The following is a 72,089-nucleotide window of genomic DNA, read 5'->3' as shown; positions in this document are numbered from 1 at the left end:
GAAGATAGAACTTGAGAGAGATTAATTAAATGAAGAAAATTGAAGAATAAAAGTGTTTGTAGGTGTTTTTGGTCGTTGGTATATGGATTAGATATAAAGGATGTGTAAATTTGTTTTCATGTAAATAATTCATGAATGATTTATAATATTTTTTGTAATTTTGTGAGATATGTCATGATAGTTGCCAAATGATGGTTCCCACATGTTTAATGACTCACATGGGCTACTAAGAAGTTGATCATTGAAGTGTATATACCAATAGTATATACATCTAGAAACTGTGTATTATACGAGTACGAATAAGGGTGCATACGAGTAGAATTGTTGATGAAAATGAATGAGGATGTAATTGTAAGCATTTTTGTTAAGTAGAAGTACTTTGATATGTTTATTGAAGTCTTTCAAAAGTGTACTAATACATCTAAATACACTACATGTATATACATTTTAACTGAGTCGATAAGTCATCGTTAGTCGTTACATGTAAGTGTTGTTTTGAAACCTTTAAGTTAACGATCTTGTTAAATGTAATTAATTCATTGTTATTATACTTAAATGAGATGTTAAATTGTTATGTTAACATGAAAACATGGTGTATGAATATATCTTAACATCATATATATATATATACATATATATGTATGTATGTATATATATATATATATATGTATATATATATATATATATATATATATATATATATATATATATATATATATATATATATATATATATATATATATATATATATATATTAAAATACTATTACAATGATAATCATTACATATATATATTGTTTCGAAATCCTTAAGTTAGTAGTCTCATCTTACTTGTATAGTTCATTGTTAATACATTCAATGATATACTTAATTATCATTTTATCATGTTAAATATAGTATAACAATATTTTATTACAATATATATGTATTTATTACGACGTTATTATAATGCTAATCATTATGTATATCATTTCCAGCTTCATAATTCAATATTCTCATTTTTATGTATATCACACATTGTTAATATACTTATTGAGATTATTACATATCATAATCTCATGTTAACCATATATATGTCCATATATATCTCATCATGTCATTTTTACAAGTTTTAACGTTCGTGAATCGCCGGTCAACTTGGGTGGTCAATTGTCTACATGAAACTCATAACAAATAATCAAGTCTTAACAAGTTTGATTACTTAACATGTTGGAAACATTTAATCATGTTAATATTAGATATCATTTAATATATATAATTATGGAAAAGTTCGGGTCACTACAGTACCTACCCGTTATATAAATTTCGTCCCAAAATTTTAAGCTGTAGGAGGTGTTGACGAATCTTCTGGAAATAGGTGCGGGTATTTTTTTCTTCATCTGATCTTCACGCTCCCAGGTGAACTCGGGTCCTCTACGAGCATTCCATCGAACATTAACTACAACAAACATCCCAACAACAACAACAACAACTACAACAACCGTTTCAACAACAATAACAATCCCAACAACAACCTCAATAACAACAACGGCAACAAAAATCAAAAACAGCCATGTCATAGGTGTGAAGAAAATCATCAGGGGTTTTGCACAACATTTTGCAACCGGTGTAAAAGAAATGGTCATAGCGCGACAAAGTGTGAGGTCTACGGACCAAAGTTTAATAGAACTAAAGGAACAAATAATGTCAGAACAAGTGGGCCGAAACGAATAGTGTCGGAGCAAGTAATACCAACCCTGTTTGTTATAAATGTGGAAAACCGGGCCACATTATTAAAAATTGCCCGAATTAAGGGAATACTAATGGGCAGGGTCGTGGAAGAGTTTTCAATATTAATGCGGCAGAAGCACAGGAAGACCCGGAGCTTGTTACGGGTACGTTTCTTATTGACGATAAATCTGCTTATGTTTTATTTGATTCGGGTGCGGATAGAAGCTATATGAGTAGTGACTTTTGTGCAAAATTAAGTTACCCATTGACGCCTTTGGATAATAAATTTTTACTCGAATTAGCAAATGGTAAATTAAATTCAGCAGATAATATATGTCGAGATAGAGAAATTAAACTGGGTGATGAAACGTCTAAGATTGATTTAATACCAATCAAGTTAGGGACTTTTAATGTAATAATTGGCATGGACTGGTTGAAGAATTTAAGAGCAGAGGTCGTTTGTTACAAAAATGCGATTCGCATTATGCGTGAAAAAGGAAAACCTTTAATGGTGTACGGAGAAAAGAACAACGTGAAGTTAAATCTTATTAGTAGTTTGAAGGCGCAAAAACTAATAAGAAAAGGTTGTTACGTCATTCTAGCACACATCGAGGAAGTTAAACCTGAAGAAAAGAACATCAGTGATGTTCCCGTCACAAAAGAATTTTCCGATGTATTTCCGAAAGAATTACCGGGATTACCCCCAAATCGATCCGTTGAATTTCAAATAGACCTTGTACCAGGAGCTGCACCAATAGCTCGTGCTCCATACAGACTCGCACCCAGCGAAATAAAAGAATTACAAAGTCAGTTACTGGAACTTTTAGAGCGTGGTTTCATTCGACCAAGCACATCACCATGGGGAGCTCCTGTTTTGTTTGTCAAGAAGAAAGATGATACATTCAGGTTGTGTATCAACTAGGGAGAGTTGAACAAACTTACCATCAAGAACCGCTACCTACTACCGAGAATCGATGACTTATTTGATCAACTACAAGGCTCGTCTATTTATTCGAAGATCGATTTACGTTCTGGATATCATCAAATGTGGGTGAAGGAGGATGATATTCCAAAGACTACTTTTAGGATACGTTACGGTCATTACGAGTTTATGGTTATGCCGTTTGGATTGACTAACGCACCAGCTGTGTTCATGGACCTCATGAACCGAGTGTGTGGGCCATATCTTGACAAGTTTGTCATTATTTTCATCGATGACATACTTATTTACTCGAAGAATGATCAAGAGCACGAAGAACATTTAAGAAAAGTGCTAGAGTTGCTGAGAAAAGAAAAACTGTACGCTAAGTTTTCAAAGTGTGCATTTTGGTTGGAAGAAGTTCAATTCCTCGGTCATATAGTGAACAAAGAAGGTATTCAGGTGGATCCAGCAAAGATTGAAACCATTGAAAAGTGGAAAACCCCGAAAACTCCGAAATACATACGCCAATTTTTAGGGCTAGCTGGTTATTACAGGAGATTCATCCAAGATTTTTCCAAAATAGCAAAACCCTTGACTGCATTAACGCATAAAGGGAGGAAATTTGAATGGAAGGATGAACAAGAAAAAGCGTTTAAATTGTTGAAGAAAAAGTTAACTACGGCACCTATATTGTCAATACCTGAAGGGAATGATGATTTTGTGATATATTGTGACGCCTCAAAGCAAGGTCTCGGTTGTGTACTAATGCAACGAACGAAAGTAATTGCTTATGCGTCTAGACAATTGAAGATTCACGAGCAGAATTATACGACGAATGATTTGGAATTAGGCGCGGTTGTTTTTGCATTAAAGACCTGGAGGCACTACTTATATGGGGTCAAAAGTATTATATATACCGACCACAAAAGTCTTCAACACATATTTAATCAGAAACAACTAAACATGAGGCAGCGCAGGTGGATTGAATTGTTGAATGATTACGACTTTGATATTCGTTACCACCCAGGGAAGGCAAATGTGGTAGCCGACACCTTGAGCAGAAAGGACAGAGAACCCATTCGTGTAAAATCAATGAATATAATGATTCACACTAACCTTACTACTCAGATAAAGGAGGCGCAACAAGGAGTTTTAAAAGAAGGAAACTTAAAGGATGAAATACCCAAAGGATCGGAGAAGCATCTTAATATTCGGGAAGACGGAACCCGGTATAGGGCTGAAAGAATTTGGGTACCAAAATTTGGAGATATGAGAGAAATGGTACTTAGAGAAGCTCATAAAACCAGATACTCAATACATCCAGGAACGGGGAAGATGTACAAGGATCTCAAGAAACATTTTTGGTGACCAGGTATGAAAGCTGATGTTGCTAAATACGTAAGGGAATGTTTGACGTATTCTAAGGTCAAAGCGGAGCATCAGAAACCATCAGGTCTACTTCAATAACCCGAAATCCCGGAATGGAAATGGGAAAACATTACCATGGATTTCATCACTAAATTGCCAAGGACTGCAAGTGGTTTTGATACTATTTGGGTAATAGTTGATCGTCTCACCAAATCAGCACACTTCCTGCCAATAAGAGAAGATGACAAGATGGAGAAGTTAGCACGACTGTATTTGAAGGAAGTCTTCTCCAGACATAGAATACCAATCTCTATTATCTCTGATAGGGATGGCAGATTTATTTCAAGATTCTGGCAGACATTACAACAAGCATTAGGAACTCATCTAGACATGAGTACTTCCTATCATCCACAAACTGATGGTAAGAGCGAATGGACGACACAAACACTTGAAGACATGCTACGAGCATGTGTTATTGATTTCGGAAACAGTTGGGATCGACATCTACCGTTAGCAGAATTTTCCTACAACAACAGCTACCAGTCAAGCATTGAGATGGCGCCGTTTGAAGTACTTTATGGTAGAAAGTGCAGGTCTCTAATTTGTTGGAGTGAAGTGGGGGATAGACAGATTACGAGTCCGGAGATAATACAAGAAACTACCGAGAAGATCATCCAAATTCAACAACGATTGAAAACCGCCCAAAATCGACAAAAGAGCTACGCTGATATTAAAAGAAAAGATATAGAATTTGAAATTGGCGAGATGGTCATGCTTAAAGTTTTACCTTGGAAAGGCGTTGTTCGATTTGGTAAACGAGGGAACCTAAATCCAAGGTATATTGGACCATTCAAGATTATTGAACGTGTCGGACCAGTAGCTTACCGACTTGAGTTACCCCAACAACTCGCAACTGTACATAACACTTTTCACGTCTCGAATTTGAAGAAATGTTTTGCTAAAGAAGATCTCACTATTCCGTTAGACGAAATTCAAATCAACGAAAAACTTCAATTCATTGAAGAACCCGTCGAAATAATGGATCGTGAGGTTAAAAGACTTAAGCAAAACAAGATACCAATTGTTAAGGTTCGATGGAATGCTCGTAGAGGACCCGAGTTCACCTGGGAGTGTGAAGATTAGATGAAGAAGAAATATCCGCACCTATTTCCAGAAGATTCGTCAACACCTTCTACAACTTAAAATTTCGGGATGAAATTTATTTAATAGGTAGGTACTGTAGTGACCCGAAATTTTCCATGATTATATATTAAATGAAAACTATATTTGCATGATTAAATGTTTCCAACATGTTAAGAAATCAAACTTGTTAAGACTTGATTAATTGAAATAGGTTTCATATAGACAATTGATCACCCAAGTTGACCGGTGATTCACGAACGTTAAAACTTGTAAAAACTATATGATGACATATATATGATTATATATATAGTTAACATGATATTATGATAAGTAAGTATCTCATTAGGTATTTTAACAATGAGTTATGTACATAAAATTGAGTTTATTGAATTAAGAAACTCGAAACGATATATATAACGATTATCGTTATAACAACGTCTTACTAAATACATATGAATCATATTAAGATATTGATACACTATGTTTAATCATGATAAATGATAAGTAAACATGTCATTAAGTGTATTAACAATGAACTACATATGTAAAAACAAGACTACTAACTTAATGATTTCGAAACGAGACATATATGTAACGATTATCGTTGTAACAACATTTAACTGTATATATATCATACTAAGATATATTAATATATCATAATATCATGATAATGTAATAATTTAACATCTCTTTAGATATAATAAACAATGGGTTAACAACATTTAACAAAATCATTAACCTAAAGGTTTCAAAACAACATTTACATGTAACGACTAACGATGACTTAACGACTCAGTTAAAATGTATATACATGTAGTGTTTTAATATGTATTCATACACTTTTGAAAGACTTCAAGACACTTATCAAAATACTTCTACTTAACAAAAATGCTTACAATTACATCCTCGTTCAGTTTCATTAACAATTCTACTCGTATGCACCCGTATTCGTACTCGTACAATACACAGCTTTTAGATGTATGTACTATTGGTATATACACTCTAATAATTAGCTCTTAGCAGCCCATGTGAGTCACCTAACACATGTGGGAACCATCATTTAGCAACTAGCATGAAATATCTCATAAAATTACAAAAATATTAGTAATCATTCATGACTTATTTACATGTAAATAAAATTACACATCCTTTATATCTAATCCATATACCAACGACCAAAAACACTGAAAAACACTTTCATTCTTCAATTTTCTTCATCTAATTGATCTCTCTCAAGTTCTATCTTCAAGTTCTAAGTGTTCTTCATAAATTCTATAAGTTCTAGTTTCATAAAATCAAGAATACTTCCAAGTTTGCTGGCTTACTTCCAATCTTGTAAAGTGATCATCAAACCTCAAGAAATCTTTCTTATTTACAGTAAGATATCTTTCTAATACAAGGTCATACTCATATTCAAACTTTGATTCAATTTTTATAACTATAACAATCTTATTTCGAGTGGAAATCTTACTTGAACTTGTTTTCGTGTCATGATTCTGCTTCAAGAACTTTCAAGCCATCCAAGGATCCTTTGAAGCTAGATCTATTTTTTTCATTTCCAGTAGGTTTATCCACAAAACTTGAGGTAGTAATGATGTTCATAACATCATTCGATTCATATATATAAAACTACCTTATTCGAAGGTTTAAACTTGAAATCACTAGAACATAGTTTAGTTAATTCTAAACTTGTTCGCAAACAAAAGTTAATCCTTCTAACTTGACTTTTAAAATCAACTAAAAACATGTTTTATATCTATATTATATGCTAACTTAATGATTTAAAACCGGAAAACACGAAAAACACCGTAAAACCGGATATACGCCGTCGTAGTAACACCGCGGGCTGTTTTGGGTTAGTTAATTAAAAACTATGATAAACTTTGATTTAGAAGTTGTTATTCTGGGAAAATGATTTTTCTTATGAACATGAAACTATATCCAAAAATCATGGTTAAACTCAAAGTGGAAGTATGTTTTCCAAAATGGTCATCTAGATGTCGTTCTTTCGACTGAAATGACTACCTTTACAAAAACGACTTGTAACTTGTATTTCTGACTATAAACTTATACTTTTTATGTTTAGATTCATAAACCAATATGAAACCATAGCAACTTGAAACACTCAAAACGGATTTAAAACGAAGAAGTTATGGGTAAAACAAGATTGGATATTTTTGCTTGTTGTAGATACGTGAAAATTGGTAACAAATCTATATTAATCATATCCTAGCTAACTTATATTGTATTATACATGTATTCTAATATATTATGTAATCTTGGGATACCAAAGACACTTATTCAAAAGTTTTGACATATCATATCGACCCATCTATATATATTATTTGGAACAATCATAGACACTCTATATGCAGTAATGTTGGAGTTAGCTATACAGGGTTGAGGTTGATTCCAAAAATATATATACTTTGAGTTGTGATGTAGCCTGAGACGTGTATACACTGGGTTGTGGATTGATTCAAGATAATATTTATCAATTTATTTCTGTACATCTAATTATGGACAACTAGTTGTAGGTTACTAACGAGGACAGCTGACTTAATAAACTTAAAACATCAATATGTATTAAAAGTGTTGTAAATATATTTTGAACATACTTTGATATATATGTACATATTTGTTATAGGTTCGTGAATTGACCAGTGGCCAAGTCTTACTTCCCGACGAAGTAAAAATCTGTGAAAGTGAGTTATAGTCCCGCTTTTAAAATCTAATATTTTGGGATGAGAATACATGCAGTTTTATAAATATTTTACGAAATAGACACAAGTAAATGAAACTACATTATATGGGTGAACCGATCTACTAATTGACGCGAATCCTAAAGATAGATCTATTGGGCCTAACGAACCCATCCAAAGTACTGGATGCTATAGTACTTCGAATTCGTTTTTATAATGTCCGAAGGATTTCCCGGAATGATAGGGGATATTCTTATATGCATCTTGTTAATGTCGGTTACCAGGTGTTCACCATATGAATGATTTTTATCTCTATGTATGGGATGTAGATTGAAATATGAAATCTTGTGGTCTATTATTATGATTTGATAATATATAGGTTAAACCTATAACTCACCAACATTTTTGTTGACGTTTTAAGCATGTTTATTCTCAGGTGATTATTAAGAGCTTCGCTGTTGCGTACTAAAATAAGGACAAGATTTGGAGTCCATGCTTGTATGATATTATGTAAAAACTGCATTCAAGAAACTTATTTTTGATGTAATATATTCTTATTGTAAACCATTATGTAATGGTCGTGTGTAAACGGTATATTTTAGATTATCATTATTTGATAATCTACGTAATGCTTTTTAAACCTTTATAGATAAAATAAAGGTTATGGTTGTTTTAAAAATGAATGCAGTCTTTGAAAAACGTCTCATATAGAGGTCAAAACCTCGCAATGAAATCAATTAATATGGAACGTTTATAATCAATATGAAAGATTTCTTGAGGTTGGATTATCACTTTACAAGATTGGAAGTAAGCTAGCAAACTTGAAAGTATTCTTGATTTTATGAAACTAGAACTTATAGAATTTATGAAGAACACTTAGAACTTGAAGATAGAACTTGAGAGAGATTAATTAGATGAAGAAAATTAAAGAATGAAAGTGTTTGCAGGTGTTTTTGTTTGTTGGTATATGGATTAGATATAAAGGATGTGTAAATTTGTTTTCATGTAAATAATTCATGAATGATTTATAATATTTTTTGTAATTTTGTGAGATATTTCATGCTAGTTGCCAAATGATGGTTTCCACATGTTTAATGACTCACATGGGCTGCTAAGGAGCTGATCATTGAAGTGTATATAACAATAGTATATACAACTAGAAGTTGTGTATTGTACGAGTACGAATACGGGTGCATACGAGTAGAATTGTTGATGAAAATGAATGAGGATGTAATTGTAAGCATTTTTGTTAAGTAGAAGTACTTTGATATGATTCTTGAATTCTTTCAAAAGTGTACTAATACATCTAAATACACTACATGTATATACATTTTAACTGAGTCGTTAAGTCATCGTTAGTCGTTACATGTAAATGTTGTTTTGAAACCTTTAAGTTAACGATCTTGTTAAATGTAATTAATTCATTATTATTATACTTAAATGAGATGTTAAATTGTTATGTTAACATGATAACATTGTGTATGAATATATCTTAACATCATATATATATATATATATATATATATATATATATATATATATATATATATATATATATATATATATATATATATATATTAAAATACTATTACAATGATAATCGTTACATATATATATTCTTTCGAAATCCTTAAGTTAGTAGTCTCATCTTACTTGTATAGTTCATTGTTAATACATTCAATGATATACTTAATTAACATTTTATCATGTTAAATATAGTATAACAATATTTTATTACAATACATATGTATTTATTAAGACGTTATTATAACGATAATCGTTATGTATATCATTTCGAGCTTCATAATTCAATATTCTCATTTTTATGTATATCACACATTATTAATATACTTATTGAGATTCTTACATATCATAATCTCATGTTAACCATATATATGTCCATATATATATCTCATCATGTCGTTTTTACAAGTTTTAACGTTCGTGAATTGCCGGTCAACTTGGGTGGTCAATTGTCTACATGAAACTCATAGCAAATAATCAAGTCTTAACAAGTTTGATTGCTTAAAATGTTGGAAACATTTAATCATGTTAATATTAGATATCATTTAATATATATAATTATGGAAAAGTTCGGGTCACTACAAACTCCCCATCTTCAACCTGCACGTCGTTAATCGCCTTCATCATACCGACATCTTCAAAACCCCTAATTTTTCGTCTCTCCTAAACCCCCTTTCAAAACCCTTCACATCTGCCTCTCTTACATGCATCGAATTCAGGTATTTAACTCTATTTTCACATTTACTTTCCATTAAATCATATTCATCTTTCTTAATTTTTGCATTTACCAATCGCTTGTGTGTTTATTTGCAGTTTAGGTTTTAGGGCACCAACTTACTTGCTTATATATCTATTCATAAATGGCTCGTTTCCATAATGTAAGTAATTTCAGCAATTAAAGCTCTTTATTATCCATTAAAATGCACGGATACTAGTTTAGTGTTATGTTTAATATGTATTTATACAAATTGGAATTGAACTAAAAAACCAACCTGAAAGCTATAGTCGAGAAGTAGCAATGGAGCTGCTTTATTTTGACTTGGTAATTTGTGTAACTATTACAATAGAGAAAGAGATAAATTGGTTCACATTTCATAACCTAACTGTTATCGTGATTTAATCGATTCTGGAGTAGTGACTAATTCTGTTAGATGCTCCGTTATTTCTGTTATGCCATCATGTGATGGTCACATGGCTCTCATTTTGTTAATTCTATTGCACATGTGTTTGCTCAGACTTGTAGCATTTACTTATAATACTTGTAGCTGTTGATATGTATATGTATATCAATATGTAAATGTATATGCATATATTTTATTACGTAAACATGTATATATAGATGTATTTTTGGTGATAATGGATATATCCGTAAATAATAAATTGTCATCCATATCCGATCCTAGAAATATTTAGATCATCCATATCCATATCCTTATCCGTTAATAGTCCATTTACATCATCCATATCTATTATAAATGGATCGGATAGGGTGGATGTCTATGGATGGAAAATTCATTGCCATCCCTACCCCCTAGCATATGCATATACATTCATTACAGAGTATTTCTTTTATATGTGTTTGGTGTTACGAAGGTTTCTTTACAAAAAAAATTAATAAAAAAATTAAGAAAAAATTAACAAAATCTTATTATTACTCTGTTGACACTCTGAAATGAACCATATTGTGTTTACTAGCCATGTAATGTGGGTCCAATATGTATGGCTATATATTGGACCTCATGTCTCCCTTTGACACTTGCTTGCACTATTTGAAGCCCTTGGTATGGAATAAGATGTTAACCATTTGACTAATCCTCTAAACATTCATATCATGTTCATCCAATATTCATACATATTCATGTTTTAGGGACTAACAATTGGTATCAGAGCGGGTCTATGCTCTTTGCGTAGAAGATCCGTTGCTCGAAGGTCTCCATCGCATTTTTAAAGTGTTTGTGCTCGATTTCGGTTTAGGTACCTACATAACTCAACTCATCTTGTTATTTTTGTTGGTTTAATACTTGCTTCATAACATACTTATTGATAACTACTTAAACTACATGATTTTGTGCTTAAAATCGAACCTATATACATGCATATAACCCACTGTTTGAAGTTAAAATTTGTGTGTCTTTATATGTGCTTGAACTCTATGTTTGAATCTTGAAGTTTACTTCATAAAACCCACTGATTCGTTCAACCCATTAACCCGTTAAACTCACTGATTAAAGGCTTTATAACATAAAAACATGCTAAAAATAACCTGTATGAACTTAGTTTAGTGTGTTTTCATTCGAAACTAAGTGCTCGAAAACCTGGAATCTGTCCAGATTGCTGCTCAAAAACCGAACTTTGTGACAGTTAACATGCTCGAAAATCTGAGTTTATGCCACTTTTGCCCGAAAACCTCATAATTTTGGCTCCAAATTTGACTTTATTTTGGCTCCATAATTTTGTCCCTTGGATAATACACACCGAAAATAATTTATTTTGTAGATATTACTTATCAAAAAGCATCTTTGACCTTGTTGTGTCATAAAAAGTACAAGGGACAAAAGGACTAAACTACAAAAAGGCTGACAGACATGTGCTCGAAAAATTGGACCAAAAACCCCTGCCCGAAAAATTACTGCTCGAAAATCTTGACTTTGAACTCTTCTGTGTTTAACTGCTCGAAAACATAGTGCTCGAAATCTTAGTGCTCGAAATCTTAGTGCTCGAAAACTTACTTAAACTATGCACGAAAACTTTCAACCTTGTGCTCAAAAACCTGACCAAATCCTGCTCGAAAACTTATTTGAAACCATCTCCTCAAAAACTTTACACGAAAACCTCCTGCTCAAAAACCATTGCACGAATACATCCTGGCCGAAAACCTCCTGTCTGAAACCCTTATAAAGTTCGAAAAAAAAAATATGAATCAATTAAATCAACTTGTTATCGTTTAACATTTACAAATACTTCAATATACTTATTTGTTAAATGTTCTGGATACGATTTAAGAAGAATATTACATAAAATTTAGCCTCTTAATGGTTAAGATAGTGTTTTAACTCTAAATGGTTCAACACTGAAAACTGAACCATTCAGCACCATATCTCATTCAAATGTCAGAAATAGATGTACTGAATGCTGAATGGTTCAGCATTCAGTGCTGAACCATTTCTTTAAGATAACTAAACACACCCTTAGCATTATGAACAATAGAGGAAAATGTTCTGAAAATCCACGTCCCAACGCTACTAGTTTAAGATCATTATAAATATCAACCACATTTCGAGAAATTAACACTATATCGATTCGGCTCATTTTCGTAGCCGCTTTGTTCATCCATGTGAAATTCTGGCCTCCCAATGGAACATCTTCTATCCTCGTTAGTGATTCTGCATTTAAAAAAAACTAAGTTTTTATTAGCAACTGAGCAAATATATAAAAACCGACTAATGACTATCTAACAGGAAACTTAAAATTAGCCAAACTGAGTAACCCCTTTTTTTGTATGTATAGTGTTGATAATGTAATTGATATGATATATGTTAGCATTAGCAAATAAAATAAAATAAAAGTGAATTTGTAAAAATACCGAGTGAATTTTATCATCTCGAGAGAGGGCTCTAACCCAAATCATTCTTGGCTAAATTATCAACAGATGGGCCTAAATCAAGGCTCAAAACACGAGGCCCAAAACACGAGGCCCAAAAACAATCGGATTAGTCTCTAAACCTAGCGATCTATCCAGCACACTGTAAACCTCCGTAAACCAACTCCCCATCTTCAACCTGCACGTAGTTAATCGCCTTCATCATACCGACATCTTCAAAACCCCTAATTTATCGTCTCCCCTAAACCCCCTTTCAAAACCCTTCACATCCGCCTCTCTTACACGTATCGAATTCAGGTATTTAACTCTTTTTTCACGTTTACTTTCCATTAAATCATATTCATCTTTCTTAATTTTTGCATTTACCAATCGCTTGTGTGTTTATTTGCAGTTTGGGTTTTAGGGCACCAATTTACTTGCTTATATATCTATTCATAAATGGCTCGTTTCCGTAATGTAAGTAATTTAAGCAATTAAAGCTCTTTATTATCCATTAAAATGCACGGATACTAGTTTAGTGTTATGTTTAATCTGTATTTGTACAAATCGGAATTGAACTAAAAAACAAACCTGAAAGCTATAGTCGAGAAGTAGCAATGGAGCTGCATTATTTTGACTTGGTAATTTGTGTAACTATTACAATAGAGAAAGAGATAAATTGGTTCACATTTCATAACCTAATTGTTATCGTGATTTAATCAATTCTGAAGTAGTGACTAATTCTGTTATACGCTCCGTTATTTCTGTTACGCCATCATGTGATGGTCACATGGCTCTCATTTTGTTAATTCTGTTGCACATGTGTTTGCTCAGACTTGTAGCACCACAACAGAATGTGGATCCTGTAACTGGTGATAATATCCCAAGGAGTTTCATTTTTTCAAGGTTGAAATTACCTGGTTCTCTTAAACAATTGCAAGCTGATTTGCGTAAAATGATGCTTCCGTATACTGCTTTAAACCTAAAGGTATATATACTCGTTATCTATCAATATCTCACTGTAAGTATTGTTTTTTTAACTCGTTCGCTTGTTATTTATTTATCTGGTGGTGTTAATTGCAGGAGAAGAAACGTAACAACCTTAGAGATTTCTTGAATGTTGCAGGGCCAATGAGAGTTACTCATTTTCTTATGCTATCAAAAATAGGAAACTCTCCTTATTTGAGAGTTGCACGAACACCACAGGGTCCCACTCTTCGTTTAAAATTCAAGAGTACTCGTTAGCTGTTGATATCGCTAATTCTCAGTTACATCCCAGAGTTCCAAAAGATTTGTTAAAAAATTCTCCTCTGGTAATTCCCTAATTTTAATTACATACATACTGTCATTATTTTGTTAAACCTAGTTTTTTTTTTTTTTTTTTTTTGCCATTAGCTACATACTTAAAGTTTTACTTTATAGCATACTTACAAATTACAAATTTCATTGGTTTTATTCAGATTGTGTTGTCTGGTTTTGGGATCGGGGAGCAACATTTGAAGTTGGTGACTATCATGTTTCAAAACATCTTTCCTGCCATTTGTAGTGACCCGAATTTTTCCATGTTTATATATATTAATTGAGATTGATATTTACATGATTAAATGTTTCCAACATGTTAAGCAATCAAACTTGTTAAGACTTGATTAATTGAAATATGTTTCATATAGACAATTGACCACCCAAGTTGACCGGCGATTCATGAACGTTAAAACTTGTAAAAACGACATGACGATATATATATGGATATACATATGGTTAAGATGAGATTATGATAAGTAAGTATCTCCATAAGTATATTAACAATGAGTTATATACATATAAACAAGACTACTAACTTAAGGATTTCGAAACGAGACATATATGTAACGATTATCGTTGTAACGACATTTAAATGTATATATATCATATTAAGATATATTAATATATCATAATATCATGATAATATAATAATTTAACATCTCATTAGATATAATAAACAATGGGTTAACAACATTAATTGAGATCGTTAACTTAAAGGTTTCAAAACAACACTTACATGTAACGACTAACGATGACTTAACGACTCAGTTAAAATGTATATACATGAAGTGTATTTAGATGTATTAAAATACTTTTGGAAGACTTCAAGACATATATCAAAACACTCATACTTAACGAAAATGGTTACAGTTACTTTCCCATTCTTTTCTTTCATCAAGAATTCTAGTCGTATTCTTACCCGTATTATACACAGCTTCAAAACGTACTTACTATGGGTATATACCAGTAGGAACTAGCATGGGATTCCACTCTTGATTATGTCATGTATGACTAATCAATTTTAACTTCTACCATGAGCTAGTCAACTAACTAGAACTCCTTTTAACCCCACTCACCACTCACCAATTACCACTCATCATTCACTCCATTTCACTTCCAATTCTCTTTCTAATTCTCTCTCAACACACACACACTATTATGAACGTATTTTTCCAGTAGTTAATCATCATCTTCATCAAAAATCACTTCAAGAATCAAGCTATAATCATCATAGGAAGAACACTTCAAAAATCCCTTCAAGTTTACTAATTTACTTCCAAGCTTTCTAATCCATTCCAAGTAATCATCTAAGATCAAGAAACCTTTGTTATATACAGTAGGTTATCTTTCTTATTCAAGGTAATATTCATATTCAAACTTTGATTCAATTTCTATAACTATAAACTATCTTAATTCGAGTAAAAATCTTACTTGAACTTGTTTTTGTGTCATGATCCTACTTCAAGAACTTTCAAGCCATCCAAGATCCTTTGAAGCTAGATCATTTCTTGTCACTTCCAGTAGATTTACCTACTAAACTTGAGGTAGTAATGATGTTCATAACATCATTCGATTCATATATATAAAACTATCTTATTCGAAGGTTTAAATTCGTAATCACTAGAACATAGTTTAGTTAATTCTAAACTTGTTCGCAAATAAAAGTTAATCCTTCTAACTTGACTTTTAAAATTAACTAAACACATGTTCTATATCTATATGATATGCTAACTTAATGATTTAAAACCTGGAAACACGAAAAACACCGTAAAACCGGATTTACGCCGTCGTAGTAACACCGCGGGCTATTTTGGGTTAGTTAATTAAAAACTATGATAAACTTTGATTTAAAAGTTGTTATTCTGAGAAAATGATTTTAATTATGAACATGAAACTATATCCAAAAATTATGGTTAAACTCAAAGTGGAAGTATGTTTTCTAAAATGGTCATCTAGACGTCGTTCTTTCGACTGAAATGACTACCTTTACAAAAACGACTTGTAACTTATTTTTCTGACTATAAACCTATACCTTTTCTTTTTAGATTCATAAAATAGAGTTCAATATGAAACCATAGCAATTTGATTCACTCAAAACGGATTTAAAATGAAGAAGTTATGGGTAAAACAAGATTGGATAATTTTTCTCATTTTAGCTACGTGAAAATTGGTAACAAATCTATTCCAACCATAACTTAATCAACTTGTATTGTATATTATGTAATCTTGAGATACCATAGACACGTATACAATGTAACATCCCGCATTTTTCCGTTAAATTATTTTAACGACCGTCTTTTTTTTTAGATAATATCTTCCGTTATCTAAATTCGTAGTTTCCGTTGACTAACGTTCATAATATTTCCATTACTTAATTATAACATCACTCGTTTACTCGAGCGTTTTCAAAATATTCGTTCGGTAAAATCCCGCACCCGCTTCTAAACTCGAGGGACTAAAATTGACACGGGACAAACTAGTTGACTAGGTCAAATAGTCCACCCCAATCACCACCATTCAATCATCTCCATCTCTCTCTCTTTCTCTCTAGCAAGAACACACACACATTTACCCAATTCAATCATTCATCATCTAAATTTGATCTAGGAGGCCAACATCAAAACAAATTACGTATTTGGAATCCTCTCTTCATCCTCTACAATTTGATACCAACTTCATCTCGTTTGGGTAACATTTCTAAAACTCTAGATTTCCTCTAAATTCGTGTTTTTGATTTGAAATGGTGTTAGTTAGTGTCTATGGCTGGTGTCTAGCATGAATATATGATTTATATGCTCGATCTCGTTGTTTTAGTGTAACTAGCATGAACTTGAATTTTGGTGCATTGTTCTTAAATTTTGGAAGATCACATGTTGTTAGATGTTAAAAGTTCATGTTTTAATTGTGTTACTAGTATCACTAGCTTCAATTTGGTGTGTAGGTTGATTAAGAAAACTTCAAAAACATGAATATTGATTTTTGTGAATTTTGGTTAGGGTTTGATAGACTTTGAAATGAACTTTTGATGCGTTGAATGCTTGTTAATATTGTTAGTAAGTGTTTAGATGCATTGTATGCTTAATTACCTTCGAAATGGCATATCGTATGTGTAAATTGGATTCCCGAATCATAAAATACGTTTTACGAACTTGAAACTTTGAAAATAAACCTTTCTTGATCAATTGACGAGTTTTCGGTTATTGTAATTGATGTTTTTTCTTGTGAAAGGTAGTTAATTGTATTCCTTGTCAAAAGAGCTTTCCAATGATATAAGATGCGTATTCTAAGTGTTTACGGTTTGCGTTTTGTGCTAAATTGAATTTTGGATCAAGACTTGAACTTTTGAAACTGACCAGGTACCAGGCCACGCATAATGTCGCGGCGCGACACCTCTGGCCGCGGCGCGGCAATAGCCGTGTTTGGGTTCTGACCTACTTTGTCAAATTTCGAAAAATGTTTGCTATGCTACGCACCTCTGATTCACATGAAACTTGACCAACATGCTCATATATGATTTCTAAGCTCAGGAAAATAGTTCGGAACCCGACCCGACCCCGTTGACTTTTTCGTTGACTTTGACCAAGTTTGACTTTTAGTCAAACTTAACAAAACACTTATGCAATCGTTCTAATCTTATTTTATACTTGATTCTTGCATGAAACTTGACAACGTGATTCACATGCTACATGATCGAGTCGTAACGAGCCATAGGACTAATTGAACACATTTCACCCGACCTTGTGTATTAACCGGTTAATTGATACAACTTATTTGTTTAGGTCAAGGCTAAGAAACTTTCATGCACACGTTTACTTTGTGAAGTACATTTATACTCGTGCACTCGAGGTGAGATCATAGTCCCACCTTTTCAACAACTTTTTATACTTTTAAATTGTGGACTGAGAAATATACTTTGTTACATTTTGTACTACTTACTTCTATACTTTGAACACAAGTACAAGGAAAACAAACATTCCACAGCGAGTTAGAACAAAAATCCTCAATTCGATTATCATTAGTTACACTTGCAGGGTGTAAGAGAGAACTTATATTGTGTGGCCATACGGGTTTGACAAACCCTCATTACGGACGGTTCGCTACCGTCTACGGATGAAATATATTTTCGAGAAACAGTGTATGTTCTAACACTATTGTGATGGGGTTCTATGGAAGGAAATGTTAAGTCTTGATAATTGGGTGCTCGCGAACAATACTTTTGGAATGCAAACGATTTTGATAATCAACGTTATGGGAATACTAAATCTTGTGGTTCAAAAACAACGTTTACAAATACACCTATGATTTCACCAACGTTTTTCGTTGACAGTTTTCTATATGTTTCTCAGGTTCATACTCGGCTACTTGATACATGCTTCCGCACACTTTGATTACTTGCTTGAGGTCAAGCATACATGCATACGCTAGTGATAGCACTTTTGGATTAAACCTTAAAGCATACATACTTACGCTATTTATAGCAACTGTGATTTTCAACTTATATTATGTCGCAAGTTATTTCATTTATACTTTACAATTTTTGTAATCTTAAACTTGTTGTCGAATTGTTTGTAAACTAAACTTTGCAAGTCTTGTACGTTTCAAATGAATGCGACATAATTTTGGTCAAACGAGTCTCATATAGGGACTATGACCACGCAACGGGACCTAAGTAGTCGGCGCCGTCAATGACGATTTTGCCGGGTCACTACAGATGGTATCAGAGCGTTGGTTGTAGGGAACTAGGATGTGCATTAGTGTGTCTGACAGAGTCGTTAGGATGCATTAGTGAATCTAGACTACAACCGGATAGTTAATCATTGCATCCTGACTTGCATTTGCTATAGATAGCACTTACTTGACTATTTGTGCATATATACTTGAATCTTTCTTAGGTGAACTCCATAATGGTACCAAACATTCATCATACGAATCCGTATTCTGCCACTTCCTGGTAACACACGTAAATTCGAGATTCATGCGCGTAAGGATGACAACGACTTCATTGGTCACACTTGTCCGGGAACCCTGTCTCCCAGATTATGATTCGCCACCGTTTCAACTTACTATCAGTGTCACACCGGTGTTCCTTACTATCTAACACTTCTTGTTACTACCATCACTACTCTAGGTGAGTATCGTCATCGCTAATTATCACTACGGTTGCGTACTTTTTGTTATCATGATTCGTTACTCTTTTCGTGCCTAAGGGCATTATCGCTTGACTTGAACCGCAATGACGTGAACAATCATTTATACACTTCCCTCGGGGAACGCTTCTTTAGAGTTGCACTAATTCTTGCGATTAAATACGAGTCACGTTGGTGATGTCGCTATGCCTTGTTCATTTTAAAACTTCACGATTACACGAACCTGAATCTATGGAGTGATGTGGGGATGGAGGTATGAGTTAGCGTAATATAACGACACTCGATCAACGTGGTTATATTACGGTAATTCACACCAAAGTTCTAGTGACACGTGATGGTGATTGGACTCGATCAACCTAATCACCACCATGTGCCATGTACATGACTTCATTTTTCATGTTTGGACATCTGAAAACTCCGAAAGTACTGACAACAACCATACCGGGGACACACCTTCGAATATTGTCGAACCATATTTATGCTTCCGAAGGAATGACAAATTCTTTCGACTTCAAACATATGTTACACGTGTGTACTATCTCGTTTTCTTATAGTTTTTATAGACGAACTACAAAATGCTTGGTATGCTCACATCGAGGCGAAAACTTCTCTCGCCTTTCACTCGTACTTCCGTTTAAGGAAATATTTTATCTAAATTCTCAATGGAGAGAGAGACTCTTCACACTATACTAGTATTCGCCTCGAGGGTGAATAGTCCTATCGAACATTTTCGGAAATCGATAAATCTTCCGCGGCGCGAAATTCTTGAGAAACAGAAACTTGTTCCAACAAACGTTTTCACGTCCTAACGAATTCTTTCAAATATACCTTAAAGAAATGTACCTCGTTTCGGATCGAGATTCTCATTTCACTTCTAGATTTCGGAGTGCCTTACAAAAAGTCTCGGGACCACGTTTAAACATGAGTACCGCATATCATCCACAAACCGACGGACCAAGCAAACAAATGATTCAAACCTTGGAAACCATAATACCAGTTGTGTTATCAACTTCAAATTTACTTGAGAAAAGTTTTTGCCTTTAACCAAATTCTCTTACAACGATGGTTATCATTCAAGTCTTAACGTCACACATTTCGAGGACCCGTATAGCCGTAATTGTCATTTTCTTAAATTGTTGAACCGAAGTAGGTGACAAGCGAACCACCGGACCCGAAATCATTCATGAAACAACCGGAAAATTTTTCAATTCCAAGAAAGGCTCAAGGCGGATCGTAGTCGCCAAAAGAACTATGCCGATGTTAGACGTGAACCTCTCGAATTCCAAGTGGGTAACCGCGTAACGTTAAAGTCGCACCTTGAAAAGGCGTAGTCCGTTTCGGAAGCGTAGAAAGCTAAACCCGAGATATTTTTAGTCTTTTTTTTTTAATCTTGGGGCGTGTTGTGCCCGTTGCTTACCGCTTCAAACTTCCGACTCAAACAAATTCCGTTCATCCTACATTCTGCGTATCAAACTTAAGGGCGTGTCTCGCGAAACAAGAACTTGTTATCCTCTTCGATGAACTTACTATCAACAATAAACTTCACTTCCTAGGAGGACCGGTTGAAACTATAAATCGTGAAGCCAAACTTTAAACCAACGTAAAATCTCGACCGTCAAAGTCCGTTGAAATTCCCAAAGACGTACCTTCACTTATTCGTAGAATCGGCAACACAACATCTCGAGAAAGAACCAACAACTACTACTTCCAACTAAATTTCGGGACGAAATTTCTTTTAAGGTGTAGGTAATGTAACATCCCGCATTTTTCCGTTAAATTATTTTAACGACCGTCTTTTTTTTTAGATAATATCTTCCGTTATCTAAATTCGTAGTTTCCGTTGACTAACGTTCATAATATTTCCGTTACTTAATTATAACATCACTCGTTTACTCGAGCGTTTTCAAAATATTCGTTCGGTAAAATCCCGCACCCGCTTCTAAACTCGAGGGACTAAAATTGACACGGGGCAAACTAGTTGACTAGGTCAACTAGTCCACCCCAGTCACCACCATTCAATCATCTCCATCTCTCTCTCTTTCTCTCTAGCAAGAACACACACACATTTACCCAATTCAATCATTCATCATCTAAATTCGATCTAGAAGGCTAACATCAAAACAAATTACGTATTTGGAATCCTCTCTTCATCCTCTACAATTTTATACCAACTTCATCTCATTTGGGTAACATTTCTAAAACTCTAGATTTCCTCTAAATTCGTGTTTTTGATTTGAAATGGTGTTAGTTAGTGTCTATGGCTCGTGTCTAGCATGAATATATGATTTATATGCTCGATCTCGTTGTTTTAGTGTAACTAGCATGAACTTGAATTTTGGTGCATTGTTCTTAAATTTTGGATGATCACATTTTGTTAGATGTTAAAAGTTCATGTTTTAATTGTGTTACTAGTATCACTAGCTTCAATTTGGTGTGTAGGTTGATTAAGAAAACTTCAAAAACATGAATATTGATTTTTGTGAATTTTGGTTAGGGTTTGATAGACTTTGAAATGAACTTTTGATGCGTTGAATGCTTGTTAATGTTGTTAGTAAGTGTTTAGATGCATTGTATGCTTAATTACCTTTGAAACGGCATATCGTATGTGTAAATTGGATTCCCGAATCATAAAATACGTTTTACGAACTTGAAACTTTGAAAATAAACCTTTCTTGATCAATTGACGAGTTTTCGGTTATTGTAATTGATGTTTTTGCTTGTGAAAGGTAGTTAATTGTATTCCTTGTCAAAAGAGCTTTCCAATGATATAAGATGCGTATTCTAAGTGTTTACGGTTTGCGTTTTGTGCTAAATTGAATTTTGGATCAAGACTTGAACTTTTGAAACTGACCAGGTACCAGGCCACGCCTAATGTCGCGGCGCGACACCTCTGGCCGCGGCGCGGCAATAGCCGTGTTTGGGTTCTGACCTACTTTGTCAAATTTTGAAAAATGTTTGCTATGCTACGCACCTCTGATTCACATGAAACTTGACCAACATGCTCATATATGATTTCTAAGCTCAGGAAAATAGTTCGGAACCCGACCCGACCCCGTTGACTTTTTCGTTGACTTTGACCAAGTTTGACTTTTAGTCAAACTTAACAAAACACTTATGTAATCGTTCTAATCTTATTTTATACTTGATTCTTGCATGAAACTTGACAACGTGATTCACATGCTACATGATCGAGTCGTAACGAGCCATAGGACTAATTGAACACATTTCACCCGACCTTGTGTCGTAACCGGTTAATTGATACAACTTATTTGTTTAGGTCAAGGCTAAGCAACTTTCATGCACACGTTTACTTTGTGAAGTACATTTATACTCGTGCACTCGAGGTGAGATCATAGTCCCACCTTTTCAACAACTTTTTATACTTTTAAATTGTGGGCTGAGAAATATACTTTGTTACATTTTGTACTACTTACTTTTATACTTTGAACACAAGTACAAGGAAAACAAACATTCCACAGCGAGTTAGAACAAAAATCCTCAATTCGATTATCATTAGTTACACTTGCAGTGTGTAAGCGAGAACTTATATTGTGTGGCCATACGGGTTTGACAAACCCTCATTACGGACGGTTCGCTACCGTCTACGGATGAAATATATTTTCGAGAAACAGTGTATGTTCTAACACTATTGTGATGGGGTTCTATGGAAGGAAACGTTAAGTCTTGATAATTGGGTGCTCGCGAACAATACTTTTGGAATGCAAACGATTTTGATAATCAACGTTATGGGAATACTAAATCTTGTGGTTCAAAAACAACGTTTACAAATACACCTATGATTTCACCAACGTTTTTCGTTGACAGTTTTCTATATGTTTCTCAGGTTCATACTCGGCTACTTGATACATGCTTCCGCACACTTTGATTACTTGATTGAGGTCAAGCATACATGCATACGCTAGTGATAGCACTTTTGGATTAAACCTTAAAGCATACATACTTACGCTATTTATAGCAACTGTGATTTTCAACTTATATTATGTCGCAAGTTATTTCATTTATACTTTACAATTTTTGTAATCTTAAACTTGTTGTCGAATTGTTTTTAAACTGAACTTTGCAAGTCTTGTACGTTTCAAATGAATGCGACATAATTTTGGTCAAACGAGTCTTATATAGGGACTATGACCACGCAACGGGACCTAAGTAGTCGGCGCCGTCAATGACGATTTTGCCGGGTCGCTACATACAATGTTTCGACCTATCATGTCGACACATCTATATATATTTCGGAACAACCATAGACACTCTATATGTGAATGTTGGAGTTAGCTATACAGGGTTGAGGTTGATTCCAAAATATATATAGTTTGAGTTGTGATCAATACTGAGATACGTATACACTGGGTCGTGAATTGATTCAAGATAATATTTATCGATTTATTTCTGTACATCTAACTGTGGACAACTAGTTGTAGGTTACTAACGAGGACAGCTGACTTAATAAACTTAAAACATCAAAATATATTAAAAGTGTTGTAAATATATTTTGAACATACTTTAATATATATGTATATATTGTTATAGGTTCGTGAATCAACAGTGGCCAAGTCTTACTTCTCGACGAAGTAAAAATCTGTGAAAGTGAGTTATAGTCCCACTTTTAAAATCTAATATTTTTGGGATGAGAATACATGCAGGTTTTATAAATGATTTACAAAATAGACACAAGTACGTGAAACTACATTCTATGGTTGAATTATCGAAATTGAATATGCCCCTTTTTATTAAGTCTGGTAATCTAAGAATTAGGAAACAGACACCCTAATTGACGCGAATCCTAAAGATAGATCTATTGGGCCTAACAAACCCCATCCAAAGTACCGGATGCTTTAGTACTTTGAAATTTATATCATATCCGAAGGGTGTCCCGGAATGATGGGGATATTCTTATATATGCATCTTGTTAATGTCGGTTACCAGGTGTTCACCATATGAATGATTTTTATCTCTATGTATGGGATGTGTATTGAAATATGAAATCTTGTGGTCTATTGTTACGATTTGATATATATAGGTTAAACCTATAACTCACCAATATTTTTGTTGACGTTTAAAGCATGTTTATTCTCAGGTGAATATTAAGAGCTTCCGCTGTTGCATACTAAAATAAGGACAAGATTTGGAGTCCATGTTTGTATGATATTGTGTAAAAACTGCATTTAAGAAACTGATTTCGATGTAACATATTTGTATTGTAAACCATTATGTAATGGTCGTGTGTAAACAGGATATTTTAGATTATCATTATTTGATAATCTACGTAAAGCTTTTTAAACCTTTATTTATAAAATAAAGGTTATGGTTTGTTTTAAAAATGAATGCAGTCTTTGAAAAACATCTCATATAGAGGTCAAAACCTCGCAACGAAATCAATTAATATGGAACGTTTTTAATCAATAAGAACGGGACATTTCAGTTGGTATCAGAGCGTTGGTCTTAGAGAACCAGAATTTTGCATTAGTATGTCTTATCGAGTTTGTTAGGATGCATTAGTGAGTCTGGACTTCGACCGTGTTTACTTGAAAAATGATTGCTTAACAAATTTTGTTGGAAACTATATATTTTTAACATGTGAATATTATGTGATATATTAATCTCTTAACGCGTTTGATATTATGTGATAGATGTCTACCTCTAGAACAAGTCTCATTGACTCACCTAATAATAATGAAGAGTCAAATGTAAATTGGAATGATTCGTGGACTGATTCACAAGTTTCCGAAGAGGAACCGGAAGAAGAGTCGGAACCAGAAGAAGAATCGGAACCGGAAGAAGAATCGGAACCGGATGAAGAAATAGAACCGGTGGGGGAAATAATAAAACGGTTAAGTAAAAGAAAATCCTCAACCAACCGACCAAGGTTAATTATGGTCAATGGTGTTTCCGCTAAGGAAGCAAAATATTGGGAGGATTACCAATTCTCCGATGAATCGGATTCTGACGAGAATTCCGATGATGTTATAGAAATTACCCCAACTGAATTTAAAAAGGCAAAAGAAAATAATAAGGGAAAGGGCATAAAAATAGAGAAATCTAATTCCAACCCCGATGAACTTTATATGTATCGTCAACCCCCGAAGTCCTTAAGTTGTAACAATGACCCGGGAACCTCTAAACCACCAGGTTTTTCTAAACCAATGTGGAAAACGACGGCTCGTATTAGGGGAACATCATATATCCCTAGAAACTTGGAAAAACGAACCAAAACCGAAGAAGACGAAACAAGCGAGTCGGAATAAGATAGTTGTATTCGTGTGGTGTAATATATGTAATATAGTGTGCTTATGCTTTATGATATATGTGTAAAAATTGCTTGTATTAATAAGTATTTTTTTTATGAATCTTACTCTTGTCTATTTTACAGTATAAAAACACAAAATGGATAGACAACCCAATATTTTAAGAGACCTACCCGGAGACATGATTGATGAAATCTTGTCTAGAGTCGGTCAGAATTCTTCGGCACAACTATTTAAGGCGAGATCAGTTTGTAAGACATTCGAAGAACGTTCCAAGAATGCCTTGGTTTATAAAAGGCTTTCGTTCGAAAGATGGGGGATATCACATTGGGAAATCCATAAGTTACGATGTGTTTACTTTGACGCATATATTGCGGGGAACCCAAATGCTATTTTATGCAATGGGTTAAGAAATTATTTTGACTCAATATATCCGAATATTGGACTTCGTGATTTAGAAAAAGCGGCTAACATGCAACATAAAGAAGCATGTTATGCTTACGGATTAGTAATGTTCGCTTCTCACCAAAGTGAGAACAAGAACATCGGCCTACAACTATTAAACAAAACGTTCCCACAAGTGACGGAGTCGGTAATTGGGGTAAGAAATGAGGTTTTTAGATTGTTACAGGACTGTTGGACATTACGTAACCCTCGTCCCTTTGACGACGTTACAACACGCTGTCTTATCAACGGCCATAACGGTTATGTTCCACAAGGCCAAGGATGGGAAGTAATCCTAGTAAAACCAGAATGCATGACTTGTTTCTGGACGTATGAATTACGTGTCTTTATTGCCTTTGCTGAACGACTTGTGTACTAGCTAGAATTATCTTCACAACCATCTTGTATCAAATTTATTGTGTGCTATATTTCATGCTATATGTAAAATAAGCGGTATTGTAAGTTTGTAAAATATTGTGTAAAAGTTTGAACGCGAAATATTATTATAATCAGTTTTTCATATAGAATTGTAGTAGTTGAATTGTATATTAGCTACTAAGTATGAACTTAACGGGTAGGTACTAACCGAATTTAAACTTATAAAACGCTAATATGAAGAAAAAGCTTTTATAAATGAGTTCATATTATGCTACGAAATACTATTAACTAATCTTAATATTCTGTATGATTAACTTGTTCCATTTGACTATTTTGAAGAAAATGGCACCGACTACTCGACACACCGTGAATATGAATGAAGAGGAATTCCGTACTTTTCTAGCTTCAAACATAGCCGCAGTACAGGCTGCGCTACATACCAACAATAACCTTGGATCTAGCAGTACAGGAAATCGTGTAGGATGCACCTACAAAGAATTCACTGCCTGCAAACCTTTGGAATTTAATGGAACCGAAGGACCGATCGGATTGAAACGGTGGACCGAGAAGGTCGAATCGGTGTTTGCCATAAGTAAGTGTACTGAAGAGGACAAAGTAAAGTACGCTACGCATACCTTCACAGGTTCTGCGTTAACATGGTGGAATACCTATCTAGAGCAAGTGGGACAAGACGATGCGTACGCACTACCGTGGTCAGCATTCAAGCACTTGATGAACGAGAAGTACCGTCCCAGAACCGAGGTCAATAAGCTCAAGACAGAACTTAGAGGGTTACGAACCCAAGGATTTGATATTACCACGTACGAAAGACGATTCACAGAATTGTGCCTATTGTGTCCTGGAGCATTCGAAGATGAGGAAGAGAAGATCAACGCGTTTGTGAATGGATTACCGGAAAGAATCCAAGAAGATATAAGTTCACACGAGCCCGCCGCCATACAACAGGCATGTAGAATGGCTCACAAACTAGTGAACCAGATTGAAGAAAGAATTAAAGAACAGACTGCTGAAGAGGCCAATGTGAAGCAAGTCAAAAGAAAGTGGGAGGAAAACGGTGATAAGAATCACCAATACAACAACAACAGCAATTACAACAATAATCGCAACAATTATCCCAACAATCGCAACATCAATCGCAACTACAACAAACGGCCCAACAACAACAACAACAACAACAACAACAACAACAACAACAACAACAACAACAACAACAACAACAACAACAACAACAGCAACTACAACAATCATCCCAACAACAATAATAACCGCAACAACAACAACAACAATCAGAAGCAGCTATGCCTAAGTGGTGAAAAGTATCACTCGGGGTTCTGCACCAAATTTTGCAACAAGTGTAAAAGAAACGGTCATAGCGCGGCGAAGTGTGAGGTCTATGGACCAGGGGTTAATAGAACGAAAGGAACAAATGGTGTCGGAACGAGTAATGGCGGAGCAAGTAGTGTCGGAGCAAGTTATGCCAATGTAGTTTGTTATAAATGTGAAAAACCGGGCCACATTATTAGAAATTGCCCGAACCAGGAGAACACGAATGGACAAGGCCGCGGAAGAGTTTTCAATATTAATGCGGCAGAGGCACAGGAAGACCCGGAGCTTGTTACGGGTATGTTTCTTATTGACAATAAATCTGCTTACGTTTTATTTGATTCGGGTGCGGATAGAAGCTATATGAGTAGAGATTTTTGTGCTAAATTAAGTTGTCCATTGACGCCTTTGGATAGTAAATTTTTACTCGAATTAGCAAATGGTAAATTAATTTCAGCAGATAATATATGTCGGAATCGAGAAATTAAACTGGTTAGCGAAACATTTAAGATTGACTTGATACCAGTAGAGTTAGGGAGTTTTGATGTGATAATCGGTATGGACTGGTTGAAAGAAGTGAAAGCAGAGATCGTTTGTTACAAAAATGCAATTCGCATTATACGAGAAAAAGGAAAACCCTTAATGGTGTACGGAGAAAAGGGCCACACGAAGCTACATCTTATTAGTAATTTGAAGGCATAAAAACTAATAAGAAAAGGTTGCTATGCTGTTCTAGCACACGTCGAGGAAGTACAAACTGAAGAAAAGAGCATCAATGATGTTCCCGTCGCAAAAGAATTTCTCGATGTATTTCCGAAAGAATTACCGGGATTACCCCCACATCGATCCGTTGAATTTCAAATAGATCTTGTACCAGGAGCTGCACCAATAGCTCGTGCTCCTTACAGACTCGCACCCAGTGAGATGAAAGAACTGCAAAGCCAATTACAAGAACTTTTAGAGCATGGTTTCATTCGACCAAGCACATCACTGTGGGGAGCTCCGGTTTTGTTTGTCAAGAAGAAAGATGGTACATTCAGGTTGTGTATCGACTACCGAGAGTTCAACAAACTTACCATCAAGAACCGCTACCCACTACCGAGAATCGACGACTTATTTAATCAACTACAAGGCTCGTCTGTTTATTCAAAGATTGACTTACGTTCCGGGTATCATCAAATGCGGGTGAAAGAAGATGATATTCCAAAGACTGCTTTCAGAACACGTTACGGTCATTACGAGTTTATGGTCATGCCATTTGGTTTAACTAATGCACCAGCTGTGTTCATGGACCTTATGAACCGAGTGTGTGGACCATACCTTGACAAGTTTGTCATTGTTTTCATTGATGACATACTTATTTACTCAAAGAATGACCAAGAACACGGTGAACATTTGAGAAAGGTGTTAGAAGTATTGAGGAAGGAAGAATTGTACGCTAAATTTTCAAAGTGTGCATTTTGGTTGGAAGAAGTTCAATTCCTCGGTCACATAGTGAACAAAAAAGGTATTAAGGTGGATCCGGCAAAGATAGAAACTGTTGAAAAGTGGGAAACCCCGAAAACTCCGAAACACATACGCCAGTTTTTAGGACTAGCTGGTTACTACAGAAGGTTCATCCAAGACTTTTCCAGAATAGCAAAACCCTTGACTGCATTAACGCATAAAGGGAAGAAATTTGAATGGAAGGATGAACAAGAGAAAGCGTTTCAGTTATTGAAGAAAAAGCTAACTACGGCACCTATATTGTCATTGCCTGAAGGGAATGATGATTTTGTGATTTATTGTGACGCATCAAAGCAAGGTCTCGGTTGTGTATTAATGCAACGAACGAAGGTGATTGCTTATGCATCTAGACAATTGAAGATTCACGAGCAAAATTATACGACGCATGATTTGGAATTAGGCGCGGTTGTTTTTGCATTAAAGACTTGGAGGCACTACTTATATGGGGTCAAAAGTATTATATATACCGACCACAAAAGTCTTCAACACATATTTAATCAGAAACAACTGAATATGAGGCAGCGTAGGTGGATTGAATTGTTGAATGATTACGACTTTGAGATTCGTTACCACCCGGGGAAGGCAAATGTGGTAGCCGATGCCTTGAGCAGGAAGGACAGAGAACCCATTCGAGTAAAATCTATGAATATAATGATTCATAATAACCTTACTACTCAAATAAAGGAGGCGCAACAAGGAGTTTTAAAAGAAGGAAATTTAAAGGATGAAATACCCAAAGGATCGGAGCAGCATCTTAATATTCGGGAAGATAGAATCCGGTATAGGGCTGAAAGGATTTGGGTACCAAAATTTGGAGATATGAGAGAAATGGTACTTAGAAAAGCTCATAAAACCAGATACTCAATACATCCTGGAACGGGGAAGATGTACAAGGATCTCAAGAAACATTTTTGGTGGCTGGGTATGAAAGCCGATGTTGCTAAATACGTAGGAGAATGTTTGACGTGTTCTAAGGTCAAAGCTGAGCATCAGAAACCATCAGGTCTACTTCAACAACCCGAAATCCCAGAATGGAAATGGGAAAACATTACCATGGATTTCATCACTAAATTGCCAAGGACTGCAAGTGGTTTTGATACTATTTGGGTAATAGTTGATCGTCTCACCAAATCAGCACACTTCCTGCCAATAAGAGAAGATGACAAGATGGAGAAGTTAGCACGACTGTATTTGAAGGAAGTCGTCTCCAGACATGGAATAACAATCTCTATTATCTCTGATAGGGATGGCAGATTTATTTCAAGATTCTGGCAGACATTACAGCAAGCATTAGGAACTCGTCTAGACATGAGTACTGCCTATCATCCACAAACTGATGGGCAGAGCAAAAGGACGATATAAACGCTTGAAGACATGCTACGAGCATGTGTTATTGATTTCGGAAACAGTTGGGATCGACATCTACCGTTAGCAGAATTTTCTTACAACAACAGCTACCATTCAAGCATTGAGATGGCGCCGTTTGAAGCACTTTATGGTAGAAAGTGCAGGTCTCCGATTTGTTGGAGTGAAGTGGGGGATAGAAAGATTACGGGTCCGGAGATTATACAAGAAACTACCGAGAAGATCATCCAAATTCAACAACGGTTGAAAACCGCCCAAAGTCGACAAAAGAGCTACGCTGACATTAAAAGAAAAGATATAGAATTTGAAATTGGAGAGATGGTCATGCTTAAAGTTGCACCTTGGAAAGGCGTTGTTCGATTTGGTAAACGAGGGAAATTAAATCCAAGGTATATTGGACCATTCAAGATTATTGATCGTGTCGGACCAGTAGCTTACCGACTTGAGTTACCTCAACCACTCGCGGCTGTACATAACACTTTCCACGTTTCGAATTTGAAAAAATGTTTTGCTAAAGAAGATTTCACTATTCCGTTAGATGAAATCCAAATCAACGAAAAACTCCAATTCATCGAAGAACCCGTCGAAATAATGGATCGTGAGGTTAAAAGACTTAAGCAAAACAAGATACCAATTGTTAAGGTTCGATGGAATGCTCGTAGAGGACCCGAGTTCACCTGGGAGCGTGAAGATCAGATGAAGAAGAAGTACCCGCATCTATTTCCAGAAGATTCGTCAACACCTTCAACAGCTTAAAATTTCGGGACGAAATTTATTTAACGGGTAGGTACTGTAGTGACCCGAACTTTTCCATATTTATATATATTAATTGAGATTGATATTTACATGATTAAATGTTTCCAACATGTTAAGCAATCAAACTTGTTAAGACTTGATTAATTGAAATATGTTTCATATAGACAATTGACCACCCAAGTTGACCGGCGATTCACGAACGTTAAAACTTGTAAAAACGACATGACGATATATATATGGATATACATATGGTTAAGATGAGATTATGATAAGTAAGTATCTCCATAAGTATATTAACAATGAGTTATATACATATAAACAAGACTACTAACTTAAGGATTTCGAAACGAGACATATATGTAACGATTATCGTTGTAACGACATTTAAATGTATATATATCATATTAAGATATATTAATATATCATAATATCATGATAATATAATAATTTAACATCTCATTAGATATAATAAACAATGGGTTAACAACATTAATTGAGATCGTTAACTTAAAGGTTTCAAAACAACACTTACATGTAACGACTAACGATGACTTAACGACTCAGTTAAAATGTATATACATGTAGTGTATTTAGATGTATTAAAATACTTTTGGAAGACTTCAAGACATATATCAAAACACTCATACTTAACGAAAATGGTTACAGTTACTTTCCCATTCTTTTCTTTCATCAAGAATTCTAGTCGTATTCTTACCCGTATTATACACAGCTTCAAAACGTACTTACTATGGGTATATACCAATAGGAACTAGCATGGGATTCCACTCTTGATTATGTCATGTATGACTAATCAATTTTAACTTCTACCATGAGCTAGTCAACTAACTAGAACTCCTTTTAACCCCACTCACCACTCACCAATTACCACTCATCATTCACTCCATTTCACTTCCAATTCTCTTTCTAATTCTCTCTCAACACACACACACACACTATTATGAATGTATTTTTCCAGTAGTTAATCATCATCTTCATCAAAAATCACTTCAAGAATCAAGCTATAATCATCATAGGAAGAACACTTCAAGAACACTTCAAAAATCCCTTCAAGTTTACTAATTTACTTCCAAGCTTTCTAATCCATTCCAAGTAATCATCTAAGATCAAGAAACCTTTGTTATATACAGTAGGTTATCTTTCTTATTCAAGGTAATATTCATATTCAAACTTTGATTCAATTTCTATAACTATAAACTATCTTAATTCGAGTAAAAATTTTACTTGAACTTGTTTTTGTGTCATGATCCTACTTCAAGAACTTTCAAGCCATCCAAGATCCTTTGAAGCTAGATCATTTCTTGTCACTTCCATTAGGTTTACCTACTAAACTTGAGGTAGTAATGATGTTCATAACATCATTTGATTCATATATATAAAACTATCTTATTCGAAGGTTTAAATTCGTAATCACTAGAACATAGTTTAGTTAATTCTAAACTTGTTCGCAAACAAAAGTTAATCCTTCTAACTTGACTTTTAAAATTAACTAAACACATGTTCTATATCTATATGATATGCTAACTTAATGATTTAAAACCTGGAAACACAAAAAACACTGTAAAACCGGATTTACGCCGTCGTAGTAACACCGCGGGCTGTTTTGGGTTAGTTAATTAAAAACTATGATAAACTTTGATTTAAAAGTTGTTATTCTGAGAAAATTATTTTTATTATGAACATGAAACTATATCCAAAAATTATGGTTAAACTCAAAGTGGAAGTATGTTTTCTAAAATGGTCATCTAGACGTCGTTCTTTCGACTGAAATGACTACCTTTACAAAAATGACTTGTAACTTATTTTTCCGACTATAAACCTATACCTTTTCTGTTTAGATTCATAAAATAGAGTTCAATATGAAACCATAGCAATTTGATTCACTCAAAACGGATTTAAAATGAAGAAGTTATGGGTAAAACAAGATTGGATAATTTTTCTCATTTTAGCTACGTGAAAATTGGTAACAAATCTATTCCAACCATAACTTAATCAACTTGTATTGTATATTATGTAATCTTGAGATACCATAGACACGTATACAATGTTTCGACCTATCATGTCGACACATCTATATATATTTCGGAACAATCATAGACACTCTATATGTGAATGTTGGAGTTAGCTATACAGGGTTGAGGTTGATTCTAAAATATATATAGTTTGAGTTGTGATCAATACTGAGATACGTATACACTGGGCCGTGGATTGATTCAAAATAATATTTATCGATTTATTTCTGTACATCTAACTGTGGACAACTAGTTGTAGGTTACTAACGAGGACGGCTGACTTAATAAACTTAAAACATCAAAATATATTAAAAGTGTTGTAAATATATTTTGAACATACTTTAATATATATGTATATATTTTTATAGGTTCGTGAATTAACAGTGGCCAAGTCTTACTTCTCGACGAAGTAAAAATCTGTGAAAGTGAGTTATAGTCCCACTTTTAAAATCTAATATTTTTGGGATGAGAATACATGCAGGTTTTATAAATGATTTACAAAATAGACACAAGTACGTGAAACTACATTCTATGGTTGAATTATCGAAATTGAATATGCCCCTTTTTATTAAGTCTGGTAATCTAAGAATTAGGGAACAGACACCCTAATTGACGCGAATCCTAAAGATAGATCTATTGGGCCTAACAAACCCCATCCAAAGTACCGGATGCTTTAGTACTTTGAAATTTATATCATATCCGAAGGGTGTCCCGGAATGATGGGGATATTCTTATATATGCATCTTGTTAATGTCGGTTACCAGGTGTTCACCATATGAATGATTTTTATCTCTATGTATGGGATGTGTATTGAAATATGAAATCTTGTGGTCTATTGTTACGATTTGATATATATAGGTTAAACCTATAACTCACCAACATTTTTGTTGACGTTTAAAGCATGTTTATTCTCAGGTGAATATTAAGAGCTTCCGCTGTTGCATACTAAAATAAGGACAAGATTTGGAGTCCATGTTTGTATGATATTGTGTAAAAACTGCATTCAAGAAACTGATTTCGATGTAACATATTTGTATTGTAAACCATTATGTAATGGTCGTGTGTAAACAGGATATTTTAGATTATCATTATTTGATAATCTACGTAAAGCTTTTTAAACCTTTATTTATGAAATAAAGGTTATGGTTTGTTTTAAAAATGAATGCAGTCTTTGAAAAACATCTCATATAGCGGTCAAAACCTCGCAACGAAATCAATTAATATGGAACGTTTTTAATCAATAAGAACGGGACATTTCACCATTGACATTAACACAGTGAGTGTATATCTTTTTAAATTATGTTTGTATGTTTATCAATGGGTTTTATTTTTTAATGTTGGAACACATATTACAGGTTAAACTATCATCATGCCAGAGAATCATGTTACTTAATTACAACAAGGACACAAAGCTTATCGATTTTCGGCATTATTCAATTAGATTGTAGTCAGTTGGTGTCTCTCGTAGAATAAGAAAATTTGTGCAAAATCATCAAGTCCCTGATCTCATAAGCCTTCAAGATGTGAGTGACTTTGTTACAAAGTACGTTCCCATCTCTTGCTTGTTATTGTACAAAGTAGCATAAAAATCTAAAAATAAAAAGGTTAAAAGAAGATTACATCCATTAAAAATAAAGTTATCTCGGTGGTTATCTTTCTTATAGTTTGTTTCTGCATATCAACTTCAGTGAGATTTCAATGGAAGTTATACCGTTGGATTGATATGATGATTTTTTTTCTGATGCAATATTGAATTTTTGTTAAAAAGGGCCGGTTATGGATCCGAAAGTGAAGGAGATGATGTAGCGGCAACCGTAAACTTAGCATCTGATCTTGGTAAAATTAATAAGGCTTGTCGTAAAAGTGCTGTGAAGCTTCAAGAAATTGGACCCAATATGACTATTCAGCTTATTAAGATTGAGGATGCTTTATGTGCAGGCACTGTATTTTTTAGTGAGCAACGTAACTTTTTACTTGCCTAATCACATCACATACTTTATTAGTATATGTTATGTTATTTATGCGATAGTTTATATTTTGAGTTTTTGTTGATGTTTGGAAGAAGAAGAAGAAGAAGAAGAAGAAGAAGAAGAAGAAGAAGAAGAAGAAGAAGAAGAAGAAGAAAAGATGAGTTTGTGCTTGGTCCTAAGCAAATGCAAGTTTTGGAGGTCACTCTAGTCATCAAAGTGCGTATTCATTAAAGGTATCAATTGTTGGCCAAACTTTTTGCACTTTGGCTCTGGTCACCTATTTGCTCTTTATCTCCTAGGCTTGTTTATTTTATGCTTGCTTGAGGACAAGCAAGGTTCAAATGTAGGGGGTTTGATATTGCTCATTCACGCTATGTTTCTCACGCAATATCTACCTCGTTTTACTCGATTTTCGTTACCAAAGTGCTCGAAAAGCTATGATCTTGGGTTTTATCGCATTATGAGTGTTGTTGCAGTTCTAAGTACAAATTTGGTGTAAAATTGACCAAAATGTGCAAAATGATCAAGAAAACTGCATCTTGGCAACAAGAACGACGTTCTACTATCTAAGAACGTCGTTCCATCATCAAGAACGCCGTTCCAAAGCCAGAAATGTCGTTTTACCTGGTAAATTTGCAAGAAAATGGTAACAGAAGAGAATGGAATTCTAGCACCATTCAAGAACACTGTTCCATAACTCCAGAACGACGTTCTAGTAAAGAAGACAGGGAACGACGTTCCTCAAAGAGGAACGACGTTCCACCTGCGTTTTCTGGGCAGATTTTGAAGGGTATAAAAAGGAAGAGAATAAGGGTTTCATTATCAATCATTCACTCAATAGATAGTTCGTGATGGCTGATCAAAATTAGGGTTTCTTAGCTATTTTCTTAAGGATTTCAACAAGATTTCATCATCCATTCCATTCTACATCAAGGATTTGAAGATTGAATCAAGTGCTAGGGCTTGTTCTTCACCATCTTCATCTTCTTCATCTAGTCACTTGTGTAATTTCTTAATCATGGTACAATCTACTCTTTTTTATTACTAAATGATGTTTATGTTCACTATTTTAGCTTGTATTGATCTTGTTCTAGTCATGATAGGCTGAACTCATTATGTACACTTGTTTATGATACTTGATTGCTATGGGTTGTTCTTATCTTGTTAATTGATTGTGTTTGGATGATCATTTGAGTTGATAATTGTGGTTTGTCATTAGAACTAGTCACAAGATCCTTTGCTATGCTTGTTTTAGGCTTGACTTCGATTATATGATTTGTGGAACTTTCAAAGGGCTTTGATTAGGGAAGCATATCATACTTCAACACTTAGGTGATCTAGACAATCAATTTGGGGCTTTCAAGGGATTGGGGTCTTAACTTGGGTTGGTTTTCAATTGGTCTTTAGTCAACATAGTGAGGTTGGTTTTCTTAAGGGATTTTGATCACCTAAGAGATTTTAGGGGACTTTAACCTAGGCTAGGTACTAAAGGTAATCATATGATTCAACTAGATTCAATTAATGCAAACTTATGGGAATTTGTAAGTGTTGGTTGATCACATTAACATCTAGTAGGGATACTAGCCCAAAGTTTGAACACAACTAGCTCTTAAGTAAACAATAGAACAATCCGAATGCATCAAGTGGATTAAGCAAGTGTACATGCCTTTAGTATTGATATTTACCAAATCATTCTTAGTTTTTAGTTTTAAAATTGAATTAGTTTTCTTAATATCTAAACTTCAAAACCCCCCAATCAAACAAACCTTAGAATGATTATGAGTTTTTATAGATTCAGCTAGCAAACATCACTCTCTTGGAACGAAACTTAAACGGAACACTTGCTAACTACAACTACCGAGTCATAGTTTCTCGTGAGTTTGTTCATAGTCGATTCAAAGTTTAATTAAATTATAAAAAAACATGTTTGCAACGAACTCATCAACAAGAATGTCACTTTATAGGTAAGCAAACACTATTTCGAAACATTTTTTAATGTAAAGAATTGCTTTTCAAAGACTAAGGAGTAAAGAGTTGCCTTTGGTATATTTTGTAATGTTTGAGTATTTAAAAATAATTTCGTTGCCGGGACTTGAACCCAGGTCTCTCGAGTGAGAGCAGAGTATCCTAACCAACTTGAGTACAACGGATTATTATTAAAATTTTTAATTACACATATTGCATACAGCATTACATGTAGTCGTCCAACCTAACGTAAACTTTGCTATACGTGTACGAAGTAATTCCTCCGTTATATTTCAAGAAAGTTAATTTGAACCGACAGTTAATATGAACCGACTGAGTCTAAACGTATTATCATTATTTGTATAAGTTTCATTATGAGTGTGTTTTGCACACAAGTTTCTAAGAGCTTATGAGAGCTTAAGTTTATTTTTTTATAAGCTCAAGCTTCTAGTCTTGTTTGGCAAACACATATTTCAGAGTTATGAGAAAAATAAGCTCTAGAAAATTAAGGTAGTTCACTCGGTACCAGGTCTCGTGCTTGGGGGGCTTGATTACCCGAGGTTTTACCTTCTATGAGGGAGTCAATGTGCTCGTTCATAGGAGGGTTTCCTCGCTTACCAAAAAAAAAAATAAGCTAGTTGAAGTAACTTTTGAAAATAAGCTAAGAAACTTATGGAAGTAAAATTACGTTATTAGCCCCTAAATCATTATTTATCATTTATTTTATGTCCTTTTATGTCATTATACATACATAAGCTACAGCTACTTTACCAAACACTTATAAGACATAAGCTCCAGCTTCTAACTTAAAAAATAAGCTACAGCTCCAGCTACAAACTAGTTTCATCCAAACACACCCTAAGTAGTATCAGTAATACGAACAAAAATATTTACGGATATCTTGTAAATTTCACCTCACAGCAGAACTAAGGATACTAGTTTTTCTCAATGCACCAAAACACTTGTATCATGTACATATACATATTCTTTTTGTTTTTTTTTTTTTTACCTTTCTTTTTCTACACTACGCTATTAAAAGACCAACTCTGTATATGCAGGTATTCCTTTTCTGAAATGCAAACACCAATCAATAATTGCAAACAATCTTCAGTTATCAAAAAAATACAATCACAATCACATAATCTGTATATAATAATAAGATAAGAAAACAGCAATTACTGTAATCTCATCTCTTATATCTTACACCCCATCAGTCATCCCCTAAAGATTTTTTTTTTTTTTTTGAAAAGCAAGAAAGACTTATATTAAACAATCACGAATAGTACATGGTTGACTGGGCACCCTTAACAGCACGATACATCACGAAAGAAATAAGGAAAAACAAATTACATCGCCCTAAGCTAATTGCAAAGATTGCAACTAACAAAAGGAGTTAAAACTAAGGGTGTGAGAACCATTGTAGCCAATCCATAATATGACCCTTGCAACGTCGTGAAATCCAGTCATATGAAAGAACTTGAACCTCGCTAAATAAGGATGGGACCGTCTCGAGTTTATTCTTGAACACCTTTGCATTTCTATTCTTCCATAGAATGTAACAAACCACCCAACTAACCGCTTGCCATTGATTCTTTTTATGATCCTGTGCTACACAGCCGAAAGTACCATTAAAAATATCTTCAAACCCGAATATAGCCGAATTATACCCCCACCATTTAAGAACTTTAGCCCAAATGTCTTTTGCCACTTGACAGGAAAAAAGTATATGCTCCACCGTCTCAATGTCATCATCACAAATCGGGCATCTCACACTATTCAAGTCGATGCCCCGTTTATCTAACTCGAATCTTACCGGTATACGTCCTAATCTCGCCCGCCAAATAAACACCTCCACTTTTATTGGAACCAAACCATTTCGCAACGACTCAATAGAATTAACCGCACGTGGTAGAATGACTTTGTCGACAAAAACCGAACAGTCCTTGACTGTATAAATGCCCTCTGAATTAAGATTCCAGCTCCAACAATCTTTTTTACCTTCGGTCAGCTGTAAGTTCCGAACAGTATCACGCAACTCATTTAGTTCACTATTCGTTCGGCCCATCGGTGGATAGGCCCAATTGCCAAGCCCATTTCCTTTGAATTCTTCGATTTTGTTACCGATGTTGATATCTTTGTCAATCTCTAGCCTGTGTAGTCTTTTGAATCTGTCCTTAAAGCTTGCGTTCCCCACCCAAATGTCATCCCAAAAAGAAGTGCTTTTCCCGTCCCCGATTGAGCGTATGAAAGAATTAGAGAAAGAAATCCCTAACCCGTCCACATGTTTTCCTGCATCATAAATAGAATTCTAAAGGCTAGCGTTTGGATTCCGGGCAAGCCCGTTACCAAGCTCAAGACCTCCATTAGAACCATAAATGCTACGAATAACGATGACCCACAAAGTGTTAGTTTCGGTTTTAAACCTCCACCACCACTTACAAAGAAGAGCCAAATTTTTACTTTTTAAGGACATGATATTCAAACCTCCTTCTTCGTGAGGAAGAAAGATTTTTTCCCACTTAACCCATGACATTTTAGAATTAGAACCCGTCCCGTCCCAAAAAAATTTCCGTCTCACACTCTCGAGAGAATTAAGCACACAAGTAGGGGTACGAAAGAGCGAGAAGTAATAGAGAGGTAGGCTAGAGAGAACCGACTTAACTAAAGTTAACCGTCCACCGAAAGAAATCATTTTTGCTCTCCAATCCGCTAACCTCTTGTTAAATTTCTCGATCACCGGGGATCAATCATTCAATTTCTTCATCCTATTACCCACGGGAATACCCAAATACATGAAAGGCAATCGACCGCCGAGACACGAACACCAAGACGCAAGAGCTTCCACGTTATCATTACTGATGCCTATCCCAAATAATTGACTTTTATTATAATTAACCTTCAGTCCCGAAGCCCGTTCAAAACATTCCAACAAGTACATTAAATTTCGCGCATTACGTCTACTCCATTCGCCAAAAAAAATCGTATCATCCGCATATCCTAAAGATTATTTACATAGCATTACAGAGTGCATTCACAATTCACGAGTTTTGTCAAAACATTCGATCATAAAAACTGACCTACGAAGATAGAAAAAGAAACACAAATTGCCGCAGTAAGGAACAGGCAAATTGGACAAACGTGATGGAAGCAATTGGTTACAACTCGGTACACTGCCTCGAATCCCGATACTGCACATGGTAAAGCAGGGTATTCAATGTCGAGCACAATATAAATGATTTCGAAATATAAAGAATTTTGTTGCGTAAATTAGCTACTGTTATATCAAATTTACAGTATTGGAGTAAGGATTACCTGTTTATGCATTCAAAAACACAATTCTTTTTGAGGATTATATATTAATAACTCAATAACATTTTTAACAAGTTTTGTTCAAGGTATGCACGGGCAAACTTTGTAGACCACATAGGTACAAGTACAACCATGGCGAAACATTAAACCAACATGATTGACCCTAATGGACTGTCAAATACTCAAATGATATAATTGTACTCATGGATTTTAATTATAAATACATGAAGGTTTTGTCATAACCATACTTATCACATTATATATCTTTAAAGAGTTTAGACGGAAAATAGGTCAAATGAGTCGAAAGGGTAAAACAGATAGAAAGTTGTCCAAAGTCTATTAAAAGTAAAACCTTCTACATAATTGTACTCATGGATTTTAATTGTAAATACATAGAAGTTTTTTTCATGACCATACTAATCATATTATATATCTTAAAAATGTTCAAAATTATTACAAGTGTTTGCAAGTTCACCAAACCTGACCCGGCCCATTTTGATGCGTAGTAACTTTGACCTATTTCACCTCAAACCCCTTTTGATCCATTAGTCAAACTTTCATGACCCGCTCATCTTGCCAAAAATTGTTTTCTTTTATGAGGGAAACACACACCATTCTTCACATAAATGCATCGTACACATACATAATTGATCAAGGATGATAACTCACAAGGGTTGAGGAAGCATGCAAACAAGCTTAGTTCGGAAGAAAAAAGCAAAAGACCACGAGCCAACTACTTCACATAGATGATGTCATCATCAGGGTCATCATCCTCCCAGTCTTCATCATCTTCATTTGAATTAGTTGACTCATTTTGCTCAACCACTAGATTTTCTACAGTCTTCTTCTCACCCTTAATCTTATCTAATATAGCAATCACCTGAACATAAAAATCAGTTATCAAATGGATTGAAAAACATAAATTCAGACAAGTACACTATGCCATTGGGGCATCCACATTGCAATAAGATCATATGAACACGTATATACAATTAATGTTTAGTAATTCTTAGATTCTTACCCTGCTTCCTCTCTCTAATGATTCATCTTCGATAAAGCGTATCTCAGGAGTCAACCGTAGTTTCATACGCATGCCTAATTGACCACGCACATATGTTGGCCTTCAAAAAAACATGATTGATTTCGAAAGCGCTTCGCTATAATTTATGTAACTTGAATTACATCGTAGAATAAAAACTGGAAATTGGACAAGAAAATAGAAGAAGAAATGCTTCTTCATGCTAATGCTTTTTTGCACACTCATTGCAATAACAATAACAATAACAATCAATTCAATATATGCATTGTGGTAAAAAAAAATTGAACGGCTGGTTAGTTGGTTAGACCCACGCACTCGTTGACCAGAAACCCAGGATCGAATCTCCCTCACACCCATCGTTAGGAATAATACCTAATACCCAAGTGCTTTGAACATTGTAGGGCCCACTGCAGCACAGATGGCGCCACTATACGGCCCTGGGAAACCTCCTCTGAGAAAACTGGCCCTCCTTAGATTCGAACTCGCACCACATAGTGGGATACGGGCCCGCTCCCAAAGAGGTTGGTACCACTCAGCCAAAGGCTCGGTGGTGCATTGTGGTAATTATAATAGTTATATTTATTTATACTTAAATTAAATTGCTATATGTTATCTTATATTGCAGATTGTGTATTGTACGTTACTATGCAATATGTAATGGAATCATTTAGTGTTACTGTAATGTATAATTTTTTAAACTAGATTAACTTTTAATCATTTGATTTTAATTGTAAGTTTCATTAAGCATGGTATGCTTTTGACATTTTGTAAATGTTATTTAAGGAGAAATTAAATCATACATTTATATTGAAAAGATTTTATAATCAAGTTCCATTCCAAAAAATATGATACGGAGTATATTACATAACCAACTTTTTATCAGGTTACGTAAGTAACTAATACGGAGTACTAATATTACCATATATATCAATCATGGTAAATAAATAATGTGTTAAATATTAAAACTTTAGTTCTTATCTTTTTCTAAAAGGTAATAATATTATAAATAGATACCCCTATATGACTAGCAAGATCGTTGACTGATAACTTCAATCTTCACAAACACAACTTGAATCAACACGACATCACGACTTTACAACCTCAAAATCTACAGCTTAATTTTTTTTTTTTTTTTTAGCAAAACTCCAAAAAACTATTTTATACTCCAATAATCTAATAATTAACCCACCACTCAAACTTACATCACACAAGGCTAATCGACCGGGTAAAAAACCAGGGAAACATGTGAAAAACTAATCACAACTGTTACAATGACAGAAACCCGAAGAACGTTACAAACAAATAGTATTGATCATAAAATCTAACCAAGGTCTTAACTATATTTAGGGAAGAGAGAATCACGACCTTTCCTATTGTTTCTTCATTAATAAAATTCCAAATAAAAATATGTTCAATTTCTAATCATAAAACAAATCTTATAGGTGTCTTACATATGCCGCGGGTTAAAAATTACAAAGATACTTCGTAATAAACAACAATACTCAATTCTACGAAGCTCAAGTATGGGTTAAAATTCATAAAATTTTTTATAATTAAAAAATTTATAAAATTTACATAATTGAGAACAAGATGCCTCATGTCTAGCTATAGCCTGGCTCGAAAGTGACATATTTGTTTTAAAAGTGTCGTATCTATTATTCGTGAAATTGTGGTCGTCACTTTTAAATAGGGTTGTATACATTATACGGAGTAACAAAAATGTCACTTTCTACTAAGCAAACACTATCACTTGGTAAAGTATCATAATACAAACATTTTCAAATGTGTAATGTGACTCGGGTGGAAAATATGAAATATTTAATAAATTTTCGTTGCCGGGACATGAACCCGGGTCTCTCTGGTGAGAGCCGAGTATCCTAATCAACTAGACTACAATGGATTCTTGCAAGTGAAATAGGGTTGTATACATTATACGGAGTAACAAAAATGTCACTTTCTACTAAGCAAACACTATCACTTGGTAAAGTATCATAATACAAACATTTTCAAATGTGTAATGTGACTCGGGTTGAAAATATGAAATATTTAATAAATTTCCGTTGCCGGGACATGAACCCGGGTCTCTCGGGTGAGAGCCGAGCATCCTAATCAACTAGACTGCAACGGATTCTTGCAAGTTTTGCTAGTTAATTGTATTTACAAAATCAGCATCTACCCATAATCGTTGAACATAGAAGTAGAACGTAGAAGTAGAACATATGCGTAAACATGCATCACACATACTCTTCCAACATAATGTAAAGTTTGCTATACGTGTATGGAGTAATTGGTTTTCTTGTAAAAGTCACCTCCCCATAGAACTACATTCTACATTATAATGGAGGATATTAGTTTTTCTAATGCACCAAAAAACTTGTACGGAGTATATGTATACATATACATAGATGGCCGTCTTATTAATTTTTAAGACCACGTGTTGTGTGAGATCTAAATAATGGACCATTGTAAACGCTAAATTTATCAACGCATATAAAAAGATTATACTACTAAACAATAGTCATCATAGATAGAAAGTGCCTAAAACGATATCAAGATCGGAAGACTTTAACTCGTCAAAAGTAATATCAAAAGATCCCTGACCAATTGTATCATCAACTTTCATGAATTCTAAGAAAGATTCCTCAACACTAATACACTCAAACTAGACATTTACATATCATAATTAAAGACATGTGTTCTTGATTTTTTAACGGCAGACATGTCTTTTTGGTGACTAGTGTCTGGGTAAGTCAAATATCACATAGTAATACTTTATTTGCTTTCTTTTTTGTTTTTTTTTTTTTTTCCTTTTAAGATCTTTGATTTAATAGAATGAGCAAGTAGAAGTATCAACTCATTTTGAAATACTATCACCAAGATAATGATGATACATCTCATAACTCGTGATATTTCGCACATGTCCTTTATAACAGAATCAATATCTTTTATCATGTAACAATTTAATCTAGAGCTTTGTTGCACATATTCTATGAACTTTTATTATATTAAATTAGTCCAACAAAATATTTAATTAACTTAAGCTCAATTATTATTTAGCCAATATAAAATAAGTATTTGATCTCACTTTAATAATTATTTAATTCTTAATGACAGCCATTAGAGTTAGGGTTGTCGTTAGCAAATTCCAAATAAAATATGTATATGTAAGGAGTTTTTTAAAAAAAAAATTTGGACCCTACCAAAATTTTAAGCCATGTGCAGTTTCTTATTTTGCACACCCTATAAGACGACTACTGGATTACTTATTTTGCACACCCTGTAAGACTACGCATAGTGTTCATTACATAGATAAATTATGCTCTTCATTTCTCTCTTTCTGTTTCCTTTCCTTTTCTACACTACGCTAATAAAAGACGAACACAACATGTAACTGTCGCTTTACACTTATGCAGGTATTCCTTTTTCGAAGTGTAAATACTGACCAATTGATAACCCCACAGACATTTTGACATTTGTACATCCAAATTAATCTCCAATTATCGAAGAAATCACATATCACATACTCTCTGTATATAATAAGAGAACAACAATTACTGTACTCTCATCTCTTACATCTTACACCCCATCAGTCATCCCCCTCGTTCTAAAGATTTTTTTTTTTGTTATTTACTCATCATTACAAATTACAAAGTGCATTCGCGAATCATGCGCTTACTCAAGACATTCTATCTTAAAAACTGACCTAAGAAAATAGAAAAAGAAACATAAAGTGCTGGAGGAAGAAAGGAATTGACAAATTGGACACGTGAAGGAAGCAATTGGTTACAACTTGATAAACAGCCTCGAATCCCGATACTGCACAAAGTAGAGTAGAGTCATCAACTTAAAGCACAGCATCAATGATTTCACAAGAGATTCAAATGTGATAATGTATAATGCATCTTAAATATCAAACATTAATGATACCGCAGCCCGCATGCGCATGTAACATACACACGGGCATGCGCTATGGTGCGTATGCGGGGTTCTCTCATGCGTCATGCGGCATGCGGATCCGTATCTGGTCCCTTTACGGCGGTTGCTTAGCTAACAAGCAAATATCTTTTCCATAATTATATCCGTGATTCGGGGGAGATGGTTATGGAAACGATTATCACTATCCTATGACGGTTCTAGAATTAGGGTTTGCCTATAAATACAAACCCTAATCGTCGTTAGCAACGGACCACGTTACGTAGCCATCTTCTACCACACATCCTACGTAACTTACATCTTCTATCATCTTCTAAAGGTTAACAGGTGAGTTCCCTATTAACTGGTACCTACAACCTTGCTTGGGGCCTTCTGATCGACGGACGTCATCGAAGGTGGACTTAATCACTTGGCCACCCCGCCGACATCATCATGTCGGCCAGGGTTATTCACGGTAGCCGGACCGGAGAGCCACGTTCTAAGATCCTTAAACCCCTCCTTTACGTTGAGCAAGCATGTTAAGACCCCTCGGTTAAAATATGCATGATCAAGTGGTGCTTTCATTGAGAGTCGAATTAATTCAAGACTGTTTAATTGCTTTTTCTTTTAAGGTTTTGAATTGTATGACTCGTTATTTACAAAATTTCTGAATTTTTTCTTTAACAGTATCATGACTTCCGAGGAATCATCGGAGCATACTCAAACAGCAATTCAACACGCGCCGTCTGGTAGTCAGCAAACGCCAGTTTTGACTACGGAGGCGGCTGCTCAAGCAGGGTACACAATGTACCCCCCACCTGTATCCGGCGAACCCTTTCAGCGGTTTAAGCCGACATATCCGGATGGGGTTACACCGCCAAGAGCAAACTCACCGGTCACAACCACGCGGTTGGATTTTTCATCGGTGGATGCAAGGGTTATCCCGATAAACGCTGGTGGCGAAACCATGGGACCACATGTAGTTTGCTGCGGCCAAGATCACTTCATATTGGGTATATAGTATATTAAGTGTTGATGCATGATCACTTTCTAGTTTTCATTTAGAGATGGCAATTTCAACCCAATGTAATTATAATTTGGTTGATAGGAGTTGTATGTTACTGTATCTCCTACGGGTCATATCAAAAAAGTTGATTAGACGGGTCACATATCAAAAAAGTCGATAGGGTAAAACAGATAGAAAGTTGTCCAAAGTCTATTAAAGGTGCACATATGACATAACCTTCTACATAATTGTACTCATATATTTTAATTATATATACATAGAAGTATTTTTATAACCATACTTAACACATGAAAAAATCTTTATATTGTTAGAAATTAACAGAAATGTTTGCAAGGATGACCTAAACCCATTCCGATCCATTACCCATCACTCATGACCCGCCCATCTTGCCAAGCATAGTTTTAATGTATGAGGGAAACACACACCATGATTCACATAAATGATAAATGTATCGTACACATACATAATTGATTGATGATGAGAACTAACCATAGGAGAGTAAGCATGCAAACAAGCTTAGTTCGGGAGAAAAAAGCAAAAGACCACGAGCCAACTACTTCACATAGATGATGATATCATCAGGGTCATCATCCTCCCAATCTTCATCATCTTCATTTGCATTGGTTGACTCATTTTGATCACCCACTAGATTCTCTACAGTCTTCTTCTCACTCTTAATCTTATCTAATATAGCAATCACCTGAACATGAAAATCAGTTATCATGTGGACTGAAAAACATAAATTCAGACAGGTACACTATGCCATTGGCGCATCCACATTGCAAAAAGATCATATGAACACGTATATACAACTAATGTTTAGTAATTCTTAAATTCTTACCCTGCTTCCTCTCTCTAATGATTCATCTTCAATAAAACGTATCTCAGGAGTCAACCGTAGTTTCATACGCTTGCCCAATTGACCACGCACATATTTTGCTTTTGACTTTAACCCGGACATGGCTACCTCCTTTCCTCGTTCATCACCAAAAACAGATACATATACCTTAACCACCTACACAACAGATAGAAGAAATGGCCCCCAAATGAGTAACCAAAGTCGTAAAACAACTGTCATTCATTGTAAACGTATTTCATAACTTTATTTGGTTAGGTGCATGTAGCACGAGCTCTAAATTATTATTAATTAATAATTAATATTGATTAAGTTGTAAACCAAATGTTCAGATTATTTTATATTTACACATACAGGAACTGCTTTCAATAAGAACTCAAATAATAGTGAGAACCATAAGAACTACTTAAATATAGTATTATATGCTTCAAATTATGAGTTTTCAGTATACGGTTCTTGCGTTTCAATACTACCAAATCATTCAATCAATTACACAGCAATCAAACCCTAATTGTAGTACCATTAATAGTACCAAACATATAGGTCAAATTCAACAAAAATCTATATTAAAATACCTGTAAATCTGATGAGATTTCGACATCACTAATGGTAGTAATAGAAGACAAGTAGCGGTCAAGCACCAAGAGCAGCTTCGGGCAGGATAGCGTACTGTAAAACCTGGTCGGTCAGCAACATATCAGAAAGCTCTCTCTGTATCTGTTTGGCCACCATTTTTACTCTCCTTTCCTTCGCCATACAAATTATTAAATTGTTTTTTTTTTATATGGTGAGTAAGTGAGTGCGGTACTGAATTTCGCAATAGGGAAATTAATTGACGGTGTTGATGAAGGTAGGGTCGGGGGAAATACGCGGCAGCATGTTGCGGTGGTTGATGGCGGTGGAAGATGGTGGTGATTGGTGGTGGTAGACTGGTAGTAAGGATAGAGTATGGCGGCATTACAGAATTAAACGAGGAAATGAAGTTTTTTGCTAGCTACCAGACGAAATGAGTAATATCTTGTTATGTATTGTTATTGCAAATTGCTCCTTCAAGATTTGACAAAATGTCAATAGTTTGCTTTTGCTTAGATTGTTTTGTTTGCTTCGGCAACCTGCATTGAACGGCGAGGCAATCATTGAAGATAAAAGTATATCGAACGCATTTGAAGTTTTACGATGAGTAATTTGTGTATCCATTGAGCAAATATATGTTCGATTAGGATTTGCTTCTCTTGTCGTGACATGTCAAGTTTGTTTTTGAAACCACGAACTCATATATCATTTTTGTTCATGACATGACTTGAACTCACAACCTGAAAGTTGATAAGTTACTTCGATACCGCTAGGTTAAAAACCCTTTGGTGATATGTGAAGTTTTTCTGAAATCTTTTGGATAGTATGACCGTAAGGTGCCAAAGAATTAGAATAAAAAAGGGGGAAGTAGGAAGGTTGTGAAAGACAATTGTAGGCAGAATACAAATGAAAAAAGAAAAAAACTCGATACAAAATTGATGAACAGGCAAATTGGACACACGTGATGGAAGCAATTGGTTACAACTCGATACACTGCCTCGAATCCCGATACTGCACATAGTAAAGCAGGGTCATCAGTGTCGAGCACAATATCAATGATTTTGAAAGGGATTCACAAATGATAATGTATAATGCATTTTAAATATTAAGCATTTTGTTGGGTAAATTAGCTACTGATAACAAATTTACAGTATTGGAGTAAGGATTACCTGTTTATGCATTCCAGAACACAATTCTTTTAGAGGATTAAATACTAATAAATCAATAACTTAACAAGTTTTGTTCAAGGTATGCAAGAGCAAACTTTGTAGACGACATAGGTACAACCATGGAGAAACATTAAACCAACATGGTTAACCCTAATGGACTGTCAAATACTCAAATGATATAAACTTCATTTGCTTAATCAAGCAAATCTGACATAATTGTATTCATGGATTTTAATTATAAATACATGAAGGTTTTTTCATAACCATATCTTTAACGAGTTTAGACGGAAAATAGGTCAAATGAGTCGAAAGGGCAAAACAGATAGAAAGTGTTGTACTCATGGATTTTAATTATAAATACATAGAAGTTTTTTCATAACCATACTTATCACATTATATATCTTTAAAATGTTCAAAATTAGCATAAGTGTTTGCAAGTTCACCAAACCCGACCCGACCCATTTTGACACGAAGTAAAGATGACCTATTTCAACCCAGACCCCTTTCAATCCATTAGCCAACCTTTCATGACCCGCCCATCTTGCCAAAAATTGTTTTCATTTATGAAAAAAATACACACAACATTCTGCACATAAATGCATCGTACACATACATAATTGATTGAGGATGAGAACTCACAAGGGGAGAGGAAGCATGCAAACATGCTTAGTGCAGATGAAAAAAGCAAAACACCACAAGCTAACTACTTCACATAGATGATGTCATCATCAGGGTCATCATCCTCCCAGTCTTCATCATCTTCATTTGCATTGGTTGACTCATTTTGATCACCCACTAGGTTTTCACAGTCTTCTTCTCACCCTTAATCTTATCTAATATAGCAATCACCTGAACATACAAATCAGTTAGCAAATGGATTGAAAAACATGAATGCATATGAGATATTAGTTGCTGATCCTCCTATATTAGAAACCCATTCACCATTACAAATTGCTACATCAAAGCCTTATTGATGTAACATTCCTATGAGGATATACAATACATAATAAAACTAAGTCAAGGAAAATTCAACATATGAAGCAATAAAAGAGTTAGAGAAATTTCTACAAACTTTTTTTATAAGGCATGTCGTTATTTGTTTCGATACATACAACTAATATTCAATAATTCATAAATTCTTACCCTGCTTCCTCTCTCTAATGATTCATTTTTGATAAAACGTATCTCAGGAGTCAAGCGTAGTTTCATACGCTTGCCCAATTGACCACGCACATATTTTGCTTTCGACTTTAACCCGGACATGGCTACCTCCTTTCCTCGTTCATCACCAAAAACAGATACATATACCTTAACCACCTACACAACAGATAGAAGAAATGGCCCCAAAATGATTAACAAAAGTCGTAAAACAACTGTCATTCATTGTAAACGTATTTAGTAATCTTATTTGGTTAGGTGCATGTAGCACGAGCTCTAAATCATTATCAATTATTAATTAATATTGATTAAGTTGTAAACCAAATTTTAAGATTATTTTATATCTACACATACAGGAACTGCTCCCAATAAGAACTCAAATAATATAATAGTAACAACCATAAGAAATACTCAAATATAGAATTATATGCCTCACATTATGAGTTTTCAGTATAATGTTCTTGCGTTTCAATAATACCAATTCATTCAATCAATTACACAACAATCAAACCCTAATTGTAGAACCAGTGATAGTACCAAACATATATAGCTCAATTTCAACAAAAAGCTAGTTTAAAATACCTGTAAATCTGATGAGATTTCGACATCACTAATGGTAGTAATAGAAGACAAGTAGCGGTCAGCACCAAGAGCAGCTTCGGGCAGGATAGCGTACTGTAAAACCTGGTCGGTCAGCAACATATCAGAAAGCTCTCTCTGTATCTGTTTGGCCACCATTTTCACTCTCCTTTCCTTCGCCATACAAATTATTAAATTGTTTGTTTTTTTATATGGTGAGTGAGTGTGGTACTGAATTTCGCAATAGGGAAATTAATTGAAGGTGTTGATGAAGGTAGGGTTGGGGGAAATACGCGGCAGCATGTTGCGGTGGTTGATGGCGGTGGAAGATGGTGGTGATTGGCGGTGGTAGTAAGGATAGAGTATGGCGGCATTACAGAATTAAATAATTGTTTAAATTCGTTAATTTGAAGCAGATATCATAAATGAAATGAAGAAAGGATTCTTTGTAACTACCAGGAAGAAATGAGTAATATCTTGTTGCCGGGAACCTCCTGTATTGTTATTGCAAATTACTCCTTCAAGATTTGACAAATAGTCAATAGTTTCCTTAGTTTGCTCGGTAAGAGATAAATGGCATGTGTATCCAATAGTTGAAAGGTATTTTTACAATTTTACAGGGTGTTAATTTAGCTATAACTAGAATGTTATTTATAGTTTGTCACTGTTGCTTCTTCTTATCGTCTATAAAATCTATATAAATATAAATGAAGGGTTTTGAGTAGTCGTACAACTCAAAACCTAGTATAGAAAATAAAACTAGCAAATTTGACAACGGTTAATCGAAACAAACGTATAATTGAAACCATAACCTTCATGTCAACAGTGTCGATTGGAAGCCGTTCCATTCCGAGAGAAAAAAAAAATTCGAAGTCGTAAGATTGAAACCCTAAATTTTCATGCTTATCGATCACCTCAGGTATTAGAAATCGTTCACGAGACACACCGTAAACCGTTGGACTCCATGAATGCCGTTTTTTTAGAACAGTTTGGAGAAGGAAGAGTTGAAACAATGGCGTGTGAGAATGGTGCGCTGGATAATACATTCCCCGAAAGCAATGGAAAGATCTAGAAATATAGGGTAGCTTATAAAGAGGTAAGGGTAGTTTTGTCAATTTACATGTGTTGGTGTTGTTGTGGGTACATATGGTGAAGCTTGTGGTACAAATGTTTAAAGCACATATAAACATTATTCATCACCACTTTATCATTTAGATAAAGGGGGTATATATATATATATATATAATATATAAAAAGCGATCAATGACTCTTTAGCATGAAACTAAAAAGCTGTTATCCTTAAATATTTAGACATGCAATTTATAGTTGTACTCTACACATAACCACCTTACCCAGTACCTCATTGTACCATCAATAATGCATATTTTAATTCCTTAACTATATTTTAAGAGTTACACTTAGACAAATCTTTTATTTATTTTTATTTGTATGTATCGTGTTATCAATGTAATTGATATATGTTCAACATGAAGTGATATTTCCACTTACAATTTGATAAACCACCTATATTAAGCATTGATAATTTGTACTGTACAACTATACAGGCAAATAATACACTATGAAAGTGAATTTATCAAAACATAGAATGCATTTATCATCTCCCTTATTTAACGACTAAAGAGATAAAAAGTGATAGTCTAAGGATAAAACTTGATTCCCCTTGTATACTAAAACAAGTAAACCAACTCTCATTTTTTTCTTCTAAAAAACTATAACTATATAAGAACTCGCGCAACTTTATCCAAATGATGAAGACTCATAAACGAATACAACACCAAAGTCACAAGGCACGACTACAACTGAGAAAAAGCGGAAAAAAACACAAGCCTCACTAAAGTCAACAACATGCGAAGAACCTACACCAAAGTCGAACAACAATATAAAACAAACTACAGCCACAATACTAATAACAAAGCACAAAGCAACCACCTACTAAAATAAACACAAAAACCTCACATGCCATCAACATTAAATTTTCTCATCTCTCCCAGTGAACTTTCCTGACCCTATACTTTCTCTTTTGTTTTGTAGACGTCTTCGGGTTAAGAAATTTTCCTTCAACCTAAACATCTTTGAAATCTTTCTTTGCTTTCTCAAAAAAGGTGCCGCCAATTACAACCATATGATGTAAAGCCGATGAAGAGGGAGCATCCTTGACATCCACCTTATGCAAGTCTACAACCTAAACAACTACGGAACAGAACCAAACTCGATTAGTTAGTCTTAAAAGATGCTCATTTTCTTGGGGGCTCAAACCAAAATCATTTTTAGCTAATTTATCAACAGATGAGCCTAAATAAAGTCCCAAAATAGGAGGCCCAGAAACAATCGAACCACTATCTAAACCTAGCGATCCATCCAACACACCAATAATAACCTTCAACCTGCACGTCATTGATCGACTTCATCATCACGACATCTTCAAAACCCCGTAATCATCGTCTCTCATTAAAAGCCCCATCACTCTCTAAACGAACTCTCACTGCCCGTGTTCATCGTTTCTCTTTAAAACCCCTTCAAAATCCTTCACTGTCGCCTCTCTTAGACACATCGAATTCAGGTATGTAACTCTATTTTCACGTTTACTTTTCATCAAATCGTATTCATCTTTCTTAATTTTTGCATTTACCAATCACTTGTATGGATATATGCAGTTTGAGTTTTAGGGCACCGAGTTACTTACTTATTTATCTATACATAGATGGCTCGCTTCCGTAATGTAAGTAATTTCAGCTATTAAAGCTTTTATTCTTTATTAAAATGCACGGATACTAGTTTACTGTTATGTTAATCTGGATTTGTATAAATAGGTATTGAACTAAAAAATTCCACCTGAATAGCAATGGTTTTGGCTTTATTTGGTCTTAATGATTTGTTTAACGATTACAACAGAAACTATAGAGAAATTGATTCACATTTCATAAGCTAACTATTTTAGTGATTCAATCGACTATTTATACTACTCAAGTAACAAATTAATTATGTTAGACGTCCATTCCGTTTTTTTCGTTACGCCGTCGTCAGCAGGTCACATAGCTTTCATTTAGTTAGTTCTGTTGTAATCACACATTTGGCACGTGCGTTTGCTTAAACTCATACTTACATATTGTAATTGTAGATTATATAATATAAAAAGTTACAAAAAATTATATATATTTGAATCAGAAAAAGAAGATGGGATTTGTGAAGCCAGCAAAGAAGCAACCACCACAACAGAATGTGGATCCTGTAACTGGTGATAAAATACCAAGGAGTTTTGTTTTTTCAAGGTTGAAATTACCTGGTTCTCTTAAACAATTGCAAGCTGATTTGCGTAAAATGATGCTTCCGTATACTGCTTTAAACCAAAAGGTATATATACTCGTTATCTATTAATATCTCACTGTATGTATTGTTTTTCTTAACTCGTTCGCTTGTTATTTATTTATCTGGTGGTGTTAATTGCAGGAGAAGAAAAGTAACAACCTTAGAGATTTCTTGAATGTTGCAGGGCCAATGAGAGTTACTCATTTTCTTATTTTATCAAAAACAGGAAACTCTCCTTATTTGAGAGTTGCACGAACGCCACCGGGTCCCACTCTTACGTTTAAAATTCAGGAAAACTCGTTAGCTGTTGATATCGCTAATTCTCTTTTACGTCCAAGAGTTCCGAAAGATTTGTTTAAAAACTCACCTCTGGTAACTCCCTAATTTTAAGTACATACTTTTTTTCATCATTTAAGGTTTTACATTTTTATTTAGATTGTGTTGTCTGGTTTTAGGACCGGGGAGCAACATTTGAAGCTGGTGACTATAATGTTTCAAAACATCTTTTCTGCCATCGACATTAATACAGTGAGTGTATATTTTTTATATTATGTTTGTATGTTTATCAATAGCTTTTATTTTTAATGTTGGAACACATATTGCAAGTTAAACTATCATCATGCCAGAGAATCATGTTACTTAATTACAACAAAGACACGAAGCTTATCGATTTTCGGCATTATTCCATTAGATTGCAGCCAGTTGGTGTCTCTAATAGAATAAGAAAGTTTGTGCAAAATCATCAAGTGCAAAATCCATCCATCCATCCATCCAACTCTCATTTTTTTTTCTTCTAAAAAAACTATAACTATATAAGAACTCGCGCAACTTCATCCAAATGATGAAGACTCGTAAACGAATACAACACCAAAGCCACAAGGCACGACTACAACCGAGAAAAAGCGGAAAACAACACAAGCCTCACTAAAGTCAACAACATGCGAAAAACCTACACCAAAGCCGAACAACAATATAAAACAGACTACAGCCACAATACTAATAACAAAGCACAAAGCAACCACCTACTAAAATAAACACAAAAACCTCACATGCCATCAACATTAAATTTTCTCATCTCTCCCAGTGAACTTTCCTGACCCTATACTTTCTCTTTTGTTTTGTAGACGTCTTCGGGTTAAAATATTTTCCTTCAACCTAAACATCTTTGAAATCTTTCTTTGCTTTCTCAAATAAGATGCCGCTAAGTACAACCATATGATGTAAAGCCAATGAAGAGGGAGCATCCTTGATATCCAACTTATGCAAGTCTACAACCTAAACAACTACGGAACAGAACCAAACTCAATTAGTTAGTCTTAAAAGATGCTCATTTTCTTGGGGGCTCAAACCCAAATCATTTTTAGCTAATTTATCAACAGATGAGCCTAAATAAAGTCCTAAAATAGGAGGCCCAGAAACAACCGAACCACTATCTAAACCTAGCGATCTATCCAGCACACCATCAACAACCTTCAACCTGCACGTCGTTGATCGAATTCATCATCACGACATCTTCAAAACCCCGTAATCATCGTCTCTTATTAAAAGCCTCATCACTCTCTAAAACTCTCACTGCCCTTGTTCATCGTTTCTCTTTAAAACCCCTTCAAAATCCTTCACTGCCGCCTCTCTTAGACACATCGAATTCAGGTTTGTAACTCTATTTTCACGTTTACTATTCATCAAATCATATTCTTCTTTCTTAATCTTTGCATTTACCAATCACTTGTATGGTTATATGCAGTTTGAGTTTTAGGGCACCGAGTTACTTACTTATTTATCTATACATAGATGGCTCGCTTCCGTAATGTAAGTAATTTCAGCTATTAAAGCTTTTATTCTTTATTAAAATGCACGGATACTAGTTTACTATTACGTTAATCTGGATTTGTATAAATAGGTATTGAACTAAAAATAATCCACCTGAATAGCAATGGTTTTGGCTTTATTTGGTCTTAATGATTTTTTTTGACGATTATAACAGAAACTAGAGAGAAACTGATTCACATTTCATAAGCTAACTATTTCAGTGATTCAATCGACTATTTATACTACTCAAGTAACAAATTAATTATGTTATACGTCCATTCCTGTGATGACCCGAAAATTTCTGACCAAATTTAAACTTAATCTTTGTATGATTAACATTTCCGACACGATAAGCAAAGTCTGTAAAACTGAATCTCAAAATTTTTGAACTACTTTCATATATTCAAATACCTTTCGGTTATTACTATAACTTGAAAACGTAGCAATGTATTAATTGTTTGATAAAGTACATTAAACTTATTGGTTTAAATATTTATTTGAATATATATGATAAGTTGGAATATTAATTATATGAATAACTTGCGACGTATATTTAAAACGTGTTTATGAATGTTGAAAATATATATTAACTTGGTCATAAAATGATTTGTTATTATATATATATTAACAAATAGCATGACAATGATTTATAGAAGTAAATGACCAAAACACTCGAAAGTTTAAGATACACTTTGAATGATATAGTTTATTGATAATTTAAGACTATATTTTGACAAAGGTACGAGTCACAAAACGTAAATTGCGAGTTTTCTAAGCGTACAAAAATGCGTTCGAGAAACCGGAACCGGGACATAAGTCGAGTGACAACGTACGAGTCATCGGAACGAAAATTACAAGTCAACTATGCACATGAATTTAATATAATATATAATTAATTATTTAAATTAAATATATTATATATATTATATTAAATTATGTCGACAAACAAAATTACAAAAAATATGTGAGCTGGATCTGACGGCCATGCGATCGCATGGCAAATAGGCATAAAACCCATGCGATCGCATGAGCATCAGATTCCAAAAAGTTGCCTATAAAATGCCAGTTTCTGCTCGAGTTATATTTACACCTATATTACTCCCTCTGTAATATTATTATTATTTATTATTTATATTAATATTATTAATATTATTATTATTATTATTATTAAGATTATTATTATTATTTATTTTATTATTATTAGTAGTATTATTATTATTACTAATTATATCACTTAAAATACTACGACGAGGTCATGAGCGTGTCACTTTCAAAATGGTTTTCAAGCGGGATAGAGCTAAGAAAATTATGGGTTATTGCCAAGGAGGTTATGGGTAATGTTCGGGGGTATATTTGTGAATCAAACCTAGTGTTTATCATCTCCGTTGCGTCTACGTACTTTCCTACAATATTGAATCTCAATATTGATACGTAAGCACTCATATTTAACTTTTATATATTAATTGTGTATCCATGTATAGTGCTCGAGTATATATATTTATACATACTTGTATTCTAAATTTCGTCGTTAAACAGTTTATGATGAATCACCAATTAAATACATATGTTACTAATAAAAGGTATATGATATGCATGTTTTTGGAAAGCTGGCGAAAAATCAATAACTTTTCATTTAGAAATCGCGTAATTTCGGTGAACGAATTAAAAGATATGATCAACTGAATTATGATTGACATTGATTGAAATTACTTTTGAAACTTGTTTGTAAGAATGATAAATTGGATTTTTGAATATTACCAGGCAAGTAAATGAGTCCATATATAAGGCACGTCTCGTTTTGTTGAATTATTGTCAAAATTGACTTTTTGAAACGACTTTGGATAACTTTTGTATGTCGATCTCGAGCATTAGGATTGTTATACACTATGACCTGACCTAGCTTGATAGACATTTATTGACCAACATATGTTCTCTAGGTTGAGATCTACGGTTATTTGGTAATCCGAGTTTCGATCACATTTTGGTGAACGACTTTATATGCTGCTAAGGTGAGTTTCATATGATCCCTTTTACTCTCTACATTTTTGGGCTGAGAATACATGCAAATGCTTTATTAACCGATATACAATATTTATATGCGTGAGTTTCATTTACTCCCTTTTTAATTGCTTTTACAATCTATATTTTTGGGCTGAGAATACATGCAATTTATTTTAAACGCAATGGATACAAGTACATACTAAATTCTACACTGAGTTTAAACCGAAAATCCCTTAGCTTTGGTAACTAGTAACTGCCAGTTATAAGAACTGGTGGGCGCGAGTAGTAGTATATGGATCCATAGGGCTTGATATCCCCGTCCGAGCTAGAGCACTAGCCTTTTAACGGACGTATGCTATTTGAGAAGCATACACGTTGGTTTGCGTGTATTATTAAGATGATTATATAAAGGGTATAAATTATATATACGTTAAGTTTAGTTACCAGGGTGCTCAATTTCGTAGAATATTTTGATAAACGTTTCTGGATGAAACAACTGAAATCTTGTTATCCACTTTTATATGCAGATTATGCGAAACACTAAAACTATGAACTCACCAACCTTTGTGTTGACACTTGTTAGCATGTTTATTCTCAGGTTCCCTAGAAGTCTTCCGCTGTTTGCTTATATGATAGACAAGCTATGTGCATGGAGTCTTACATGGTATATTTTTCAAGAAAACGTTGCATTCACCAATTCATCACCATGTACCTTATTTAGACTGCATTGTCAACGGAAGTACTGTTGTAAACTATTATATAAGGTGATTGTTTATATGTAGAAATCATCAGATGTCGAAAACCTTTGATTAATATTCATTTATGATGTGCCTTTTCAAAAGAATGCAATGTTTATAAAACGTATCATATAGAGGTCAAATACCTCGCAATGAAATCAATGAATGACGTATTCGGCCAAATGGATTTGGAGCGATCGTCACAGTTGGTATCAGAGCGTTGGTCCTAGCGAACCAGGTCTTGCATGAATGTGTCTAACTGATAGTTGTTAAGATGCATTAGTAAGTCTGGACTTCGACTGTGTCTGCATGTTAAAAGTTTTGCTTATCATTTTTTGTCGAAAATTACATGCTTATCATTCTTAAGTCTAGACACATTTTACTGCATTGATTGCATAAATAGTGTATAGACAAAAATTCATATCTTAGCGTATCTGTTACTGTAAACTTTTCCTGACATCTTCCGAAAATTTCTCCGTGATTTATGGAATTTGGTATTATATATACATATGTAAATTATGTATTGAAGAATACCAAACTAAATTCTATAATCTATTTCATATCAAAAATCATCTATCTAATTATACAAGATGGATCCCGTATCTAGTTCAAATTCCTTAAATTCTGACAGCTATTCCGATATGGATATTCTCCTGAACTCTGAAGAAAGTGTAACTGGAATGGATCAACCAATTAGCCATCATCTATTCTGGATGAATTGGGGATGGGTTCGTAGCCTACTTAATTATTGGAGACAAGAAGAAGGCGATCCCTTCCATCCACCACATTGCCCTCTTGGCGAAGAACCTGAAGCACTTACCGGCGAACCTGTTCGTAATACCATTTTCTCTCTTATCTCCAGAATATCTCGTCATGATCATATACTCTCTCAAATTCTGGATCTTATTCATCCGCTCGTCCGAACCGCCAATCATCCCGGTGTAGTAGAAGAAGTCAACGAGCTTCGCGCTCGGGTAGTGGCTTTGGAGAATATGGTGCAAAGGTTACAAGTACCAGCAGCATCACCGGCATCAACAGTACCACCGACAACAACACCAACAGTACCATTACCACCTCCAACAACATCTGCATCGCAAACCTCAACTTCACAATCTGTTTCACGAGCATCAACGTCATACGCACCGTAGTTACCAAGAAATACCAGCAACAATAACCGATGAAGTATTAACTCATTTTCCCTGAAGAAATTTTATGTATATTTAATATATATGAATTTTGAAATCAAAATAAATCTTTTCGTACCAAGTTATTACGTGTGAATCTTAACTGGTAGGTACTACTCGGTTAATTCATATTACTAATATGCTATGATGTACATACTTCGTTAATGACTTAACCATCATTAACTACAATCTCTGTTTCCAACTCAATGAATTCCATTTCATAATAAACTAAGTATATTATTCAATTATATGGTTGATTTTATACTTTCATCTTCGATGTATTCGAAACTTTCTAGAAAACATCATTCGTACCTTGCAAAGTTAGCAAGAGTTCCATGAGCACCAACATGATTCACTGAGAAAATATCAATAAAACTGAGTATTGATTACATTAGTGAAATACTCCATAAAGATTATTAAATCTTTAATGTTTTAGAGATTATTCATTTCTAATTCAAGTCAAAAATCAAATGAGCTTAATATGATATTAACTCATCAAATCTGTATTACATCTGAAGAAAATATACATACATATATTTTCATAAATACGGTAATAAAAATTCTTTTGTACAAAATATTACTTGTGAAATCTTTAACGGGTAGGTAATTCCCGGGAAATATTTAAGTTCACAATTAATATGTTACACTGTACATTCTTCAACTTTGATTCAAAAATTATTAACTATGCTCACAGCGATATACAATCGTTTCCATACAAATTCAATTACATATTCTGATATTGACGGATCAGAATCCAAGTCAAGATTTAACGGGTGACATCATTCTTAGATCTCTACATCTTTCAAAGCTATACTTTGACTTCAAAAATGTGAAAGATCCTTTAGCATTGTTATTACTGAAAATAACCTTGCAATTCCTTTCCAAAAGTATCTAGTATTATCAACCGTTCAACCAGTCAACGACGACCTTTCAGACTTGTAACTTTGGCATATACGTTTTTGTTACTGGGGAACCTTTCATGTTCCACCACATTAGCAGTAAATTTACCAACAACTTCATTGATCTTTGACCTTCCGAAAAATCCTTATACTCATTGAAACCGTATCATGTACTCATCCACATCTTGTAACGACAATTGCCATACCAACTATCAGGAATTAGCAATCAGTATTTTGAAATCTTGTAGCACGTCTACGCCAACAGTTATATGTGTACATATAACGTCTACCTCTTGGACTTACATACTTTGGATGTGAAGTTTCCGAAAAACACCCCAAACTACGAAACTAGTTCTCCGAATTTTGGAAAAATGTTGATGAAGCAGCAAAAACTGTAAACGACCTTAACAGTCAAAAGTTTGATGATAAAGAATAGTATGGTGGTAAAGCTGAGAAAAAGAGAAAGTTTGGAACTAGAAAACGGATTGAGCAAAGTATGAAAGAGGCTGTGGATAAATCACAAGGACGAAACCTGTCTTCAAAGAATCCAAATGATTCAGTATCTGTTGAAGCCATTAACGAATACCTTGCTTCGGAGTCTAAACCCTTGCGGACAATATTATTCATCATCCTCTGATATTAGAAATTCTAAGATATCATCGTATCTTTCATTATAAATATCCTCCATATTTTTGGAGATAATTTCATAATCATTCTTATCAAAAATCAATTTTCTCTTTACGATATCTGTGTTACACCATAAAAGAAACTATTTTAGTTTCTAAATTCTGAAACTTTCAAGGTTAAAATATAAATGTTTTGAAGTAATGTTGGGAATTGAAGCATGAGTTAATATAATATAATGACACTTGATCAACGTGATTATATTACAGTAAGTTATGCTGAGTTTCTAATGGAACGTGATAAAGGTTCACAGATTATACCCTCATCATGAACCATGTTACATAACTCTTTCATTCTATTTAACCTCTAAACATATCCAGAAAATATTTTTCTTGATGATTCGGTCTTTTTCGAGGTATTCTGGTAATTTGAAAAGTCAGATTGTGCCATTACCATTTCTTTCTTAGAACATTAATTATGTTCATTCCAAAATTTATACCTACGAATTCTGGACCATTATTCGCTTAACTTAAAGTCGGGAAGAGAAAACAAAAGCATGAAGCTCCGAAATATAATGGAAAATATAAAGCTCGAAAACAACCCCGAATTTACAAACCATGTATATCAATGCGTATAGCAATATAAAGACACGGGATAATGAAAAACACTATAACCCCAAGGTAATAGTAGAAGAAAATAACCTTCTCTGGTGGCAGATGAAAAAGAAGAATGAAGGATACGATAGCCAAGAAAATATCAAGAACCAGAACTGGATTAAGCATTTTCAAAATCTATTAGGAAGTATGAAATAAGGAAGAAGCTTATAGGAGTGGTGAAAATAAATGAAACGGAAGAGGTCAATTTATAGTAAAATATCAGACATAGCAATCGAGGCAGATTACGCATTTAATTAAAGAAGATCTTAATCTCCTTAATTTTCGAAGAATCAAATCTTATTTAGATTATGAAGATTTTCTATTCCTTAAATTACATAAATCAATCGTTAATACGTCAAGAGTTAAGACGAATCTCTATTCTTCATTTCACTCTTTTATGATAACTTCTCTCATACGCTTCAAATAATCGGATTGTTTTATCCATATTATTCAACGGTGATAAAATTCTATTTATCAACACATATACGTCATGAAAACATTTTTATTGTTAGTCATGACGACCTCAGTCAAATTTCGGGACGAAATTTCTTTAACGGGTAGGTACTGTGATGACATGGAAATTTATGACCAAATTTAAACTTAATCTTTGTATGATTAACATTTCCGACACGATAAGCAAAGTCTGTAAAACTGAATCTCAAAATTTTTGAACTACTTTCATATATTCAAATACCTTTCGGTTATTACTATAACTTGAAAACGTAGCAATGTATTAATTGTTTGATAAAGTACATTAAACTTATTGGTTTAAATATTTATTTGAATATATATGATAAGTTGGAATATTAATTATATGAATAACTTGCGACGTATATTTAAAACGTGTTTATGAATGTTGAAAATATATATTAACTTGGTCATAAAATGATTTGTTATTATATATATATTAACAAATAGCAAGACAATGATTTATAGAAGTAAATGACCAAAACACTCGAAAGTTTAAGATACACTTTGAATGATATAGTTTATTGATAATTTAAGACTATATTTTGACAAAGGTACGAGTCACAAAACGTAAATTGCGAGTTTTCTAAGCGTACAAAAATGCGTTCGAGAAACCGGAACCGGGACATAAGTCGAGTGACAACGTACGAGTCATCGGAACGAAAATTACAAGTCAACTATGCACATGAATTTAATATAATATATAATTAATTATTTAAATTAAATATATTATATATATTATATTAAATTATGTCGACAAACAAAATTACAAAAAATATGTGAGCTGGATCTGACGGCCATGCGATCGCATGGCAAATAGGCATAAAACCCATGCGATCGCATGAGCATCAGATTCCAAAAAGTTGCCTATAAAATGCCAGTTTCTGTTATATTTACACCTATATTACTCCCTCTGTAATATTATTATTATTTATTATTTATATTAATATTAATATTATTATTATTATTATTAAGATTATTATTATTATTTATTTTATTATTATTAGTAGTATTATTATTATTACTAATTATATCACTTAAAATACTACGACGAGGTCATGAGCGTGTCACTTTCAAAATGGTTTTCAAGCGGGATAGAGCTAAGAAAATTATGGGTTATTGCCAAGGAGGTTATGGGTAATGTTCGGGGGTATATTTGTGAATCAAACCTAGTGTTTATCATCTCCGTTGTGTCTACGTACTTTCCTACAATATTGAATCTCAATATTGATACGTAAGCACTCATATTTAACTTTTATATATTAATTGTGTATCCATGTCTAGTGCTCGAGTATATATATTTATACATACTTGTATTCTAAATTTCGTCGTTAAACAGTTTATGATGAATCACCAATTAAATACATATGTTACTGATAAAAGGTATATGATATGCATGTTTTTGGAAAGCTGGCGAAAAATCAATAACTTTTCATTTAGAAATCGCGTAATTTCGGTGAACGAATTAAAAGATATGATCAACTGAATTATGATTGACATTGATTGAAATTACTTTTGAAACTTGTTTGTAAGAATGATAAATTGGATTTTTGAATATTACCAGGCAAGTAAATGAGTCCATATATAAGGCACGTCTCGTTTTGTTGAATTATTGTCAAAATTGACTTTTTGAAACGACTTTGGATAACTTTTGTATGTCGATCTCGAGCATTAGGATTGTTATACACTATGACCTGACCTAGCTTGATAGACATTTATTGACCAACATATGTTCTCTAGGTTGAGATCTACGGTTATTTGGTAATCCGAGTTTCGATCACATTTTGGTGAACGACTTTATATGCTGCTAAGGTGAGTTTCATATGATCCCTTTTACTCTCTACATTTTTGGGCTGAGAATACATGCAAATGCTTTATTAACCGATATACAATATTTATATGCGTGAGTTTCATTTACTCCCTTTTTAATTGCTTTTACAATCTATATTTTTGGGCTGAGAATACATGCAATTTATTTTAAACGCAATGGATACAAGTACATACTAAATTCTACACTGAGTTTAAACCGAAAATCCCTTAGCTTTGGTAACTAGTAACTGCCAGTTATAAGAACTGGTGGGCGCGAGTAGTAGTATATGGATCCATAGGGCTTGATATCCCCGTCCGAGCTAGAGCACTAGCCTTTTAACGGACGTATGCTATTTGAGAAGCATACACGTTGGTTTGCGTGTATTATTAAGATGATTATATAAAGGGTATAAATTATATATACGTTAAGTTTAGTTACCAGGGTGCTCAATTTCGTAGAATATTTTGATAAACGTTTCTGGATGAAACAACTGAAATCTTGTTATCCACTTTTATATGCAGATTATGCGAAACACTAAAACTATGAACTCACCAACCTTTGTGTTGACACTTGTTAGCATGTTTATTCTCAGGTTCCCTAGAAGTCTTCCGCTGTTTGCTTATATGATAGACAAGCTATGTGCATGGAGTCTTACATGGCATATTTTTCAAGAAAACGTTGCATTCACCAATTCATCACCATGTACCTTATTTAGACTGCATTGTCAACGGAAGTACTGTTGTAAACTATTATATAAGGTGATTGTTTATATGTAGAAATCATCAGATGTCGAAAACCTTTGATTAATATTCATTTATGATGTGCCTTTTCAAAAGAATGCAATGTTTATAAAACGTATCATATAGAGGTCAAATACCTCGCAATGAAATCAATGAATGACGTATTCGGCCAAATGGATTTGGAGCGATCGTCACAATTCCGTTTTTTCCATTACGCCGTCGTCAGCAGGTCACATAGCTTTCATTTAGTTAGTTATGTTGTAATCACACATTTGGCACGTGCGTTTGCTTAAACTCATACTTACATATTGTAATTGTAGATTATATAATATAAAAAGTTACAAAAAATTATATATATTTGAATCAGAAAAAGAAGATGGGATTTGTGAAGCCAGCAAAGAAGCAACCACCACAACAGAATGTGGATCCTGTAACTGGTGATAAAATACCAAGGAGTTTTGTTTTTTCATGGTTGAAATTACCTGGTTCTCTTAAACAACTGCAAGCTAATTTGCGTAAAATGATGCTTCCGTATACTGCTTTAAACCTAAAGGTATATATACTCGTTATCTATTAATATCTCACTGTATGTATTGTTTTTTTTAACTCGTTCGCTTGTTATTTATTTATCTGGTGGTGTTAATTGCAGGAGAAGAAACGTAACAACCTTAGAGATTTCTTTAATGTTTTAGGGCCAATGGGAGTTACTCATTTTCTTATGTTATCAAAAACAGGAAACTCTCCTTATTTGAGAGTTGCATGAACGCCACAGGGTCCCACTCTCACGTTTAAAATTCAGGATTACTCGTTAGCTGTTGATATCGCTAATTCTCTTTTACGTCCAAGAGTTCCGAAAGATTTGTTTAAAAACTCACCTCTGGTAACTCCCTAATTTTAAGTACATACTTTTTTCATCATTTAAGGTTTTACTTTTTTATTTAGATTGTGTTGTCTGGTTTAGGGACCGGGGAGCAACATTTGAAGCTGGTGACTATAATGTTTCAAAACATCTTTCCTGCCATCGACATTAATATAGTGAGTGTATATTTTTTATATTATGTTTGTATGTTTATCAATAGCTTTTATTTTTAATGTTGGAACACATATTCCAAGTTAAACTATCATCATGCCAGAGAATCATGTTACTTAATTACAACAAAGACACGAAGCTTATCGATTTTCGGCATTATTCAATTAGATTGCAGCCAGTTGGTGTCTCTCGTAGAATAAGAAAGTTTGTGCAAAATCATCAAGTGCAAAATCCATCCATCCATCCATCCAACTCTCATTTTTTTTTCTTTTAAAAAACTATAACTATATAAGAACTAGCGCAACTTCATCCAAATGATGAAGACTTGTAAACGAATACAACACCAAAGCCACAAGGCACAACTACAACCCAGAAAAAGCGGAAAACAACACAAGCCTCACTAAAGTCAACAACATGCGAAAAACCTACACCAAAGCACAACAATATAAAACAAACTACAGCCACAATACTAATAACAAAGCACAAAGTAACCACCTACTAAAATAAACACAAAAACCTCACATGCAATCAACATTAAATTTTCTCATCTCTCCCAGTGAACTTTCCTGACCCTATACTTTCTCTTTTGTTTTGTAGACGTCTTCGGGTTAAGAAATTTTCCTTCAACCTAAACATCTTTGAAATCTTTCTTTGCTTTTGAAAGGACCCGTTCATACCGATTATAAACGATTCACAATAGTTGATTACATCGCGAGGTTCTGACCGCTATATGATACATTTTACAAACATTGCATTCGTCTTTAAAAGACAAACTTTTATTTTATCGAAAGTTGACGGTATGCATACCATTTCATAATACATCCAACTATAATTGATTTAATAATATTCTTGATGAACCCAACGACTCGAATACAACGTCTTTTGAAATATGTCATGATTGACTTCAAGTAATATCTCTCAATGAGAAAATGCATAGCGGAAGATTTCTTTAACACCTGAGAATAAACATGCTTTAAAGTGTCAACCAAAAGGTTGGTGAGTTCATAGGTTTATCATAAACAATAAAATTCATCATTTTGATAGACCACAAGATTTAAATACCGTACACCTATCTCGTGTACGAAACCATTTTTCATAATGCTTGGCAGAGTAGGTTCGTATCCTTTTCTCCCCCGTAGGTTGCCTTGCGATTTTTAATAACCGTACACATATCTCGTGCACAAAAATAACCTACACATAACCTGTGTATAAAATCATTCTCTCGATACATAACATTCACTTTGCATTCATTGCATGGCTTGGTAACCGACCTTAACATATAATGCGCATCAATAATATCCCCAAAACAGAACATCTCGTCTGTAAAATATATAAACTTCGAAGTACTAAACACCACGCCCACTAGCTCTTCCGTCTAGTGAACATTCTGGGTGGGGGTGTTAAACTTGGTAGCTACCTTTAGGATTCGCGTGAATTAGGGGCCATACCCGTTTCCTAATTCTTAGGTTACCAAGCTATAATAATCAAGGGGAAATATTCACATCAGTTAGTGGCAATTATAACGTCCAACTAATTCAATAATAATTAACAGAACTTCTGTCTGTATAATAATTCATTCGAGGAATGTTTTGCTTGTGTCTATCTCGTCAAACATTTATAAAAGCATTTCATGTATTCTCAGTCCGAAAATATGGATTGCAAAAGCATTTAATAAAACCGTTGTAAAAACAGCGCATGTATTCTCAGTCCTAAAAATATAAAGAGTAAAAGGGAATCAAATGAACTCACGCATATAAATATTGTAAAACAGTTATTAAAACTATGCATGAATTCATAGTTCAAAAATGTAATGAGTAAAAGGGAGTAAATGAACTCACGATACGATATTTTGTAGTAAAAATATGCATGCGACGGAACTGAACAAAGCAGGGTTGGCATCGGATTCACGAACCTATATCAATTGTATATTTATTAATACATATAGTGTAAATCACAAAATTTCATTTATTATTATGTATTATTTATATATTTATAATTATATAGAATTTATACTGAATTTCATTTTGAAACGTATACTTATATTATATTTTATATTATATTGTACATATATTGATTTTGTGTATATATAATTATAATGGTTAATATTTATACATTTAGTTATATTAATATACATATATACCTATATATGTGCTTAGTATTGTATTCATGAAATATCATTAGTTTGTTATATGAAATATTAATATAATCCTAGTATATGTAATAAGTATATATAATATACAAAAGATTTATTTGTTAAAATGATAGTTTCACTAGTAATTATAAAGTAAAAATGATAGTTTTAGTAAAAATAATATTTTTAATGATAGTAGTAAGTTTAATAATAATTATAGTCTTATTAGATATTTTAAATGATCATATTAATAATAATACAAACAGTATGATATTAGTAATAATAATGATAGTAATAATATTACTAAAAATTATAAATTGATACTAATAATACTTAATACTAGTAATAACAACAACAACAACAACAATAATAATAATAATAATAATAATAATAATAATAATAATAATAATAATAATAATAATAATAATAATAATAATAATAATAATAATAATAATAATAATACTAATTAGATTAATGATAATAATAAGGATGATATTCATAATACTTAATAAAAATAATACTAATAATAATAATAATAATCCTAATCATAATAATACATATATCAATATTAATAATACTAATAATAACACTAATGATACTTAATTATGTTATTTAATAACAAAAATGATAATAATATTAATCATAGTATTTATGTTAACATAATAATAATAATAATAATAATAATAATAATAATAATAATAATAATAATAATAATAATAATAATAATAATAATAATAATAAATATTAGAAAGACTACCTTTGTGTAATAAGCCTTAAAAAAAATAAGCGTCCCTGCTCGAGCTCGAACCCGCGACCTCCCTTTCACCCACAAATACCCAACACCAACTAACCAGTTCTGTTTTTCTGATAAAACACCCTCCCCTATTCTATTTAACCCAAAATCGAATTTTATCTTCTTCTTCATCATAAATCAATTGACCCGAATCAAATCAACATAAAAATCAAAAATCTAAACGGTTTTAGGACTTTCAAACAATACATAATCAACCTATAACAGTCCTTGAATTAATTGAAAACGAAAAAAAAAAAAATTCACAGTAGCTGCTGCTTCGCGACTTCAAAAAAAAAATTGATTTTGATTTCTAAAGCATTTTAGATCAAACTTATAACATAAAATAGATTGTAATCCACTCCTTGAAACTGTTTGAATCGTTAATTTAACTTAAATCTTCACAGAAAATTCGAATTTGATTGATGAACAATGTTTGACTTTTTAGTCTAAAAACTTTGACTCGCAAATTTAAACTCAATCCCAAAAACTAGAAGTTGAAACTTTACAGAAAGTTTGTTTGGATGATTCATAACAAGACTACATTAATGGATTTTGAAATGGGGTTTGAATTCGAGTTTTTGGAAAATTTATCAAGAACAGAGGTACTCCGGTTCTTTTCTTTATTTTTCTGTTTTAATAAAAAAAATTATAGCTGTAAGTGCTCAATTCTATATCAAGTTATCACTTAATTAAGGATTGAGTGCAATGATATTATGGAGGATGGGATGTTTGATAATTATTTTGGGCCCCGATGATCGTCTTTCACTTTAACAATCAAGTGATCAACCACCCCGACCCGGTCTTGATTGTCAATTAGCATGATTCACCTTAGCGCAATGTAGAAATCCCTTGGGCAAGATCACAAGTGAAAATCACAAAGGCTTGGGCAAATGGCAGAGAATCAACAACCTATAAATGAGAGGCCAAGCTCTCTATTTATAGTATTCGAAATATCCACGGTCTGTGGTTTACTTAACTATCCGCGGAAACTTAGCGGAATAAACCGCAGTCTTTTATTAATGCGGAAGCTGATCCGCAATCTTTACTTTTCAGCGAACATTCCATAACTTTGGATTGTAGTTCGCGCAACTCTGCTTTTTGGTTTTAGCAAATAAAATATACATATACAATGCTATGTATATGATCAAGTCCCCCCAGTTTATTATGATACATTTTGCGGAGCAAATGTGTCATGATAAACTCTTAAAAATTCGCAGTTAACTTGACCATTATCTGCAGTAATACGCTTTCGCTTTGCCTTTATTACTGTTACACACAGCAAAATTACCGTTGTTATGTATTGTCTTAAAATATTATCGTTAAAATTATCACAACGGATACTTAACATAACTAATTGACACCCATATTTCCCCTATATATATATGGGCAACCGTGATTAACCATTTCCACTCGCCACCCTGACATACTTCGCAATATAATCAAAACATTCATTTCATTATCCCAATCTTCTTTCTTTTACACATTCCTTTTTTACTTTATCATGAAGATCAACGAAATGGAGTCCAAGGTTAACCCCAAGACCTTAATCACAAAGCTATTAACAAGCCTCGAGGCTAAATCATCGGCGTCAAAAGAGAAGCAGACGATTCCAATCGTCGATTTGACCTCCAAATCTCCCCTCACGAAGCCAAGCTCCACCAAACGACCCTACCAGACGCCGCCACAATCACAAAGTAAAAAATTGAATCAAACCATCCCCACTCTGTATGATAATCCGATTACATCGGATCATGAAGGGGATCAGCAAATGGGTAGGCTTTAAACACTGCCGCATAATTAACGTTCAGATGTTTGTGCGCTTCTTATGATTTACATGCTTTTGCAGGCGGTTCCACTGATGACCCCTTTTTGACGAGCCCAAACACACTTGACCAGATTAAAGAACTGTTCCGCACCCCACCCGACTCTTATGGGGTGCGAATTGATGGTTTATCAGGATATACTTATGCCTCTGCTGCTGTAGCATTAGATCAGCGCCAACAAATGAAGTTGGCAATTCCAGGCGAGCTTTGTCGCAAATTTTTGAAACTCTCTACACTTGATGCGCACAACAGCTTTGTTCAGAACTTTTATATGTGCTTTAACTCGGCATATGATGTGATATGCCGTCAAGAACAATTTTTCAATGTTCTTGAGGCTGAACAGTTGAAGTATAACGCTGAGAAGATCAAGGCTGAAGACAGCAAAAAACGCTGTGTTGATCTCTCCTATGAACTCACCGCGGCAAAAACCGCGGTGGATGACTTGAAACTTCAAGTTTCTGCTGCAGCTGAGAAAGAAAACAACTTTCACGCCACCATTAAAGCACTGTCGGAGAATGTGGCGAAGCTAACAACAGAGCGGGACAACGCTCTTGCCTCTAAAGCTTCTGCGGAACTTGAATTCACCAAGCTCCGCCAACATCTCCCCGAACTGGCTAAAAAAATTCTCAACTCCAAGCCTGTTTCTACAAATTTTTCAACATTCGCTGCTGCGTTAAAACTACGTGAGAGGGTATAGTTCATGGATGAGATTGCCATCAACTGCCCATTGCCAGATCCACTACCAACTGCAATAGCTGATCGCCTTTGCTCGCTAGAAGAGGCGCAATCAGCATATTCGGTTGCTGAAAAGGGCATAGCCAAAATTCCTCTCCCTAAGATAACAGCAATAAGCGAACAAGAGGATGTCACTGCAGATGACATCATCAAGCTTAACTTATCGAAAGAATAGAATTTCACTTTGTACAACAGTGCGCAGCTACCTCTGCGCTATTATTAATAAAATTTTCGCTATTCTTATATTTGCAAGTACTTTTATTTATATAGCGCTTTCGGTCG

General features: G+C 34.0%; 3 protein-coding genes, 1 non-coding gene and 1 pseudogene across 4 annotated transcripts; 2 read left to right on the top strand and 3 right to left on the bottom strand.

Moving 5' to 3' along the window:
- Positions 1-13,738: 13,738 nt before the first annotated feature.
- LOC139870798 (peter Pan-like protein) lies at positions 13,739-35,465 on the top strand. The gene is made up of 4 exons (XM_071858569.1): positions 13,739-13,936; positions 14,032-14,182; positions 14,344-14,449; positions 35,252-35,465. Exons 1-4 carry the CDS (start codon positions 13,739-13,741, stop codon positions 35,463-35,465), a joined length of 669 nt encoding a protein of 222 aa, XP_071714670.1.
- A 5,944-nt stretch (positions 35,466-41,409) lies between these two features.
- On the bottom strand, positions 41,410-48,480 carry LOC139872252 (probable ribosome-binding factor A, chloroplastic). The gene is given in 4 exon segments (XM_071860094.1): positions 41,410-41,607; positions 47,547-47,720; positions 48,137-48,196; positions 48,198-48,480. Coding segments are annotated over 4 exon segments (501 nt in total). The 5' UTR covers positions 48,318-48,480; the 3' UTR covers positions 41,410-41,460.
- TRNAE-CUC (transfer RNA glutamic acid (anticodon CUC)) lies at positions 43,822-43,894 on the bottom strand. Its single transcript has one exon. It is a non-coding gene; the product is annotated as a tRNA-Glu (tRNA).
- Positions 48,481-48,497: 17 nt separating the features above from the next.
- On the bottom strand, positions 48,498-51,705 carry LOC139872251 (probable ribosome-binding factor A, chloroplastic; annotated as a pseudogene).
- Positions 51,706-53,762: 2,057 nt separating this feature from the next.
- LOC139870797 (peter Pan-like protein) lies at positions 53,763-55,506 on the top strand. Its single transcript, XM_071858568.1, has 6 exons — positions 53,763-53,780; positions 54,227-54,412; positions 54,509-54,739; positions 54,803-54,899; positions 54,974-55,113; positions 55,492-55,506. The coding sequence occupies exons 1-6, from the start codon at positions 53,763-53,765 to the stop codon at positions 55,504-55,506; spliced, it is 687 nt and encodes a 228-aa protein (XP_071714669.1).
- The last annotated feature ends 16,583 nt before the right edge of the window (positions 55,507-72,089 follow it).

The sequence above is a fragment of the Rutidosis leptorrhynchoides genome, chromosome 10, assembly GCF_046630445.1.
Source record: "Rutidosis leptorrhynchoides isolate AG116_Rl617_1_P2 chromosome 10, CSIRO_AGI_Rlap_v1, whole genome shotgun sequence".
Lineage (NCBI taxonomy): Eukaryota > Viridiplantae > Streptophyta > Magnoliopsida > Asterales > Asteraceae > Rutidosis > Rutidosis leptorrhynchoides.
The sequence above is the reverse complement of the archived record's forward strand: the minus strand, read 5'-3'. Positions and strand labels throughout refer to the sequence as shown.

Bases quoted from the DNA above. Each gene is read 5' to 3' on its own strand.
- LOC139870798 (XM_071858569.1), top strand. From the start codon at position 13,739: ATGGCTCTCATTTTGTTAATTCTGTTGCACATGTGTTTGCTCAGACTT. The intron at 13,937-14,031 runs GTATATATACTC...TGTTAATTGCAG, and splicing joins ATACTGCTTTAAACCTAAAG to GAGAAGAAACGTAACAACCT. The intron at 14,450-35,251 runs GTTGGTGACTAT...TTTGTTAAAAAG, and splicing joins ATCGGGGAGCAACATTTGAA to GGCCGGTTATGGATCCGAAA.
- LOC139870797 (XM_071858568.1), top strand. The intron at 54,413-54,508 runs GTATATATACTC...TGTTAATTGCAG, and splicing joins ATACTGCTTTAAACCAAAAG to GAGAAGAAAAGTAACAACCT. The intron at 54,740-54,802 runs GTAACTCCCTAA...ATTTTTATTTAG, and splicing joins TGTTTAAAAACTCACCTCTG to ATTGTGTTGTCTGGTTTTAG.